Below are 72,089 nucleotides of genomic sequence, written 5' to 3' on the forward strand. Positions count from 1 at the left end.
ACCACTGGTTTTTAAGATCGTTGTATTGAACTGCAGTATGTACTACTCCATTTTACGTATATGAATTGACAGAGAACATTGTCAGTAAAAACATTGAATAGATAGAGAACAACATTTTTAGTCGATTTTGCTCCGAATTACTGAATTTCCATCTAGTACAGTATACTGGTATTGCTTCTTCGTTTGTTGCTTGTAGTGGATATACGGGATTGTGATGACGGTAGCCTTGAGGAGACTGGATCGCTCATGGCAGGATCGGCTGCTTCCCAACCATGCCTTCTTTGGACTCTTAGTATTTGCACTCTCCATAGGTTCCTGCGTGACGGGTGCCAATGAGATGGCGATATATTTCGTGTAAGTTCCGATTCGAGCGTGTAGCAGTACCACAATATTTTATGTAACACGGCAATATTCAAACATTACTCCATGTTCCCTTGTACCATAAGGTTTTGGTTTTTTTTTTTTTTCGTAGCCACCCTAGTCAATACAAAGCCAAGGCCCGTGATTCAAGGAGCTCTTATTCCCAACTTTTTTGGCAGTTAAAGGGGAAATCGAGTCCAATATATAAGTTAGTCTGATAAAAAAAAGTAAAGTCTTACGAGTTCAACGGTAAAAATTTGACTGAAATCGGATGAAAAATAAGGAAGTTATACATTTTGAAGTTTGGCTTATTTCTGCAAAACAGTTCTTGTACAGTGGATATGAATATGGAAATGAGTGAGCTAACCATGTCATAACCTCACAATTTTCCATTGATCATGTACAAAACAAACAAACAAACAAACAAACGAAAATTCAGTGTTTCTGTCATTGAAGTCTGAAACATGATGTTATCTAGTTGAAATACTTAGAGCAGGGAGGTGCTAGAGAAGGAGAGGCAACTACTGCTCTCCTTTGAAGTCATGCGCGGCACCGCCAAGAAGTTATGCGTTCAACTACAGGTGTTACCCATGTGCTTTGACAAAAGATAGCATCAATAATCGGGACTAGCGCTCTCACATCTGGAAATACTTGCTCCTACTGCAATTCGCTCTCTCTTTCAATGTGATGGCAACATTGAATTTGTGTACCTTGAATTGGAGGAACGAATCAAAATGCAGTGTAAAACTCACAATTTTAACAGCAAATAGTTTAAAAACACGGTGGAACCACGCTTTAGAGGAGTACTTTATTTGAAAGATCAAAATATCCCTTATTAAAAGATAGAAAATTAACATGCGGAAATGTGTGCATTATAGAAAAATATTAGGTTTTTAAGAGGGCCTAATTTTCATTTCATTTCGATTTGCGAATTACGAAGAAACTAGAAATACATGTTTATAAAATTGAATTCCTTCCAAAACTATTCTAAATCAATTCAAGTATTTCATTTAAGATTTTGCAGTGAAATAAAGCTTGTAATTCAACGAAAGGTGAAATGCGTTCTTCGTCTCCGAACTTCGTCTTACAACTTGAGCGGTGCCGAGCATGACTTCAAAGCGTAGTGGAATGCTAAACATCCATTGTAACTTCTTGAACCCAAACATGTGTTTGCATGAATTACGAAGAGTTGCCACTCCATCTCTGTAACACCTCCCTGCTTACAGAATAGTGATCAGTTAGACGTACCAGGATTTAAGCCTTCAGTCGGGCATAATTGCGTTTGAATGAAAAACTTGAAATGTCAAAATTTTGTTTACAAAAACTATATGGCAGGTTGTGAGGGTTGTTGTGAGGGGATGACATGCTTACTTTGCCGTTTGCAAATTCGTATTGACCGTTCAAGAACTGTTTTGTTTTGTTTTTTTGTTGAAAAATTAGTGACACTTCAAAACGTCATAACTTCCTTATTTTCATCCGATTTCGATCAAAATATTACCGTTGAACTCGTAATATTTTACTCTTTCTTCTCATCCTAACTTGCATTTAGACTGGATTTCCCCTTTAATGACGTTGCAAGGTTATCAGTCCAGATCAAAGAGATTTTTCTCCTCTGTCCAGATATGAAGAACATGGTACAGAACATGCAAATACGCACACACAAACTATAGTCATTTTCATGGTCGAAAGACTGTGGAAAATGGCCATCTGTCTTGAGCGGCCAGCGGCCACCAATTTTGTACCCCGCACTAGCTTTTCAACTGCCCGTATAGGCGTAGATAGCGGCAATAGATCTATTTGGAGCCGCAGTCTAGCCGCCTTTTTTCTGCTTTGCAGCCGTGCTTGTCATATTGCAAAGAGTTCAATGATCGTCACCGTTGCATTGCGTTGTTCATGTGCGTGCTTGACTAGTCTTATCCTTGTTCCGTCCTGCAGTGAGAGCTACAACCAGATCGTGCCAGCGGGCCACCTCGCCAACGCCTACGGCATCTGCCTGGTCGTCTTTGCCGCTATCGTGTCCTTCGTGGCTTACAGGCCCGACTTCCAGATACCGGAGAGCAGGAGGCACCCTGAGGGGGCCACTGCGGTGCCGACATCCGAACACGCAGCAGTGGCAGCATATTCCATCTCAGGGTCGAGCAAGGTCACAGCGGAAAAATTTGATCATCACGACCTCCATCAACATGATCGTCTCAGCCACGATGTGGGCGCGGAATTGCCGCACACGACGTACGGGGCTACGGAGCAGACGTCATTTAAAGAACTGCGCGAAAAAGACGCAAACGATGAAGTGTGAAGTATGTGAAAGCGGGAAAAAGTGCGTTAATTATATCGATGAGAGTCGCTAACCAGACTTGTATAGATTATAGATGAAAAAGGATTTGTAAGTGTGAAAAGTTTCTCGGAGAGAAAACTTATAGATACGGAACGCGATGAAGATGATCACACTACATCTTCTTCCTATGACAAGATGGATCTCATCATCCGCAGCTGGAGCGAGCTTTGAGTGCATGGTGGCTGGATTGGATGAGGAAAGGAAGCTACAGATAGATAACAGGAAAAATCAAGTCTGGTTCGAGGCAGCTGATACGATGTATGTACCACTGAACCAGAGATGTGACGATGTTCAGAGCAGATTTTTTTTTTTTCAGTCAATATTATGTGTCATGTTATAAACAACAGGAAAACTTACTGCGAGGTGACACGAGCTTTTGCGAAATTCTTTTGTCTAGTGGCAGTGGAAGCTATACATTCCCCCACCCTTCGTATAGTGGTCCTCCCCATTATCCCTCCCCCCCCCCCCCACTTTTTTCGTCCGTACTCGTGGCCTTTTTAAACGTTCATTCGTCAACGGGTATACATGAAATAGTCCCTCCATCGCACAGACAGACAAATGAAGAAAAACAAAAAAACACCCCGAAACGAACACCGCGACAGAGTGAACCACATATTTCTTTGTACAATGTAATAGAGTTTTGATTCGCGTGGAATGAAATGTATGCGCCCCGCAGGATTGGAAGGTATTCAGTGACCTGCTCAGTGCATGCCCTTCGTGAACTGACCATAACACACGTTGTGCCGTTCAACTACAGTGTATGCCGCATCATTGTAGTCTTTAAAAGGCATCATTAAGACAGCCTTGCAAAGTATTCTTTTACAAATACACAATAAAACAAAACATATTCAAAACTTTAAAAATTGGCGGCTGATACTTGGATGTCATGGTGAATGGACTTTTGGTTCGTAATTCTGTACCAGTTGATAGTCTGAAAGGAAAGAGTAAAAGTCTCGATGTACAATTGTAAAAATTTGATCAAATTGGGATAAAATTTAAGGATGTTATGAAATTTCGAAGTTTCGACTATTTTCCCCAAACAGTTCTTGAACAGTCAATAGGAATAATATAATGAGTGATTTGATGATGACATTGCCTCAAAAAATTGCCATATGATTTGTACACAAATTCTTGAAATTTCCAGCTTTTTTTATTGTTCAAAAGCAATTATGCTCCGTAGTCTCAAATGCTATTACATGCATATCTCACAGATCATGATTTTGAAGTGAACAAGATTATGTTTAACACTTTTACAGCAGAAAAATTGAATTTCTGTCAGTTTGTATACACGATCAATGGAAAAATTGTGAGCTGATGACATCGCAAGCTCACTCATTTGCATATCCTTATTGAACTGTTCGACAGCTGTTTTACAAAACTTAGCGAAACTTCACAGTTTCATAATTATACAAATTTGGTATCCAATTTTGTTAAAATTTTCTCTATTGTGCTTATAGAATTTCACACTTTCCTTTCAGACTAACTTTTGACTGGATTGGAATTCCACTTTAACTGTGGAATAGAGCTCCATGGCATTGTTTGATTTAAACGTATTCTGACAAGACATGGAGGTGAAAAAAAAAAGGTATTCTATACCAGCAGCGTGTTTTTGACAAAACGTCGTTTTTGTCTGACGACAATCTTATTACAATCATTGTGCGACTGTGACCATTTCTTTGTTAATTTTCATTTTACGGACAATTATGAAAGGAAAATACACAATATACATAAACCCTAGACATTCATTTTTTCCAGACTCTTCCTTATGAATTCTGATGCGTCAATGTAACTAGATAAGTAGACGAAGCGAGAGATAATAGAGAGAGAGAGAGAGAGAGAGAGAGAGAGAGGGAGAGAGAAAGAAGGTGAACGAAAGAAAGGACTGAAAGAGAGAAAGAAAGAGGAAAAGGGTGGAAGAATTCTAAAGACATACTGCATACATAATATTGTGTAAACCTTTATTCTTTTTTTTTTTACGAGCGATTTGTACTTCACATTTCGGTATTCACTTACAGAAATTACTGTAATTTAAAACATGGTAGTAATTTCAATAAAATGAAAATAAGCAATGAAAACGGGATTCCATCGGGATTCAAATCCCGGACCTCCGGATTGCTAGACCGGTGCTCTTACCGACTGAGCTATGGAAAGCTGGAATACGATGTTATTCCCTGAAACCTTTCAACTTATATTGCTCGTGTGGTCAGAAGCCATTAGAAACCTAAATTCGAAGGATATAGAATGAACCTAGGGGTGAATGCAAGGGATCATCGAAGTGATATATTTTTTGTGTGTTTAAATTAGATCTGTTCTTCTGCATGAGCAGTAACTACTCAGTTCTGTTTTCTGCAATTAAATTTGCCGAGAGCCTGCTTCCCACAAGGCCTCCGATTATTCATGACGGGGGAAAAAAAAAAGGAAAAGGTCAACCCAGGACTTGGCTCTCGATAAAATAGAGGAATAAGCCAGTTTATGACGCTTGCTCGTCGCCATATGAATTGAAGAAAAACATTCAAAAATTGATTTGAATGTGTCATTATAAATCTGGGATACAGGCCCTGCTATCTCCAGGGGATTAAAAACCCAACCATTGATAGCCTTTTGCAAAGGCAGCTCGCAAGAACTTGTGGACGTGCAGTTACAGTGAGTGGAGCGAGGTGCGAGCTCGCTCCGATCGATCGCTGTGTGCGAGGCCATTGCGAGCTGCTTTTATAAAAGGCTAAACCATTTAACGACTTCCATAATGTATGCACATGTATGGTTACTTGTACTTCAGCCTGCCCAATCTAGTCGGCAACTACTTGTTTACCTGTCGGTAGAGTTCTATTGCGGGCTTGGGGAATCCCCCTTGAACTTCGGGGTTACCGTGGATCCCAAATAATGTATAAATATGTATTGATCCAATGAAACATTATTAGTAGTACACAACAGCAAAGCTTGGGAAAAATTGGAAAATCTGTTCAGACGTTATGAATTGTTAAAGTTTCGGTGTAGCCATCGCTGGATGAGAAGACTACAACATTTTGTGACGTCACGTACGGAAAACGACATGAAGACAATACAAAGAACAATCAGTATTTTCACTTTTCTAGCTCAATGAAAGATCCGTCGACTTTATACTTCTTTCACAAAGCAAGGGGAATAATATTACCTGCAACATAAGTCAGTAACAAGTTGAGGGAAAGTGTACTTTTCAAACATGCACACACACACACACACACACACACACACACACACAAATACATCTAGTGGAATTCTCTGAATATTTTTTTGTATTGTTTCCATACATGACGTCAGCAACTGTAAGTCTTCTCATCCAGCAATTTCTACACTGAACTTTAAAAATTCATAACTTTTGAACATAAATTCTCCAATCTTTCTCAAACTTTGTTGACGTGTTCTACGTACAATGCTGCATTCACTCCATCCACAAGTATTTATTTGGGTTTCATTCCCCTTTAATCTTCACAAAATCTGCACAATCTGCATACTGCATACGATGCAAGTGGTGTCCATGGAAATGAGGGTTGTAACCACAAAATGCTTCACAGCACCACTTATTGTACACAAAAAAAAAGGAGTGAACCGAGTCGACAAAATCAAACAGAACAGCCGATTTGTATGATTTCTGTATTTCATGCAGACTCGTATGTATTACATATATTACATACATACATACATGTCAGGAGGTTTATCAACCATTGTACACGCCGTGATGGGGAAGTACCTGTACAATCGCTTTGTCCATGCACATTAAATACGTCAATATTTCAAAGCTGCTCATACCTTTGGAGTTCATCACACTGAGTTCAATGTGCGGACTACAACAAAACAAAAACAAATACAGCTTTCCTTCAATACTCGAAATTTTAAATGACACTTTAAACATTTCTCCATCAGATAAAGTAATTTCATATTTTCCCTTTTACATACGCTAACAGCAATTTAAATATCAGACAAGCAATTGTCAATGCAAATGACATGAGAGCTGAGAGTTCAAGGGGTCAAAACATGAAATTCTCTAATTACGTGAAACATTTGCCAATAAATATTCATTAAAAAAAGAAAATCCTGATGAGGGCATACCAATTCACTATGGACCAGAAGCATGCAGAATTTCCTTGACATTAATTATGTCATATGATGCATGAGCTACAGTCAATGTACTTGAACACTGCTTTGAATGTGCTTTCTTCTACATACACACACAAATCACTCACATGCCCAAGATCAGTACAAGTTGGAGCTGTCGCATGAAAGCCAAACCAATTTCACCATCCATGTTTTGTCAGATTACTGTACTTCACATCTTTACAGAGGCACTCTACAGATATGCAATAGGTACAAAAATGTTCAGTTTTGGGAGCCAACACGCGTCAAGTGATAGACCAGATCCTCTACACGGACTCACAGACTCATATTTTCTTGTGTTCTGTATTCTTGTTCCAACTAATTTCCTTCTTTGTACCTACAAATACACACCTCTATTCTTCAGCACACCAGATGGCTGCGGACAGACAAACCCATTATTTGAAAAGAAACATGAAAATGCAGAGGGAATTACTGACAGTGGAAATCATACTTATGAAAAAATAGGCAAGACGATTTTCGATGACATAGATTATGTCATACAAATATGACAAAGAATCACCTGACTGTGTATATACTTTTTGACACATCCAATGCTACTACCATAATTTTGGAATGGGGGTGGGGGTGGGTTTGGAGGGAGCATTACATGTACACATATCAATTTCATATGCAGTCATAAGTTCTACTTTTGTGATAGTTTGTTATTACTGTATACAATTCATCTATGTAATTCATTCACATCTTGTTCTAATTACTGGAGTGTTCATGTAATTTGCCCATCAGAAATGAAAATGTGAGTAGGAGAGGGTGAGGTGGCTGCCAAGGGAACAACAAAAAAAGAGGTAGCTACAGTCACTGCAACACTTTGCCTATTTTACTGTGCTGTATCAAATTTATGTGTTCTCCAGTAGCAGTGACTGCATTTCTAATTACCTGTCCATGCATGGGTCAACCAAACCCCGCCCCAACAACAAAAAAGACCCTGTGTGCCAGTTCATGGCTACTATAGGCACACAAGAATAGTTATGAGCAGCCCCTGCTTGCATCAATGCCAATGTACAGGGAATTACATAATTTATAAAACTTCATCACGTTTCTTAAATTATATGAAAAAGATTGAAAAAAATGCGAGACACATAATTTCTGATGATTCGACAATGACCACTTACAGCCATCAAATATATGAAGATACTAACTGAGCACATTACATCCATACTTCACACACCAAGTTTCAACTAATTGAATGAAATGCTCTTTGTAACTATTGAATATTTGGACTTTGACTTCAAAACCCCCCCCCCCATATACTGTATACGCTATATATTTCGTGGGGGTTTTATTTTCACGAATTTCGCGAGTTGGGAGCTATTCGCGAAATTAACAACACGCGAAAATATTACCTTCCAAAATGAATCCCTTGCCTTGATGATACGAACATTTCAGTACTAGTATACCATGTCACAGCTTTCTGAACAGACCATACTGGCTAAGCTTGTTTACGTACATATAGCACGTCCACGTCTACTTACGAATACTGTAGAGAGCCAATCCATTATCGCAAGGGGACCACTCGTCACAAATCTAGCGCGATGGACTTAACCACTTCAAAAATGTTGAATTCTAACTTACTAGTTCGGAGAGTTTGGTAAGTTTTTTTTTTTTCATGCAGTGTATAACTAGTATCATTCTTATTTGCTAGTAAGTTGAAAATTCACACTTTCTTTGCCACTTCATATTTTCTCTGGTCCCCCAATCGCGAATTTAACCACTCACGAAAATGTGTGACAGCGGCAATTCGCGAAAATTTATGTACGCGAAAATTATAGTGTATACAGTAGGCTACTCTTATCGCTCATGCTTGGTAACACATGGTACACCTCGTTCTCGTCACTGCTGTAATGACACATCCCACTTCACAGACAACTGATGGTCAACCAATAGGCAACCAACAGGCAACAAAATACCAAACTGCCTCTGCTATCACTATGCAGCAAGAGACATAAAAATCCTTTTTGTGTCTGTATCAGCACAAAACCAATCAAACTTCTGGCATGGTCTTGCAAGCAAAAACACTTTGAGGTAAAACGTAACCGGAGAACATTCTGCTAATCTTGTCAACATTGGCAGTCAAACTGCTGACACTTGACAGAATGTAGTCAGCTTATGAATGATGTGGTGCATTTCTAAAATAGCCATGGGCCAACAAATAATGTTCCTACAATACAAATATTCAAACACATTCCAAGTTTCTCTTTACCAGACTTCGAACTTCAATCACTACTCTTGGTCATAGTCTCATACATGCACGAACTATCAGTACACAAAATTTGTGTCACTGGACTACTTGTATATCATGACTATCTACTTTCAGTTTAATGTTAGCAGTGTGTCAGCATTGAAAAGCAGCACTCTGTGTGCTCTTGATAAATTCAATTAGATCTGCACATCAGAGGAATAAAAGAAATGAAAGATCTAGTGAGCACTGCAAGTATCAAGTATTCATCACAAGATATTTCTGTTCATGTTGTGGTGAACTGGGGGTCAGATATACATTTCATTTTTCATGAAATTAATTTCCTGTTACTTCAGTATGCTCTACTCATTCAAAGTAGCAAATTCCTTTCCTTTCTATTTCACCATTAAACACTCAATACACTACACTTTCTTTCTCCAAACTTCACATTCTTTTTCATTTTTTCCCCCAGCACGCAAAAGCTATCGCATACATACAAACACTTTCCTGTCATTTACCAACGCCAAAAGGGAGTGAGTAATACACACCACAAGGTGGCATTTCCGCCAATCTAAACAGCCATCTTCCACAAAATGTATGCTACCATGACCACTTCAGTGTATAACAGTACTTATACGTCTGCACCTCCTTAGGTTGTTGTCAGATTATCTTGTGCATTCTTTTCAATACCGAATATTCTATGCAGTAAACCACAGAACAGTGTTTCTTATTCATGATGGAAGGAAGTTGGCCCCATGCACCTCAATGTACATGAACCTATCATTCATTTTTACGTCCCACAGTATTTGTATTAGGACTGGAGTGTTACTCGACATGCACATCATGAAGTAAGATTTCATACCATCTGCATAATATATTATGCAGTAAATAAATGAATACAAAAATACCTTGTGGCTTTCTAACAATCATCACATCATTATACTGAAGCTTGCTTCATCTCTTTCATCAGTACATCACAAAAGCTAAAGAATGAAAGTTCTTTTCAGCAATCTGACAGAACGAAACAGAGATGGGTTGAATTCATATGCATAATCTCATATATTTGTTGCCTGAAGTTCATCACCAAAGAAATAAGGAGAAAAAGACAGGAAAGTAATTAATGTCTCAGAGCATTACATGTACAGCAAGCATTACCTCTTTCCTACGTCAACAGATGTGTGTCTGTGAAAGATTCAACAACTGACGAGTACATACCATGCTGAGTAAATTATGCCACTTATGAAACATTTCTTCTTCTTTTTTTCAAGACAAGTTAGCATGTCCAGACAGAGCAAATTACTTTGGAATTATACACCAATCCCCAAGATGAGAGGAATATTGTGAGGAAATTATTGTGAAGATCCAACACTAATACAAGGCGTATTGAATTTCAAAATTGGTGACAAAATCTAAGCCTTTCTTTTTTGCTTTGGTTACTGGAAGACATATTAATTAAGCATTCTGAGAACAGAGAACAATGAATGAAAGAAGAGTGAATAGGAGAAAGTAGATACACAGGGTCATCTGTTTCCCTGTTACTGGAGTCTGGTGATTTGATAATGCTCTGATTAATAGGGCACACTGTCATCCAAACATTAGATTTGCATATAATACTGGGAAGAATTAAGATGTGGTCCATCAGCATACAAGTAGGTATCTACAAGATTATTATAATTAGAACAAATTTGGGGGATTATTTCTTTTGCGTTATTGTTGCACTCAAAGATGTATCAATAGATACAACTGCTTATTGAGTATGGCAATAACTAGTTAGAAATTTTTCTTGTTTAATTGAAAAGGCTTTAGTCCCTTCCCCATCTGTTGTATAGGTTTGATCAGTTGTTTCAAGTTATATGACTGGACTCATAAGTAAGGTTTGAATAGCCTTTGTAAGAGTAGACACAGATCAAGGATGACAAGTGATAATGCATGCACTGTTTTTTTATTTAGCTGTCCTGTAAAGTCAAACACAAAAATGGATACATGGGACAAAGTGGCTTACAATCCAGGCAAGTAGAACTTAAAAAAAAAAAAAAAAAAAAAAAAAAAAATCACATTCATTTGAGCCCACTGTTGTTCATATAGTTTGTCTGGTCTGGTTGCAGAAGTTTTAAAAGCCTCTATAATTACTGCTACATTTACATCTGATTCCCCAGTTGGCAATACATTTTAAAAGACTCGAACATTTTTGTCTCTCTTTCAAATTGACAACTTTGTGTAACTTTCTCAGATTTGATACATGCAACCACTTCCATCCTATCCTTCTGCAACATGAGGTACACAGAAAAATTCAGGGTTACCAGTTTAATAAGAAAAAGACAATAACATCTGCAGAAATCTCCCCCCCAAGTACTTGCTGGGTCCACTGGTAGGGGGGTCGAGATGATACCCCTTCACGGAGTCTAATGCACCGCAATGACAAATATAATAGTAACAGAGACTCCAACCCCAAGCACCTTCTGATCTGGAGATTCTCCCGCCCGAAACCCCTAGCAAACGGGAGTCTCCAAGTTGATGTGTGTGAAGCGCGAAGTTCCTAGGGTTCTAGATGTTCTTTGGTGCTATCTAAGGCTTATTTTTTCAACATACGATAGCAATAAGTAAGAAATCCTTTCCACCGGGAGACACAGAGCCAGGGCGGGAGAAATCAAATCTCAAGCGGGGGAACGGGAGATTTTGCAAAGATTGGTTTTCGGCGGGAGATCTCCCGTCGAAAACGGGAGAGTTGGAGTCTCTGTAGTAAAGGTCCATTGTACAAATTTAGGGACTCTGAAAATGGCACTACAGTAAGCACACATGAAACAAGATGGAATTGCATTCCATGTCAAACATAATCCTAACATCCTCCTCCTTGGTTTTCTACTTTCCTTTCTTGTACATTCTTACTTTTTACTTAATCTTGTTTACAATGTTTGTCCTCGTTCTTTTTCCTTCATTCTTTTTTTCTTTTACTTCTGTCAACATATTCCTTATATTACTTACAGACGTACATATCAAAATCAATTATTCTTTCTCTCACTGAAAGCTTTGCTTTCTACGACCTCACGGCCATATTGCTGTCTCCTGAGGTCTCATAGTGACCTTGCATAGTCCATACACCTCATACAGCCCACTTTCTACACGAATACACTCTCATCCATGCACACTACAAAAATATGCTGTTCTTTGAAACAAAGATGAAATGTTACGAGAGACATAGGATAAAGGAAGCCATGAAAAGGTGCAGCCTGTGAAGATAATTATTTGTAGTGACACCAGCTGCCATGACTCCCGTCTCGTTTCTCAAACACACGCCATATCGCAGGTCAATCGCACCCTGAACAAGTAGTGTGACCAGCCTCTCTGAATACCCAAGCGCACATTTTGAAAATAAATAGCATTCACCTGCTGGCATTCTACAGCAAAGCTTCATGTTAGGCAGACTATGTACTGTGCTTGTCACTCTTCTAACTCCCGCCTCTTCTCCAGGGTTAAAGACGTGGTAGCATAGGGATTCATGGGCGGGACCCTGATTCATTCACTGCAAAAGGTACTTTCAAAAACCATGAATAGCACCAGTCAGCGAATACAAGCAATGAAGCATATGCTCATTAGTAATGGTTGACTAAAGTCAAGATTCTCTGACTGTGTGTATACATGTACCCCAATTCCATAGAGATTCTTCTCATTGGTCACTCGTTGGAAGCAAAGTTTGTTGCTTCTGGCCACCCACTGAAGAGTATCCAATTGCAGTCTGATGAATCTGACTTGTGTTGGTCGACTATCAGGTCAGTGTCAGACATGTCGCGGGTGATCCTCATTGGACAAACGATCTAGCCCCATCAGATCATCATAACATGTCTGACCCTGACCTGATAGTCGACCAACACAAGTCCGATTCGTCAGACTGCTATCCGATACACTTCAGTTGGTGACTGGAAGCAAATAACTTTGCTTCCGATGAGTGACAGATGAGGAAAAAATTTCTGTGGAATGGAGGTGTTCGATAGAGATCACCAATAAAGCTGTACACAATTTGTTTCGGGGATTCTCCAATATAACCGAGCCGGGCCAGCCTTTCCACTTCATGGTATTCCCACACTACAGCGTCTTTAAGACCTGCTTAGTGATTTGCTGTTTACAAACAGCATACAACATTATTCTTTTTTCTCATCTCTCTCAATTTGGCAAATCGCTGATGATCCATTTTAAATATTATGTCTTTAGTATACCACATTCCTGTACAATTGCATATGGCAGACTTGAAACATTACGGGTGGGCCATTCACGTCTTCATTACACAGTGGCGTAAATGCTTTCACATCAGCTCACAGATAACGCTGTGGGTACACATGAACCGAAGTGTAGTGAAGCCATGTACATGCAAAGGTTTGCAAATTTCAGCTATTCCCATTAGAAAAGGAAAATGCTGACACCTTTCTTGTAATCCTATTCAGACGTGCAAGTCGGCTTTTTAACAACAAAAACAAAACAAAACAAAGACAAACAAATAGAGGAATAAAAATCCTGCTTATTTTGTCTGAAACTTTTTTGGGTGTTGCTGTTTCTTATCTTCTTGTGACATGTGTGGCGTTGCAGCTTTCTAAGAAATGCAAAAAAGCTGAACAATTTATTGTTCTTTCAACTGTTTGCCCTAATTCTTTTTCTAACTTTATCCATATCGAAAAAGAAATTACCATTAATATTACATATAAATAACAACTTTGTGAGCTTGCATTTAATGCATGTGACATATATGGCCTGCAAGACTTACAGGAATAAACAATTACTAAAGTTTAGCCTTCTCATTACTACTCCTCTTAAAAATATGAAAAAAAAAAAGAAGCACTGAACATTTTAGTCAGGTCGTCATTAATACTGGCCATACACAACGTAATCACTAAGACATACAAACACACATTTAGGATGTGAACCATTCACAAATCTGTAGACTGCAAAACATGCTCTACACTCTAGCTAGACCATTGCGGTATATCAGATGATTTGTAAGCTTTCCCATTCAGATGATTTATTTCTACCATGCTTGGATGCCGCTTTGTGGTGGTGGGGGGGGGGGGGAGTGGGGTCAGGGTGAGATGGAGCAGCAATTCTGCAAGGGCAAGCAGGAAGCAACTACTCAGTTATGGGGTCATGAATGAAGCAACTATTTCTTTTTCCATGACAAAACATGGCCCTCATTCCACTGCATAAAGTTAGACCAGAAGCTGGGTTAATGGCCTGCATTTCATAAAGCGAAGTTGAGTATGGAATGCCATTTGTGAGTATAGTGGAGCATGTTTGGAGAGTGACAAGATTTTTTTTTTTTTTTTGGCGGAATCATCATACAGCATTTTGGACTTAAGATACAGTCAAGTTTCCAGAGAAAGAATTCCCATTATGCTGATTTCTTTATACAATGAGCTGCAAAAATACACAGTGGATTTTTGTGACATCACAGATCACATGGCGCTTCACATTTTAAAGACACCCCAAACCCAGCATCGCATCTACTTTCACAGGCATAAAAAAAAAAGGGGGCCTTATGTGCTCCTCTCGCAGTGGTTATGTGGAGTTCTCCGAGATTCCCATTGACTGGTTGGATGGGCTGCTTGTGCTTGTGGCGAGGGCGGCAGCAGCTGCCGAATTCTTCTTGCTGGAGGGCATGAGGTACACGTCTTTAGCCAGCGCCAAGACGTCAGCACGGTCCTCCTTACGGTACATCAAACAGCGGCGGATGAAATCCTGCATTCGGGAAGAGGATGAAACCACAGGAAAAGAATTCATTTGTTTTTGTTCAACAGGCACTTTTTTTTTTAGGGGGGGGGGGGTACTACTTCAATGGGCACTTAAAAAACAGTGACATTCTTATCAAATCTGAGCAAAAAAAAAAAACGGCTGTTTGAGTGTGAGTATGCAACAACTATTTAGAGGTAATGGCAGAATGGTAATTCACTGGCATTCTAATGGTGTCTTCTTTAAAAAATGCCTGATTATCCCATTCTTTGAAACTTATTCATTGCTACCACATCACTTCCTCCGTTTGTTCAAATCACATTTTCCCCCTCAAAAAGACCAAGTTAATACTTTTTGTTTTTCATTTTGGTGGGTGGTAAGGATTTCTCTCACCGTGAGGTATCTAGCATCATTTTTGACCGACTACTGGGATTATTCTCTGTGTATCACTTTAGGTTCAAAATAATCTGACAACATTCTCAAGTACATGGCAATACTGACCTTGGCTTCTTGGCTGACCGTAGGTTTGGGACTAAACTGGACTTGAGTGGCCCTCAAGATTGTGTTCTGCTCTAAGATGGACGCTTGTGACAGGTTGTGACCAAACGGCTGCAAATTTGACAGACAAACATGTTAGTAATGAACACTGGTTATGAAATTGTTGCAATGTACTAAATCATCTAAAACTACTTATTTATTCCAAAAACTACACAAATTTTGAATTCTTCATTAAAATTATGTACATATGTAAAAACACTGCTTTGTATGACTCCTTTTCATGTCAATCGATGCTAAAGAAATTTTTCCTTCAGTGTGAAGAAATAAATAATCTAAAATGATCTTTAACTACATTTCAAAATTTGTATTCAGTTCTACACACTTCATACAAAAGAAAGAGAAGAGAGCTTACTTTGGTAGGGGCTACACAGGGCTGGGAATTTATGAATTGTAAAAATTGACTTACAAATAAAATTATATTATCAATGTGAGGTGTTTGCACTAAATAATGCAAGAAAATAATAATCATTTGCAAAGTGTATATGGCACAAATTGCTGAAATTAGCTCTACATGATCAGTGAATGTCACCGGGGTTTTTTTCCCCCCCGAGTATGTGTAGGCAAATTAAATAATGTTCCCATTGAGGTAATATGTATGGCATTCCATTCGGATAACATTGTGAAATTTTCTCTTCACCCTTTCTGTTCCGGGGACTTCGGACAGCATGTATAATTTGATAGGGTTTCCTGTTCCAATAAGCACTCAAAGCACACAAAAGGGTAAATGGAAGAGAACAGTACTGTTACCTTCTTGCCATATAAACACTGGTAGAAGATGATTCCTACTGACCACACATCCACCTTGGAAGAGATTTTGGGTGGTTCCTTCCCCACCACAAAACATTCTGGTGGTAGGTACCTATGAGGCATGGAGGGAAAAGACTGGTTGTGTCAGAGCAGGGATAAAAGTCCATGGCTTTATTAGCTAGTGGTCCTTCTACCTAGCCACTGGTTCACATGCTTTAACCCATTGGGGGGGGGGGGGGGGAGGGGGGATAGGCCGGTTTTTGCCATGACATGCATTTCCCATAGACACCTGCCTGAGTATACTTGGGACTAGTCTTCAACAGATTAACCCGTTGAGGACGAGTCCCGAGTATACTCGGGCAGGTGTCTATGGGAAATGCGTGTTGTAGCAAAATCAGTCCGTCCTCAACGGGTTAAAAAACACAAGGTACAGCAATTCCTTTCATTATTCTCACAAATTGCTCAAAATCAAGTGCAAATTGGTGTACAAATTCATGTGGAACTTCACACACAACTGATGCACCCTTTCCATCTGATATTCAAGTGACCAGAAATGAGGATCATTTTTACAAGCACAGATGATCATAACCTAGTCATACATAGTTTCTTCTCTCAAAAGCTGATAGTGATACATGACAAGTGACACTATAGAGAAAGATATGCAATAAATTGCAGCTCACAACATACTATTAAAAGAATGAGAACCAACAGAACACATTGTACATCACAAAACGTCAAATTTATGTAGACATGTTACCAGTTCCAAACATCAGGATTGAAGAAAGAGTGAAAGAGAGAGAGGAAAAAACAAAACAAAAATAAAACAAGAGAGCAAGGAAGAAAGATAGAGAGAGAGAGAGAGAGAGAGAAAACAAAACAAAACAAAACAATAAAGAAGATGAGTAATGCCAGGTGATAATGGCAGTGAAGTTATTAGTAAGGTTCTTGTAAACATATACATTTTACTTCAAAGAATTTTACAATAGCTCATTATCATTTCAAAGTCAATACAAACAGCTACCACACTGTCCCATCCTGATTTGTTAAGTTATACTGTAAACGTTGATATTTTCGCGCAATCAATTTTTCACACCGAGCGGCTCAAAGACATATTCACGGGTTCTTGAATTCATGCTGCGTAATTGTCAACCCGTTCAAAATGTGCAGAGACAATTGTGAAAATATTTTCGCTAGATTTAGAATTCGCTCTAGCCATAAGTAGCACGAAATACATGAAAATTAATTTATTGCAAAAATTTCTGTTTACAGTAATATGGTCTGTGAGCTGCTTGAACTCACCAGTATGTTCCAGCTCCCTGGGAAGTCAGGTCCATACCGCCCTCTTGTGAGTTGAAATGCTCCTCATCCATGACCTTTGACAGTCCAAAGTCAGTGATCTTCATGGCACCACAGGTCGAGCCGTGACATAGAAGAATGTTACCTAATAGAGGACAAAAACATTTCTATTAACTTATCTATGCAGGTCTATTTATTTCTGTTGTCTGTACAGGGTACCCATTTCACCAGAATAAAGCTTGTCTTTCATGAGGCCTTGTCAAAACTTATAACTCAAACATACCAGGCTTAAGGTCGTAGTGGATGATGGGTGGCTTTCGCTCGTTGAGGTATTTGAGGGCACTGACCACCTGCATGATGATACAGCGTGCCTCTCGCTCTGGCATCAATTTGTGTTGCTTCAGATGGAAGTCCAAGTCATTGCCAGGACAGAACTCCAACACAGTGCAGAACCTTTGTGACAAAGAAGCATCAACAATCATCTCATTACAATAGGCAGGCTCGACAGGCAGGCTTTTTTTCTTTGGTGACCCGCTTGGGCCACTAAAATCTTTATATCTGCAAATGTTTGGTGGCCCGAAGTAGAAATGTAGTGGCCCGAAATAAAAGGAAACGTAAAAATCCACTTTGAATCTTACTTCCTAATCAGGCCATAAAAAGATGAACTTTTTGGAAATTTGGTGGCCCAACATTAATTTTAACCCGTTGAGGAGGAGTCCCAAGTATACTCGGGCAAGTGTCTATGGGAAATGCATGTTGTAGCAAAATCAGCCTGTCCTCAACGGGTTAAGTGGCCCCAGGCCACTGCTACCGTTGAGGCCTCACAGGGTTATATGCCTTGTAAACATTCTCCGCCTGGTGAGTTGTGGCTGGCATGGGGATTCTGATCAGATTTCCAAAATATGTCATCTACATATGGCAAAACCCAAAGTACAAAAAATGATTTGATTTCAAACTGAAGCCTCCTCCCTTAAAAAAGAAAGAAGGAAAGCTTTGTATCTTATAGGCCACATAGAATTAAATTAATCTTCAGAACACTACGGCAAAACTGGGGGCTTTTCATAATCACAAAAACAAAAACCAAATTACAAGACAGGTGTGCAGTTCAATTTAGACAAGAGTGGAAGTGTCAAAATATTTCCACATCCTCTGAGAAGATTGGCATGATCTTATCTACATGATAGAAGAGGTACAGAGGTTACAGGGGCTTGCACTTCTTCTGCATTAGTATCTGCTCTTCATTTCCTCTATCCTTGGATTTCCACAATAACACAACCAGTGCAACTTCCTGTGCTAAAATTCCACTCATTTTCTCACGGGGTGATTTGATTCTGCCTGACATTTGAATCTTTGCATCTCTCACTATAGTTTGGGAGACTTTCTATTCTAAAACCGAATTTCCGTCAAGTGCATAATACACAGTATTTCCCCATACTGGCCAGTTTGCTATCCTACGTATTCAAATACATAGATATTCTTTCCCTTAGGTTCAATTTGTCATTCTATATAATATTTACCCTCACAAAATCTCACATTCATTCAATACATGAAATCCAGTTTGTCTGCATGAGTTGTTGTCATGTCCTGCAGAGCCATGGGCAAGTTCTTTGTATTCCTTTGTTATAAGGCATGTACAAAATTTGCACATAATCAGTCAATTTCACTCCACAGCCCAAGAAACAGTCTGGACACGAGAACAAGAATTCACAGCTATTAATGTTTATGCCATTTGTTAATGCTGATCACAACTCTAGTGTACTAGAATCATCACAACCAGAGAAGCAAAAATGTTCTATCTCCACAGACTTTGAACTGTGTACGTGCCTTTCTTGCTCTACAGTGACAACACATATACAACATATCTTCAAGAGAGTTCAAGAGAAAGACTTTTGTTGAGGACTACTTACGAATTGGAATCAATCTCGAACACATCGTATAGTTTGACTATCCGCACGTGGTCCAGACTTTTGTGGATCTCATATTCCCTCAAGGCATGCCTGATGGCAGAAAAAATTGTGAAGGTTAGACAATAGAAGAATTGATGCAAAAACAATATCATAGTGTCATACATCTTTCTCTCTCTACCCATAGAATGGGTAGCGAGAATCCTGCGATCTCATTGGTCGAGAGCTTTGTGTTGATTTGTACTGGCCGCACGCTTAGTCACAGTGGTAAACATGTTATCGCGCACTTGTAGCAAGAGTATGTAACAAAGGTTCGCGCACTAAGCAAGCATTCACGCACTCAGTACGAGATGCCTATTGGTTAAAACAATCATGCATCAGTCTTTACTGGATGCATGGTTCTGAAGAAATACCATGCGTCCAGTAAAAACTGATGCATGGTTGTCGGGCTCTCGTCTATGGCAAGCCAAAAGGAAATGCACCCAGTAAATTTGTCATCGGGTAACATGATAGAAAAATGGGTTTTTGGCAAGAAAATTACCCATTCTATAAAACAGATGACACACATTTTTTCGTGCATCAGTTAGAATATAGTGTGCATGCGGTAACTATGGAATTTAGCCTAAACCCACTCGGCTTCGCCTCGTGGGTTAAGCATTCCACAGTTACCTTATGCACACAATTCCAACTGACGCACTCAGACCTGTGCGTCATTTGTATACTGGACTATTCATTTTCCAGCACAACGAGAAAACCATAGTATAAACAGTCACATTGTCATTAGTAATGACAGAATTGTTCTCCACATTCTCCTAAATGAACATGTTTTTGGATCAATAAGTATCTAGGAGAGAGCCCCACAACTGCCAATGATACTGCGACTGATATCAATTCAACAAAATATACCACATTATATAGATGATGACTGGCGGAGGAGGGAACATACTGAATGTTCCACCTGAAGGGTTTGAAATGCTATTGAGGGAGGTTATAAGTCCCTCGACTTCGTCTCGGGACTTATAGCCTCCCAAAAAAGCATTTCAAACCCTGAGGGTGGAATGTTTGGTACATGTTCCCGACAACAAAAGTCATCATCTGTTATATTACATGGGTTAGTCAAATACGTCAACGTCAACCACCAGCAAAACGCACTCGATTACTCGGTCCTACATGTAGGCCTTCTGTCATTTGTTACGTGAAAATGTTTTCCCATGGGAGAACATTACAAAAATGTTCGCCCATGGGGGAACATAACGAATGTTCCTCCATCACGTGACTGTGTTTAGCCAATCACTAACTGGTATTTGACTAACCCATTTAATATAAAATACTATGGCCTTCTAGCAATGACAAATAGAGCATATCATTGATGAAACATCAAATTTCATTACTACCTAATCACATCCAAAAATTAAGAGGCATACACAGGTATATGATTTACATATGTCTAGATGCTCCATCCACATAATTTTCAGGGACAAAAGTTTAATGGTGCCAGTTTCATTCGATCCTAAACCAGATCTAGCATGGCAGGGTGTTTCAATTCAACATGGAACCTGTAACAGTGCAGAAAACAGAGAATATTTCCCATGAAGTAGAGATAGTGTAGACAGTATGAAGACATGAAACCAAATTTACTCGCCATCCCAACTCTCCTGGTGCAACCAAGTCAAAATGTCAGAGGAACTGCAGTCAATTATAGTTTACAGGCAATGAATAACAATAGGGAGCTTTTGCAAAACAACACAGTGAGCAGTGCGGTGCAGGAAGCAACCAAACTTGAAGCTACTGCATCTTTCAGTGTGTTGTGCCTTAAAACCGCTTTGGCAAATGCATGATGCAGCAGCTTAGCCGAGTTGCAACTTTCCCAGTTGCAAATGTGCATATTATGTCTTCAATAGTATCGCTCCTTCAGCTAGGTAGGCGATTCTAGAATGACGCCATTATGGCCGACTACCGTTCAAAGATTTGAAAGGACGCAGGACTTCAAGCTTGTAACTGTGCTAATGGCAGAAAGTTGCACATGACATGCACAATCTAACATCCACTTCATATTTGTAAAAGCTCCCCCTTTTGACAAATGATGGACGCAACACTAACAGAATGGTGAAGAAAATGTTGATGAAAGCGACATCTTAATAAATCCATGCCTACATTACAAAGAGTGCCATTTCATACACAGATCACTTTGCACACTCACTTAATGTAGTTTGCCTTCTTGTCCTCTTTCCACTCTTTGCTCAGCTGGTGAATCTTGCAAGCCACATCCCGATGCTCTCGTAGGTCATAACCCTGGAAGGGAGAGAGGGGGCAGTGAAGGGGTCACAAAAGCGAACGGCCATGTACCTCCCCCAGTTCAAAAATCAGCTAAACCCAATTCGTCAGAAACAGAGTGACATGTAATGCATGTCACAAGGTACAATGGTCATTTTGCATATATCATTATTACACCATAAAATACCGAAATCAGCAATTCACAGATGACATAATAGTAATATCTAGTTTTAATGATGTACCCAACTTTGATAAAAATTTCAATACCTACTCATGTTCTTTCCTTCAAATAACCATGTTCACTGGTGTATCAGCTGCATTTCCTGCTGACAGAAGGTCTCCCAAAATAGGAGGTGCTCTCAGTACATGGTAAACACACAATTTGAGCTAATAATGAAAGTCTGTCTCAGGATATCTCCACTGGAATGTTTTGGTAGCCTGAGTGCAAAAGTTAGTCATCTTTGCTGGTATATCAATTAAGAAGTATATCAGTACCACATGGATTATAAAATACTTCTAAACTTCAGAGGCTTGGATTGTCATTTCACGGTACAATTCTCATTGTGCTTCCAAGCACAAAGCGGCAGTAGAGCTGATAACTTTCGGTAATTGCTAATACAAACTACAAGTACATCTATTTGAATAAAGAAAAACAAGACCTCAACATTATCTATAGGTACCATGAGTATCAACCTATTTCTTTAATTCATTTATTCATTTTTTTTTTTTTTTCAAAGTCAATTGGCTAAAACTCTTGGGTGCAGTCAATACATCAGCATAATTTATACTCTGGCAAATATGACATATGTATCTAATGAGTAACTCCCAGCACATGGAGGAATTGACATGTACCTCTAATTTGTTCTGTTTAGATATAAACTTTTTACAGATGAAAAACTGAATTAGCACAATCCGCTTTTCTGCGATGCAAAGAGCCAGGCAGGTCTCACCTTGTAGACCTCGCTGAAGCCCCCCTTGCCCAGGAGCCGCAGTAAGAGGTAGCGGTCGTTGAGCACGCGGTGGTCCCGAAACGCCGACTGGTCCTCGTTGTGGATGCGCTTGAGCTCCCGTATGTGAAGGTTGCGCTCCCTCTCTAGCTTTTCTAGCTCCGCTTGGAGGTCTGCCTCCTCCTGAAGACATTACACAACATGATGAACATTAAAGGCATAATTTACCATTTGCAGATGAAACACAAACCCAGAATTAGTGCTTTAAAATAGTTTTAAAGGGTGTGTACAGTTCTGGTCAAGATGAGGATTTAGCTTTTAACGTTTTGCGAGATATTCAGAAACCACTCTATGAGATGTCAAAGAGCATGCAATTCTAAGGGGTATCAAAAGTTTATTTGATGAAAATCGGTTTTGAAATGGCTGAGATATCCCAAAACAAGGTGAAACAAAGAGATCCTAATAAAAGGCATGGCCTGTCGCCTTTTATTATTATCATCACTTTTTTGGATATCTCAGCCATTTGAAAACCAATTTTCATCAAATAAACGTTGAATCCTTCTTAAAATTACATGCTCTTTCATATTTCATAAGAGGTTTCTCATTATCTCACTTAGGAATGTTCAAATCATGAATCCCCACCTCAACCAGTACTGTACCTTCCCTTTAAAATATGATCTAGTGATAGAAACAACTACTGTAAAAATTTGAATTAGTTAAATCAGGGATCTCGCCAGCGTATATCACCCTTGTCGGTGCCGACAAGCGTGCGGTTTGAAGAAACAATTGCCGACAAGGGTAAAACTTGCCGACAAGGGTAACACCACGCGTGAACTTGCCGACAAGGGTGACTTGCTTGACGAGCTAAGTTCGGACAAATTTCTCGCCTTTTTCAGTCTTTATTATCTGGCTAGAAAAGAAGCTAGATGTTGAAAGGAGCAGCAGTTTACAAATACAAGCGCAAAAAGTTACCCACGCAATCACCGCACCGATCACAACAACGCGGCTCAACAGAGCGACGTGCAGTGTGCTAGCTGATACACACCACATCACACACTTGCTCACTTACATGCGCTCTGATTTGGGATCCACACACACATGCACAAAGGAGGTTCACCTTCCTAGTTGCACCCAGCCGGCCAGACAGCCGCCTGCATGTACAACAGTACAGTATATTGTGAGAGGGAGAGAGAGGACGGAAAGAGAGGGTCGGAGGCCGAAGGAGGCTGAGGAAGGCTGACACGTGCTCTCTTGTTGTCACGCTTGTTGTCAGGTTACGCAAAGACAAACGATATGAAATGCATGCCCCCCTCCGCCAAAGGTTTATTTTTCTCTCTCTTTTTTTTTTTTTTTTTGGCTGCTTTGGTTTGTTTGTTAGTTTGTCTGCCTGTCTGTCTCTCTATTCGCAAAATAAGTCAAAATTTGGGAACAGATTAGGATGAAATTTTCAGGAACAGTTGGTTGGTAAAATGGCGCAAGGAACAGATGATTAAATTTTGATAGTGAGCAGGATTTATAATACCACCGGAATTCACCGCCAGGATCCAGGATTTTTAGACTTTGTTTCGTATATTTGAAAGGATTCGTATCAGTTCTTTAGGAAGCTGGCCATCGGCAATGACGCAAAATTAGATGCGTTCAAAGCATTGCCGCAGAGAGAAAATTAACTCGATCTTTCGTTAAAAAAAAGAAAAAAGAAAAAAGAACGTATGATGGAGTAAGCAAATGCAAATTGTTATTTTGGTTTTAGTAGTTTCAGTGGTTTTTCGGTTTTTTTTTTTTTTTTTAACTAAAAAGCCATGCGTTCCATTTTATTCTTTTCAATTTCCATGGATTTGTAAACGTCATTCGTGAATATTCCATTTTCCTTTTCCGGGCCGAAATTTATAGTAATTCTGTCATGATGGTCTTTCAAGTTCAACGTACGTAATGCTCCACGTGCTTCTGGCTTGGTTTGTTAAAAGGTGGGTTAGGGGGCCTTCATGGGCAGAAAATAAATGATGATCATTCATCAATGTTCCCAGTTGGTTTACATGCTATGTTCACGCTGTTTACGACCACTGAAGCAAGGTGGCAGTACGCGCGGCATTCCTCTATCTGACACCTGGCTTTCGTGGAAATTTCGTGGAAATTTCCACAAGCCATGATATCAAGTTTCCCCACTGCTTGTGGTCGTGTTTTTTTTTTGTTTTTTTTTTTCATTCTTCATTACGAACAACAATTTGTTAAACTTGACAAGTGTAGATAATTTGCGTCGAGGATGTGTTTCTTTTCTTTTTTTTTTTCATTGCAATAACATTTTGTTTTGTTCATCGTCCGTGCATGGCAGGGGTTCATGGGAGAACGATAGGAATGACTGGGGAGAAAATAAACTGAAAGAAGGAAGCATCTTTTGAGCGAGCTGTCTTTGTTTTTCTCTACACCAGCATCAATTATCACCACCAAGGTTCATTTTTTTTTTCGTTACTCCGACAGATCAATGATAAAATGATGCTAGATTCTTTATTCTGAAGGTTCGTTAATCCAAAAATGATTAAGAAAAATGTCCGTTCATTTCACAACGAAATCAGTTTTGTTATTTCGATCGTTCTGCCAGTGAAATTTCGGAATAAAACGACGGCACAAACAGCGTGTTTTCGTTCTCTAAGGGTCTGTTATTCCGACAGAAATAGTAATGATAAAATAATAAATTGTAGATTCTTTATTCTGAAGGTTCGTTAACCGAAATCAAATAAAGAAATATGTCCGTAAATTTCAAAACGAAATCAGTGCGTCATTTCGAACGTTTTGCCAGTGAAATTTTGGAATAAAACGACTGCCCAAAAACAGTTGCAGTTTTCTTACTCTGAGGGTTCGTTGCTCCGACAGATTAATGATAAAATAATGCTAGATTCCTTATTCTGAAGGTTCGTTAATCAAAAAATGATTAAGAAAAAATGTCCGTTCATTTCACAACGAAATCAGTTTTGTTATTTCGAACGTTTCTGTCAGTGAAATTTCGGAATAATTAAAACGACGGCACAAAAAAGCGTGTTTTCGTACTCTAAGGGTCTGTTATTCCGACAAAAATAGTAATGATAAAATAATAAATTGTAGATTCTTTATTCTGAAGGTTCGTTAACCGAAAATAAAATAAAGAAAGATGTCCGTAAATTTCAAAACGAAATCAGTGCGTCATTTCGAACGTTTTGCCAGTGAAATTTGGAATAAAACAATTACTGCCCAAAAACAGTTGCAGTTTTCTTACTCTGAGGGTTCGTTACTCCGACAGATTAATGATAAAATAATGCTAGATTCCTTATTCTGAAGGTTCGTTAATCCAAAAATGATTAGAAAAAAAATGTCCGTTCATTTCACAACGAAATCAGTTTTGTTATTTCGAACGTTTATGTCAGTGAAATTCCAGAACAAAACGACGGCCCCAAAACGGTTACAGTTTTCTTTTACTCTGAAGGTTCGTATACTGCGAAAGAATAACGATAAAAATTAATACTTAAGATTCTTTATTCTGAACGATCCTTAATCGGAAAACGATAAAGAAGAAATGAAAACAGTTACAGTTTTCTTACCCTGAGGGTTCGTTACTCCGAAAGAATAATGCCAAAATAATACTCTACATTTTGAATGATCGTTAATAGAAAAATGATAAAGGAGAAAATATTCGTTTATATCCAAACGAAATCAATTTTGTTATTTCGAATGTTCTGCCAGTATTATTTCGGAATACAACGGCCCCAAAACGGTGTTTTCTTATTCTGAAGGTTTGTTATTCCGAAACAGTAACAATAATAGATGATAGATTCCTTTCTGAAGGTTCGTTGATCGGAAAATAATAAAGAAAAAATGCTTGTTAATCTTCGAACGAAATCAGTTTTATTATGAACATTCATCTGTAGTACCGACCTTTGGTGTTGTTGTTGTTTTCGATTACAAACCTTTGAAGTACTCAGTAATGAATCGTTTCATTTTATGATTCAACAAACCTTCGGAATAATGACCATCATTACATTTTTGTATGATATCTCTTTGATGTCACGGCCAAACTACCGCAGTATACCCAGAAAGGAAAGTGCAACGATGTCCCGAAAGTTCTCGATCGCTTCTCGCGCATCTGCATGCAATAGGCCTACCACGTGGTCGAGCAGACGGCGAGAAAGCAACACGGCGCGCGTTGTTGCGATGGAGAGACGGCTAATTATTGCAACAGTGAAACAGGAAAGGCCTAAAGAAATCAGAACCTTCACCATCGGCACCTACTTCTCTTTCATTTATTATTCAGGAACTGCCGCCAACAAAAGGTATGGAATTTCTGCATTGTTTCTGTGAGAATATGCCCCTCACAACGTTCATTACATCTCCGTGAAAATGTCGCATTTGGTGGCATTTTAGCGGCGATTTATCTGTGTTGTATTGAGCATTAGCGAAGGCTTTCGCGCTTCGCGCGGGAGGGGGAACCCCCCTCCCGTATCCACCCTCAGAACAGCGCGCATAAATGCCGACAAGCGTGAAGAAATTCCTGGCGAGAACCCTGGTTAAATTGATGTTAAGTATTGTTAAATATACAAAATGTGAACAACAATTGTAATAAAAATGCTTCCAGACTAAACCGTCTACAGTTACAGTTTATTGAGAAAAAGACTGATATCTCCTTTATATTTAGGCTTTATTGCGAAAATTTTATATGGTTAGGATGTTTTGTAGTACAACGAACCTATGCATATGCATCCAATGTGATATCTTGAACACTTTTAAAATCACTGCTCCCAAAGGTAAACTGTACCCTTAAAGTGAAAACACAGTTCTCATGTGCCTGCAGAACTGTCAATTTTTGCTCTGATGTGTACACTAATGCATAAGAAATGTGTGACAGAATGCCACAGTAATACAATTTCGGTTGGGTAACAATGAAAATGGGAAATATCAACCAAAAAAGTCTGCTGGAAGTACTACAGTCTCTGATTATACACCATCGTGGTTGCTATGTAAATTTTTATGATCAATTATCGATTATTAATTATGATTTATAAATCGGGCCTCAGCAGCGTCCACCAATCTTCCACGGCAGAGCAAATCGTATGCACATGTTGGAAAACAATGATTGCTAGGGTACGATCGATCTTCACATAACATTCCACCTACCCACAATGCTGAATGGGGAGGGCTCTTCTGCAATAAAAGACCTCTGTAGGCCTATGCAATTTATCATTTTTCTAAATCTCAAAATACTCCCAACTCGTAATCCTAGCAAATCATGTCAGCCAGAACTGAGAACTATGTTTTGGATTTAATACCAAGGCAAGCTGTGATGAAGCTGAGTCATAGCAGTAGACTACCATTGAGATTTGGTTGCATGCAATTTTTGAAATCCTAGGTGAGTTCATCAATGTTGTCAATGTTACACAATTTTGTAACTGTCTGAAAGACTGGCTCTGATTCGTTGATTGCAAAGTAATGTAAAAGTCAAACCATGTGCACCACATTACTACCAACATCAACATCAAGTATACTGAACAATGTATTACAAACATGCATATGTTCATATCCACAAAAACTTTGATATAAACCATCCAAAGATGACCCCCCCCCAAAAAAAAAAATAAATAAATAAGTGCAGAGGATGAATATCAATATCTGCATCAGCATATACTTTCTTTGTTTGTTTTTTTCATATAAAATATGGTACAATATTTTCTAATAGTGGCAAGATGATGTGTTCATTATGTTACTCACGCCTACTGTTTGCAGTCATGTTTTTGGCTCCTGATTGACTCAAAGGTTCTCCTTTTTTTACTACATCATCCAGTATAATTTTGTATTATCTGTTTAAACTTCCTGCGGGTTCACCAAGTATTGACAAATGCAGGTCGTATGTGTGGTCTAACCTTCTTCAACGCCGCCTGCCTCAGTTTCAGGATCTCATCCCGCTCGTAGAACTCCACATGGTTCATGAACTCCGGCAGGGGCTTGGCAAAGGCCTCGTCGGGGCCGTTCTGCTTCGGGCGTGACTTGCCGCCGGGGTGGGGGCTGTTTGGTGGTTTGCGCTTCATCAGAGACTTCTTCTGTTGGTCTAGCTCTTCCCGCTCCTTGGCGATACCCTCTTGCCTCCTGGCGGTTGGACAGCCACAGACAACAAACAAGAAGGTACCTTCAGTTTATTTGGGCACATCTCTTTGAGGTATCTTGAAGCAGCACAGGCTTAGTTGTCAGTACAGCTAAACCTACCTTAGCGACCACCGGTCTATAGCAGCCACATGCTGTATATGGCCACTAAAAAAAAAAATCCAACCCCCTCCCACAGAGGAAAACCATGTTAAGGTAGCTTGAAGAGTACATACAAGTGGCCCTTCCAAATTTTACTAATTTTGCTTTTAAAAAGTCAGAACACTGAATGGTTTGCCATAAAAAATGATAGATTCTTACAATATCCAATGATGCACCATCATGGTATCAAATTTGAATGAAATACTGCAAATGTGGCATGGCAGTGGCAACAAATTTAAAGTATCCTCCAAACAATTTGTCTTCCAGCGATTCAATTAAATGATGAGTATACTTACGTCTCAAATGCAAATACACACAAATAAAAAAAAAACAACAACAACAACAAACTTGTGAGTAAGCATAGAAAAGAATAATGTATGTGTCTGTTGGGGGGGGGGGGGGTGGAGGGGGAAAGAGGGTGTTGAAAGGGGAAAGAGGGTGTTGAAAGGGGTAATGTGACTCACTTAATGAGGTCTGCGAATGCATAGCCATCATTCCATGCCTCCACAAACTTGGCACCCTGCCGCTGGGTGGTGAACTGACCAAGTCTTAGCCGGTCCTCCATGCTCCTTGTTCGGGCATCCTTGTTTTCAACTTTGGCCTGGTTACAAGATTCAGTCGAAACACATACATGAATATGACAATCACGTAGCAAAGTTTTATAGAATTACATTTGCATTTTCAAATTTGAGGAGTATGCATGAACCGTAACATTGTAAACTTTTATTTTACTATTACAAAACGGGAATTCAATTTTTTGATTGAAAGAATGGAATAAATGCTATTTCAGCAGCTGACAGGACGTACTTTGACAAAAACATGGTCATATATCGACAATAGTGTATATACTGAATGCTTTATTGGGCAAATTCCCATACTTCGCTTCACTGATATGACCGACAATGTCAATCAAAACATCCACGTAGGAGCAAATGATCTTCAAACCTAAATTTTGCTGACTGCAACAAAGTGGTAATTACTTTGCGTTGAAGCCTCATTTAATGCCGAGAACACAAGGTCTTACTCCCAGGTCATCCTCATTAAGCGGTCATTACTACTGCAACTTTTATTTGTGACAACCAGTCCCAAGAAGGCTCATTCGTACAGAGACAGTCTGAAGTTCTAAAGTAAAACTGAGATGAAAATTTGAATACTAGATCAACATGAGAAATGAACAGCACAATAAGAAAGTCACCTTTGATCCCACAGCAATACACTTGCCTACATGAAGTTTAGCAGCCACAAGCATCTACACCTAGACTCTGCTTGTAACATCTGACTGAAACTACGGTCTCTCATAAGAAAGAAACCATGTAAACAAATCATTATATTTTTTTTTTCCTGCTGTGGATTTCTCTCATCACTGGGATAATGAAGGAGATTTGGGGCAAGATGTAGATTTTGTTTCATAGTGATCAAAGTACTTCTATTTGCACAAGTGTGTTGATCTTACCTTTTCAATCAGCAATGACTTAATTTTCTCTGTGCTCCTCTTTGATTGTTCCTTCACTTTCTCTAGAAGCTTCTGGGCTGTTTCAAGCCTCCTTGTTAATTCTTGAGTTGTCTGTATGAACAGCACAAAGAAACAAATTACATGCTTAAAACATATGTATCATCCCTTCCACTCTAACCTTTAAATGATTTCTCAGGCATTTTCTAGCATGCATAGCTGTGGAATATTACATCAGAATGGAATATTACACCGGAATCTACATGTACAAGCTCCTGTGATTTTTATGTGTTAAATAACCTTTAAACTAAAGTGCGCATGCATTTAGTAATTTCTTGTAATTGTGTGCCATGTACGACACAGCGGACAAAAATATGTATGAATAAGGTAAAATCATAAAATGGTACTTAACACAAGAAGACATGCTTTTGACATGAGAACGCATATCATTTCTTGTCACAAATAGAACATTTACAGTAAAATACATGAAAGCACTTACAATGGAGAGCGAACATGTTTCTTCAATACACACAATGTGTTAATTTCCTTTGATTACATTCCTACACACATAACAAAAGGTAATGAATGTAAGCTTACACTATTTAGGGTTTCTATGGTTTCCTCCTTCAATCTTAGCTCTGTTTGATGCTGCCGTTCTTTCTGCTCCAGGTCATGAAAACTCATGTCAGTCTGTGAAAAAAAATAAGGCATAAAGATACAGAGAATGAATCAGACCACACAAAAACAAAATTCCATTTTTTGGTGAATATGTGACCACACCTCTTGAAGATTTATCAGCCTTTTCGCCCTTGATTAGCCTCAACTGACTGCAAGACTACATTAATTGGTTCTAGTTACTGTATATGCCATATATTTCGCGAGTCTAAATTTTCGCAAATCGGGAATTCCCAATGATTTCGTGACTGGTTAAATGTGCGATTGTGGAGTCCTGTACTAAACGGAGAAATGTACAAACGTACGTCACATCCACATCGGGATCAGAGTCAATATTTTTGCGTGCCTTTAATTTCGCGAACAGCACCTGACTCGAGAAATTCGCAAAAATAACAACCTCGCAAAATATTTGGCGTATACAGTATTTACATTATTGTGTACTGTACTGTCAGGATTGTACATAATGCTGCCAATACAGTTACAATGCTATCATATTGAAAGAATTCACTTTGATGAATTTCCATATGAACACGCTAAAGTTTTGGGCTAAGACATTTTCTTCACTGCACGAATCAATCATCCTTCAACCTAGCAAGTTCTGGTCATCAGACTTTGGCTGGATCATTATCTTTATTAACATGCATCAACCAGGATGGTTCACAACTTAAAATTTGAGTATGTTGCAAGCTCAGAATGTGAGAATGTTGCAGAAATTGTATGCATGCGGAGCGCACATCACAAGCGCCTAGTACATAATATTTTGCAGCTTATCTCTCTTTGTGCCACTTATGTTTAATGTTCTCTCGCATGTTTTGCACACAAATATTAAGTACTAGGTAGTTTGATGTTTTGCAAGTTTTGCACATGTTTTTTCACATATTTAAATACACTGATTTTGAGCTTGTTGCAAATTCTTGAGGATGTTGCATAGCATGTTGCTGGCTTTTGAGGATATTGCACAAGAAATTGAGCATGTTGCAGCGACATGGTGAAACCCCTCGTGGACCACCCTGCATCAACATTCTAAGCGATTACAACATTTCTGCTACTCTCACTAAAACCATTTGATATTTGCAAGTTCTAATTCTGAAATCATGATCTTTTCCCTTTAACAGATGAAAAACTAAATGGTATGAGGACTACCAAAAGATTGTGTTTACTTGAGTTGCTGATGAGCTAAGATCCACAGGTCTCGCTCTTTGCGTCTTTGGAGAATGTGTTGACAGATTTGTAAAGTCGTTACTATTGCTACACGGTGATGATGACAGCTGCTGCGAAGTGAAGAAATATGGAGAGAGACAGAAAGAAACAAAGAAAGATATAATTAACATTGCTGTGAATTGTGATTACATGTCTTCTCAGTAATAGTCTGATGTGGCATTTTCATTTAAAGGTCCTGTTTACCCTTGGGAACAGTGATTTAAACAATTTTCAAGACATGACAGTTATTGCATATGTGTAGGTCTGTTGTACCACAAAACGTCCTGTAATATAAAATTTTTGCGATAAAGCCTAAAATATATGGAGATACTGTATCTGTATCTTTCTCAACAAACCGTAACTGTAGATGGTTTAGTCTGGAAACATTTTTATTATAACTATTGTTCACATTTTGTACACTTAACAACACTTAACATCACTTTTACAGATTCAAATTATTACAGTGGTTGTTTCTATCCCTAACTCATATTTTAGAACTATTTTAAAGCACTAATGCTGGGTTTTTGTTTCATCTGCAAATAGTAAATTATGCCTTTGAAGGTGTCACTGTTCAACCAAGTACTGTAAGCGCTGTTTATTTCATATGCACACATAATGGGATTCACGCGATCATGCCTGCATTCAATTGTGATGTTCCATGCAAAAATGTGACACAAAACAGTATTGTATAGCTGCTACCATTTGTCACTACCATTGTCCATTATTCCCATCAGATGTACCACATCAATGGACAAAATGGCCACTAACATACGGAACATTGAACTACAGTTTCTTCCCTTAGGTTTCACTTTCACCGAAAGAAAGATAATTCCTAACGTAAGGAGCTACTGTAATACACATTACACACATTCATGATGAATTCATGGCCGCAACACACGCACAAAGGCAATAGATACTTGGCATCAAGAAATCAGACAGAAAGTAGCAGGAAATAATGGAGTGTGCCTCTTTTGATCAAGCAAAGAACCTATACGATTAATGTCAGAAGGGTGAAAGATCTTCAAAGAGAGCATTGAAAGAAACACAGGGATTCATTCATGTAGTCCTGAAAGTAGTGCATGTAATAACCAGATTCAGTGCATTCCATCGAGTCTTGAGTTACGATGGTGGAAAGAGATTTTTCTGCTCGCTGAAGCAATACTTACAGAAGGAAACACACTTGCAGGAGGTGATTTGGGCACAATCCCAAGGCCAGAATTGGCCCTACCTGGGCTGTTGGATGTAGTGGACTAAAAAACAACACATGCACACAAAGACAAATAACATCAGTTGGGGAAGAGCTACAGGAGGTGCTACAAAGCTGACAAATATGATCATATGTTGTACAATACAAACAGCAAAATGTATCAATCTCACTAGAAGGTAACAAAGGAAGACAAGTGCATGGCTCCAATCGATTCATATAATTTTCTTCTCCAGTTTCTCACAAATATTGCACAGGCTGAATTAAAATTCTATCCTAGAGCACTGACTTTTTTTTTTTCTTTTTAGAGCAAGCAGTAACATTACAGGAGCAACAACAACAGCAAAATTATGCAAATCAGATAAATAACACGATCGTATGACTACCTAGTAAAGTGTCTTTGCAATGTTTTCATGAAGTCTCCTTCCCTAGCATTCAGAAACAGAATCGGATAAAACCGACTAAAAACTACACTGATATCATATGTATGAACATGTCCGTCTGCATAGAAATATCTCATGGCCTAGCTACATCTTGAGCTTAATTGCTGAGATAGTGTTTCTTTGTAAAGGAAAAGTGAAACCAGCGAAAGTCATGCACAGAGACGATAATAGCTATGTGAGTAACACAAGTCATGTCCATGGCATGGTGGCTATCTGAAAGTGTCAAGACATCATGTCGGCTGCTCTGAGGATTGGTCATATGCACATCTAGTAGATCTCGAATAAACAAGTTTCTGCTTTTGTTTCAATTCTATAATTGAAGGCAAAATCCCCTCATACACAGTTTCTGTTTCAAGAAACATAGCAACACCTCACCCTTCTTATAACTCATCCTTCCTACCTTACTTACCCGAAAGTATTCGCTGATCTTTTTTGCACCTGAGAGAAATAAATAACAAGAAACAAAAAATAAGATTAATGTCCTAGTATACATTTGTCATCAAATTCCCTAAACAACCTCAGTCACCAGCTGCCTTAGTATGACCATCATCAAACATCAACAGCAAACTGAACTGATGTTTACCACAGTGGACAGGGAAATCACACACCACATCCCCCCCCCCCCCACAAGAAAAAAAAAATCCTTTAAGGAAAGCAATAGCAACTGTGCACAAATACTCTCCAAAGTGATAAAGACTGTGGTCATTGTGTCAAAGCAATATGAAACCATAGGTTCACATCATTTCTTAAACAAAGCAAAATCATATACATGTCATATCTGGGCATCACCCTCTGTTGTGCTTCTCTAGGATACCTCAGCACATGACATGTCATTCATTACATTTGAATACATGCTATGAATCTCATACTGTATGTAAGAGTGGACATTTTCATGTGAGTAATTTTTCACGCTCGGCCGGGTAATAAGATGAGTTTTGTGTATTTTTGATTTCGCAGAATCAAGACATGAACTACTGGAACATATAGCAAGGAAAAATATTTGCATGCTTTTCTTTGCATGATTTTTATTCCCCATATAAGCATGTTGGGTTGCAAATGCAGCAGTAGTGAATAATTTTTCATTTCCCTCATTGCACTAAGCCACTTAAGTGTAGAAAGTAACACATAATTCAGCCCTCAGCTGAGATGTTTGTTTTGTTTGGCCTACTACACCATTAAAATTACAATTACTCCATCAAGAATATAAAGTCTGTAACAAGCTTTGACATGGTTTGCATTTTTTAAAATATGATATGCCCTGAAGTTGAAGTTCATTCTCTCACTGGCATACAAATTGAAAATTCCTACCTCCTTGATCGCCATCTGGTGCCCCTTTCCTTTTCCGCCTCTTCTTCTCCTTCTCTGGCGTTTCGGAAAGCACAACCTGCAAATGAAATGGATGATCATACACACATACATGAGACAATGCAATTTGACAGTGCTAAAATTCAGAACTCAATCAAAAACCCCAAGCACATGTTTTATTTTGCATGGCACAAGTTGCTGATTTGCCTAACTAACATACTCCTGGTGATTTTATCTCTTCATACTGCCTTTTCAAAACACACACATCTTTGCACATTGCACAACATACTCTTTACATGATAACTATACACATTGCAGATAAAGATGAAGGTTTCTTTAGAAGCAACTCAAGATGTCTATCCATTCCTTTGAAGTGAAATGCCACTCCATTTTGTGGTTGACTTTAATTAAAACAAAGCTGGCAAAAGCGTCATGATAATAGGATACACAATATGATTATAATATGTAGATTAAAACAAGGTTATGGTTTCACAGATTCATGTGTTTTAAAAATATTGGCCATGATCATGTAGATATGCATATCAAAGTGATGATGTCATAGCCCTGGTTATCTCCCCTCCGACCTGTCAACAATGATTTACTTAATTTCCTTCTTTGAAGTGAAATCACAAGGAATAAAGTGTATCCTCTTATTATTAACTGAATGTAGAGCTGCAATATCTGAAACACTGATTACTATTACACGAAAGGAATTTGACATATTTGTTGCTGTCAAATATAAACTTGTCTTATTTATCAATGTTTTTTCTCTTGTCTTTTCAATGGTAGCATTTTATTGTGAGGCTATGATAAACATTACCATATCCCTTCCTCGGCATGGTGTGTGGCTGCGACCAATTTTTATGTACGAGTGTACAAGCATGGTCCATGGTACAAGTGAAGCTCTGACATTCCATTATGCTGTAATTCAACTGCTGACTTTATGAAATTCCTACCATTCTGCTTATTTGATTTTACTGTATACAAGTCAAATTTGAATGTGAAGCAACACTTCGCTCTAATATCTTAGTTCTTTCACTTACCTCTCCCTCATCGTTAGGAGAACCTCTGCTGCTCGTGCTGTGATTGGAGTCGTCCGTGATCAGGATCGGCTGCTGTGATGAGCGGTTGCCCTTGATACGGGCTTCAAGCAGTTCTAGCTTCTGCGGGTCAAAGTGCCGGAACTCCTGCATGGCTGTGCTGTTCGGAGCTACGGCACTGGTGGTGGGGGTGTGATGTGAATGTTAAGGCCAAAGCAGACCTCTGTTATCCCTCCGTCTAAGTCAGGTCAGGACCTGCCGCAAATCATAAAGTCATATTTGCTCTGTTACATAGAATAAATGTTGTTTGTTAGAAATCTTACAGTAATAATAATATTCATTACAACGAATCAATTTTGCACATGAATTCACCCCCCCCCCCACACAAAAAAAAGAGGAAAGGATAAAAATACGCACTGGAGAAATATTCATATTGCATATTTATGCAACACATCAAACTATTTTAACATCTTTATGAGGGCACATGTACTTTTGTCAATGGCAGGCAGCACAACTCTTCTCTCGCAAATATTCACAAAAATTATGGAGTACAAACTTGTAGCTTCATTTTTAAAATCCTCAGAAGTTTGCAGTTGACTAAGAGCAGCTAGCAGGATACTCACAATATCTCAGATCACACGATTTATAACCAATGACACTGAGCAAAAAATTGTCAGCGATCTTGTAAATGTTGTGAGCTCCATAACTGTTACCGTACTACTTCTGACAGTGTAACGTTAGGAATGAAGGAGGAGAGATGAGAGGGGTGTGGAATTGGCAGTGAAAAGAATTCCACTCATATTCTCAGATCAAAGTTGAGTTTTGTTTTTTTCTCAATTCCAAAATTCTAAGAGGACAACACTTTTGGTGTGGGCTGAGTAAACCTTTTCAGGTAGTAATGTTGGTAGGAACAAGTACTGTCTATCTAACTGTTATACAGTTACAGCACAAGTAAACTTGGTTAACATGCATGGTCAGTATCTCTCTCGTTTCAGTAAAATTTAATCCAGGCAGTGCAGTATGCTGTGTGAGACCAAGTAAGGTACCAGTAACAGAAAACCTAGCTGCTAAGAAAGCCTGTTAAATTCCATGTATGAAGCAACATTAACATGGTAAGAGGATTTTGACAAGTATCGTTAAACCAAAAACGAGCCAAGAAAATTTGCTTCAACAGCAGTCTTTATTTGTTACAACCATGTTCGATATCTGGTCGCGGCTGCAACATGGCACCGCTTACCGTACCGTGCTCGCTTGTCAGTTGAGCTGCGCCGTCGTGGTAGTACGGTGCGGTGCGAGTGCAGCTTGCGATGACCCAATTTTACCTGCACTGTGCAGAATGCATGTCAAACATACCGACAACATCCTCTCACATAGGGAAAAATCAGCGCACAAGTTCACCATGTACAAAGCACAGAAAATTACATCACGCTGCATTCACGATACGGACAGTCCAGACTTTCTAGCGAGTCCAAAAACTTCGATTTTTATAGCCAGTATAATGTTGAATTTTATCCTAGATTATGCTCACCTCCGTGCTCTTCAGTGAAAACAGTTAGTCATGACGTCACACGAATTATAGACCTGATAATCGATAATCGGTAAGTTCGCGGGGTTTCCTTGCGGACTTCTCGCTGAATACATTCTTGAGGAGGAAGTAATCACCCATCTTCTTGGAGTACAACGAAACTCCTCGGTAACATTGACATATGTTTCCAATAAACTTGCAAAAGTGTATTGCAAATGGTATCCCTAGATAAAATGTAACTGGAAACTATTATGAGAGGCACTGATAAACGGTCAAAGTTGATTTGCGTGAATGCATCGTTGCCGACCTTGACCTCAATACCTCAAAACACCCCTAAAGGCAAAGTGGACAGGTCCAAAGTCGACAGCGCGTACGCATTCCCGATAAACTCTGACTGACCTTTGACCCAATATATCGATAAACAAATCGATGCGAGGCGTGGAAACGTGAACCGTAATTTGCATACTGGTATGACCCCACTGACCTTTAAAGGTAGTGAGGAAAAGATTGGCAGCTGGGAGTTGGCACTGTTGAAAGCCGGGCCAGGAAGCAAGTGGATTTTTCGCGCGAAAGCGCGGGGGAGATGCTTCTTTGTTGCTGGGACTGCGTTTCGATCAACGTTAGCTGTATCTGAGGCAAGTTGAGGAGGGTGCGGCTTTTGCTCTTGCGGGGATACTAGGCTAGGGCCAAGTTTTGAGAGTATGGGGCCGGGAGGGGGTAGAATGTTTGCGAGGAGTTTCAGATCATGCTCGCTGCTTTTTCATCACACTTTGCAGGGTGAGAGAGTGTTGCAAGTATTTCGGAAGTACTTTAAAACATAGCAAGTAAACTGGAGGCAATTAATCGTAAATTTGTGAACATTACCATGAAAACAATTACTGTTTCCCTATTTTATAATAATAATAATAATAATAATAATAATAATAATAATAATAATAATAATAATAATAATAATAAAAATAATGATAATAACAATAATAATAATAATAATATCAACTTACAAAGCGCAAAACTATAGACATATATTCTTCTGCGCTGCAAAAGCTTCTGATGTGCTTGATGATGTGTTTTGAGTCGTGATTTAAAGACTGCTACGGTTGGGGATTTCCGGACTTCTATTGGTAGATCATTCCAGAGTTTGGGAGCTGCACAGGCAAATGCTCTGCCTCCCAATGTTACTTTTGTTTTGCAATGCAACATCCCTCTTTCTCTGTCTGTCTATAGTCTCTCTTAATATATCTCATCTATTCGGATAGAAGCTTTCCATGCTTCTGCTTTAAACAAAAAAACTCAATAGCATGATTGATTTTACCACGAGTGGGTGCGTGGGTTCTTAATGGTTTCCCGACAAATAATTTCCAAGGACCTTCAGTGGGTCTATGAATTGATTTTGTTATGATATAACGTCTTGAATTGTGTATAAGTATGATGTAAGATATTAATTTGACAGAGCTAATAACCGATAAGGGCAGATCGGAAAACAATGGCAAGGTTTATTTAAAAAACAACAACAAATCCTCTGTATGCAAGACATCCGTGTAGGGCCTATATGTATTGTAAAGTGTTGGCTCTGGCGTATTTTCCTTTTTTTTTTTCTTTTTACATGATATATTTCTTTTTATAAATATTTTTTGAATAAATAGGCCTACAGCTACATAGGGTCATTCCATTAGTATCAATATTATTGGACGGAAGTAACACACAAAATCAGCTATGATTATTATATATATCGAGATTTTTTTTTTTTAATGTGGAAAACCCTTGAAATTGTGAAGCCATTCAAATTATAAAAATCTTGTGCATTTTATATTTACAGTGTTCCATTAGGTTTACGTTGGATATGCCTGCATGTATGTGTGTACTTCTTCTCTGTCTTACTTTACTTTTCCTTGTTTTGTCACTTAATTAATTCATTAGATATTTTTATGAGGGGACTGCAAAATTACAAGCTCTGCTTTTTAGCAGTTTCCTCCATTTCCAACACCTTTCTTTGGGTATTTGCCATGAAATTTACACAATTGTATCATAGTTTATGGTTGGGTTTTTATTACATTGTTGTGTTATTGCGTGTATTCAAAATGTTGTAATCATTGTGTTGGATATGAAATAAAACGAAATGAAATGTTTGTCATATCATCCATTTACATATTTATATACATCGCACTGGTCTATTGTAGAATGGGACATATAGGGCCTATTCGTTTCTTTTGGTGAAAACTTAAAGTTTGTATGCTATTTTTACCTTTTTGTGGTGTGTGTTTTATATAATGTCTTGTAGTGAATAGGTTGCAATGATGGATGATTAGAGAAAAAAATAAAAGTTCTCGACCACCGATTGTACAAAGAAATTTTTTAATTTGCGCAAGTGTTAAGTTTTTTTTTTTTTAAATTATAAAGTACGTAATTTAAGATGTGAATTGAAGTTTTAAAATGATAACATATAAAATAGAACGTCAAAAATACTACAGTATTTTTTTTTTCATTCCATTTCATTCATTTGTTCAAGCACGGCACATACTTCATGCAGTCCGGAGACTGTTCTTCCGCAGGTTCGTGCGGATAAACTATACAACATAGATATACATGTATCAGAAATGAAAAACAAAACTCATTCATAAAACACAACGAAACATAGAAAACAGACATGAAAGTATGGTTACAGCTCGTTATTCCGAAGGTTCGTTATTCCGAAGGCTCTTCAGTCCGAAGATTCATTATTCCGAAGGTTCGTTTTTCCGAATTTCATTTTCGGACGAACAAATCTTCGGAATAACGAACCTTCGGAATAACGTCACAAATGTTCGGATTAACGAACCCTTTATCATTTTCGGATTAACGAACCTCTAGGTATAGGGAATTTGTGTGTTTCGGATTAACGATTAACGAACCTTCGGAATAACGAACCTTCGGAATATCGAACCTTCGGAATAACGAACAGCACCCGAAAGGGTATAGGAGACTGAGAATTTTGTTTGATAATTTGCAATCACTTGGTTTTGTTTAATTGCGTAACCTCGTAATGACTGTATCTTGGTAACTTCTTTCTCAGAGGGGATTCTTTGTTTAAAGTATAAGTGGTAATAAATTAAAACATTAGTAACAAAAGTGGGCGAAGTTGTATAAAAGATAATTGTTATTTTAGCATTGGCCGTCTAAGTTTTAGTTATATGAACTTACATTAGCGTTGCAAGGGGCAAACATAAACTCGCTTATAAATCAAACGTAACTTTGAAGACTTGGTATTCAGTGAATAATTCCACTACATAATGTGCAAAGAAGAGTTTAATTGTTCTCCTGAAGAATTTACCTTGAATAAGTCGGACCATGAAGCTAGGGTAGTAGGTCCATGGTCGGACGATGCTTAACAACACGTCTTCACCAAATTACTATTATAGCACAACCCAAGGATATACTCTATTTTTCACTCATATTGGAACCATAAGGAAAATAATCCACTTTTATCGTTGTCAGGGTATTTGTGAACATTATACGAATCATTTATATTGAAACTTCATACTTTTATAAGAACTACAGAGTCTGACATCTTTTCCATATGATCTCTAACTCTTATATATTTATTTATATTATATATATATTTATTCGTGTGTGTTTTGTCGTTTTTTAATGAAAAAAAATGCATGTACTTCTACTAAAATGGTAAAGTTGCTTTCTACAGCCCCTTCTGTTCTTTTCCGTATCGGATTTACTGGTTTTAGGGGGGTGTTGTTTTTGTTGTTTAGGAGCGTAAATTGGTAGTATTTCATAAAATGTACACTGCGCTTATTTTTGCTTTTTTAAATGTGGTTATATAGCGTGCAAAGAGCGTCGACATACTAGTAGTAATTTTTCTTTTAAGTCTTCCCTGCATCTCGTAACGCAGTCAGTTGATTTGATTTCACGAGCAGTGTGTGACATTGATAAGAGTGTACTATACCAAAATATAGAAAATTTGGCATTTCCTGACAATTTGAAGAAAATTTGCCGATTCCTACTTGATCATTAGGAGTTTTTCAATATAATAATAGAACTGGCACGGGAGTGACATTTATGACGCTGCATTTCCCTTTATAGTGAAGATATATCTTAAACTCTATAATGATACCCATACTCATAAAGAGCGAAAAAAAAAATGACATCAACCCTATAATAAGCACATTATACATTATTTTGTACCTGGACTACTGATGTCCAACAGGACGGGATTTTTTAGTGTTCGCATACTGAAGAGAAGTAAATGATATTTCCGTGTAATTGGGCCTTGCGATAGAAAGATGTGTTACCATTACGATTCAGATTCAGCAAACTGTCTAATATTACATTTCTGCCCCTTTGTAGTTGTCATTTACTCGTATAATGTTTGGGGGATATTTCATCATTCTATTTACTTGTCGTTTGTCACATCTGAACATGGAAGCACACATCACAAATGTGTGTAGATCATCATACCATTATGATATACAATCTTAGACGTATCAGGAAATATGAGAACAGTATGAAAATGATCGTCCAAGCATGTATTGTCAGTAAATTGGATTATTGCAATGGGTTATGGGACTCCCTGATTCTCGCCTGCAGCGAGTCCCACCTGCGCACGGCTTATTTGTAACAAACCTAGGTTCTCAAGGATTACTCCTCTTCTGAAAGACTTATACACTGGCTTCCGATTCGTAAACGAATATTGTTTAAGATTTTGTTGATTGTATATAAGTCACTCATCGGTCAAGCCCCCAGGAATATATCCGAATTATTAGTATTTAAACCTCGTAGACACACTCACAATTTGCACAGTTCTAAGGACACTCTTCTCTTACAAATTCCAACATGTAAAACAAAAGTAACACTGGGAGGCAGAGCGTTTGCCTGTGCAGCTCCCAAACTCTGGAATGATCTACGAAGTCCGGAAATCCCCAATCGTAGCAGTCTTTCACGGCTCAAAACACATCTCTTCGTTACTGTTCATTATTATCAAGCACATCAGAAGCTTTTGCAGCGCAGAAGAATATATGTCTATAGGTTTTGCACTTTATAAATTGATATATTATTATTTATGATGTTTTGGGATACTTTGTTATTCCATTTTTTAATCATAATTTTCTGATGTGCACGGCTGTGGACTAAAAGTTTTGAAAATACGGTAAGGAATGAATTCTTTGGCAGTCAGTCCAATGTTCTATAAAAATGAAACTTTTTCGGTCATTTAAAATACAATCACTCACAGTGATATGTTTTCGTGTCACAACATAGTGTTTTTTATGTCTTTTTGCCCATTTTAGAGACACGTCAGTGTTATCAATGTGTAACAATGGATGGGTTGTGTTCACTCGATCTCAGCTTCGATATTTGCAGTAAAATTTTCTTCCGTGAAATCGTACGGCGCGTTTTGAATGCTATCCTGCTATCCCACATAACTGTTTACACAACTGAGACATAATTCATGCGTCTTTTTAATGAAATGCCCTTCCTTGTTTTCAATGGCATGAGATGGCACAAAAAAAAGCAAGTTATACATGGTAATGGGATACGGTGTTAGTAAGAGAAATGAGGAAGTTCGTTTGTCCCTTGTCTGTGGAAGCTTAGCTTTGACCGATTGAGGAAAAGAGGGAAAGAGAGAAATGGGGGGGGGGGGGGAGAAAGGGGGTAATAAACGTGCTATTGAAGAATGAATGTGCAATGGATCACCTCTAATTTGGATCATATCGACAAATGTAAAGACCTATAGACTCACAAAAACGTATTGTGCTGAAACAAGAGTAATAAACAAATCAGTAGGCTTATTTGGGCAAATCCATTCACTAAGTTGCACTTTTCTTAAACTTTAGTGTTCCATCACTCCCATTGGACTTCTCAAATGTTTTGTGCACGAATTAAATTAATTTTCCTGTTTTCCACAATACACTTTTTCAACATCGTTGCTAAATGGAATATCACCTAAATCTCATTTTTCCACAAGTGATCTCTGAATATAGGGTTAAGCAATCATTCACAAATCATATATATATATTATATACAGACCTGTATATATATATATATATATATATATATATATATATATATATATATATATATATATATATATATATATTATATATCATATATAGTGAAAACTTAGAGAAAAGAAAATGGGGTAAAAAAAAAACCAATTCAGTTTCCATTTCTTTGTTTCAATATATATCTATATATATATATATATATATATTCTGCTGGGTGTGGTCTCTGTAAGTTTGATTACCACACAAAATAAATTAACATGGACAACAAAGATTTTTCTGTGTTGTTAGTTTATTGTCACGCCACTTTGACAGTAATTTGGCGGTACAATTTCTTTTATATACATGTACATATCAAAAGATTTTGCATACAAAATTACTGAACACTAATCTTTCCTTAACTGTATGGAGAAATTACCGGTGACCCCTTTTTTTTTCTCCTTTTTGCATGTGTCCAGTGAGACATGAGGAAAAACATGAAAGTTCTTGAAATGTCTTGATGGGATCTATCCAGAAAATGCCTGACACAGTGTAGTGTCAGTTAATGTACATCAAGAAATGATGACATTTCTAAAAGGGGAATTCTCGAGCAGATAGAAGTTAGTCTGATAGAAAGAGTAAAATGTCACAAGCACAACAGTGACATTTGATCAAAATCAGATGAAAATTAAGGATGTTTTGGAATTGTGAAGTTTTGCTGATACATGTATTCACAAAACATTTCTTGTAGTCAATATGAATATGCAAAGAAGTGAATTGATGATGTCATCACCTCACAACTTGCTTATAATTTGTACACAAAATATTGACATTTCCTGGTTAGTTCATTTTTGTTTGTTTGTCATTTCAAACGCAATTACACCAACGTGTGAAACCATAATATATCAGAAAGATCATTATATTGAGTTTATTCGGCCAGGAAAAACCTTATATTTTACACTTTTAGCAGAAAAACTGAATTTTCATCAGTTTTTTGTACTTAGTTAATAGGAAATTGTGAGGTGATGACTTCATCAGCTCACTCATTTGCATATTTGTAGCAACTGTTTGAGAACTGTCTTGCACAGATTTGTAAAACCACAACATTTCATAACTTCCCTAAGTTTCATCCAATTTTGATCAAATCTTAACTGTTGTGTTTAAAATTGTACTCTTTTTTTTCAGACTATTTAACTGGTCCGGAAATTCATCTTTACGAGCAAAACAGAACTGTGTTCTATATCACAAAAATATGATTTGTCCACAACACACTCAAACGCAATATACACATACACACATAGAATACATGTATTCTAATACTCTGTATGAAAAGTAACCAATGATTTATGATGCAAGAGATATTTGTCCAAGACAATCCACATAAATTTTGCAATAAACCCTGATGCAATGTCAAGGCTTTTATTCAGAGTTAATCTTTATCATAAATGCAAATTAGACAATCAATCGAACTAAGCATACTGTAGGCCTTCTAATTCCATTCCACCCATAGAATCTCAAGTTTTAATTTGACTGGACTTTGCGGCTGAGCTATGGAGATGTCAAGAAAAAATAATACCCTTGTATTGTTGACAGTAGTTACATTGATATCATACTATCGTTCTATGTCTACATGATCATGTGCATGAGAAAATAGTGCTGAGTTGTCAAGAACAAGGTCTACTGGAGTTCATAGGTCACATGTGGTAACATCTGCAGAGGTAACCTGACAGCCCATGAGTTGAAGAATGTGCAAAGAGGAGATGACTTGCCAAGTCTGGGAGCAGTTATTCCAAGAAGAGTTTCTGACTGGGACTGGAGAGATATCGACCTGCAAAGGACTACCTTTGACAACTTAGATCCCAGTTTAGTGGAAGGACTGCTGCGACTAAAGAAAGAAAATGGGCTGGAATACAGCTTCTGGAGATTCAGAAGCGACCTCCCAAAGAACGACGACATCAGAGCTGGTTGTCATTGATCACTACTAGAAGGTTGGATGTATACTATGTCATATGAGATTTGGTCCTAAGAAATCTGAACCACTATAGGTGGGGCAACCATCTGACATGACATTAAAATGACAATAAAGTAAAATAAAATGTCTATTTTAAGCAGACTTACACTACAAGAGGTGAGCACCAGATGTATTGTACCCGCAGAAAGGGTAATGCCAGGTAGGTCAGCATTCATCTAGACTGATGACTGATGATTACAGAAGACAGAAGGGCGGTGAGTTGGCTCAGTTGGTAGCACGTCTGCCTCACGATCCTAAGGGCCCGGGTTCGAACCCGAGTCTGGACTGAGCAATGTTGTGTGTAATCATACCGTCCCCTCCAGCAAGAGGTAAAAACACTCTGTCCCTCGGATAGGACATAAAATGGAGGTCCTGTGTATGGGAGAGTTACAACCTCATGCATGTAAAAGATCCCTCTTCATTCATTCATCGCAAAGAGCAGGGTGTTTAACCCGGTGAAGTCATCCCATCTCACATCCAACTGTACCCCATGGAAAACCAGCTTAGTGTAGCTGAATGTGGGCTATCCAGCCATCTTCTCAGATGGAAATGAACAAACAAAAAACAAACAACCATACATGTGAATAGCTCATAAAAGGGCAAGGGTGCGTCCTCACCTGGTTTGATGCTGACTGTATAACAGTGCAAATAAATGACCAGTATCAGATGAACATACTAGTATCACTTGAAGCACACAAACTACAGTCCGACCTCGATTATCCAACCACCTGATATCTGGACTTCTCTATCATCCGGACGTGTTCACACAGTAGAGACAAAAAAAAAAAAAAAAAAAAAAATTAATCAAACAAAATGCAAAACTCAATTACAAGTCTTACAACCTCACATGATTTACCTATGATATTCCCAACAGAAATATATTATGAATTTTACACTAAAATTGCTTCAATTTCCGTAAAAAAGCATATTATAATATCAAGTAGGCTAGCAGTATAATTACACCACTGCTGAGGTGTATGCTATCTACCTCACTATCACTGGGTCGGCAGGTATATGCACGTATGCACATCATGAACATTAATCCTCCCATATCCGCTCAAATCACTTATTTCGATGGGCACCGGTCCTGACATGGTCGGATAACAGAGGTCAGACTGTATCAAGTTCACAAGCACATGACAAATTCATAACAGAGAGCTATAATATATATAAATGCTCCAATATGGGCACACAGAGAAGAAAAGGGGAAACATGGTGTTACATTATGCAATTTAATAACTGATAATAACAATTTTATTCATGTCTGAAGTAACAATTGGGTATGAAATATTACTGGTACTCACTGTGAATGGAATCATGTATTATAAAATGGGCTTTAGAATCTCTGCAATCCAATTGGTCAATTGTCATGCATTGATTTTTACTGATCCACAATGAGCCATGTATCTGGTAAAATCCGAGCACATGGCTCAAGTCTTGCATAGCGTTGTAGGTGTACCGGACGCATGATGGGGAAATGGTTGTATTTCAAGAATTTACAGGCCCATTTTATAACACAAATGATGCACAGGCAAATCTCATGGATCAGTGAGAATCGGATGCTCTTGTTTAACTTTGGAACAGTCTAAAACCCACTCGCTGCGCTCGTGGGTTTAAACAGTTCCAAAGTTAAACTCACGCATCCAATTCTCACCAATCCACTCTGTCCTGTGCATCATTTGTATACTGACACACTGTCTTGTAACAAGTGGATATGGCAGAAAAGGAGTTTAGGGCATAATGCATGCTTCAGGACTCTGAGTAAGTCATAAAAATCAGACCAAACTGCTAGGAATCCTACTTTATTATCTTTCATATCTCTGTAATCCCTCCATAAGTATACATTATGAATGAGCAAGCCTCTACTGAGTAGCCTACGTGACAGAAAGTTTGCTTCACGATGATGAAATCTTCCTGCAAACATAGAAATATAACAGACATTAACATATTGTTGCTAGGGTGACAAGACGAGGTATCTCAAATTTTGGTGAAAATTACTTCTCTGAATTAATGGTAAGACAATCATTTATTCAAAGTAATGTCCATTCCAAATCCTAGCTGTCTTATCCAAAAAATGTAACGACCATGACATGTCAAAGGAAAGGCTTTCCCATTAGATATAGTGCTTTGGCTGCCATGTTTTTTTTTGCTCTCCAGAACATGACAATTTTCGTAGATACGAGGTCTTGTCACCCCAGCGATGATATGGGATATTTGTCTCCAAATCTGACCACCAGTCAAAACTCACAAGAGCTGACAGAGTAAGAGTACATCATACTGGTCAGTTGCTCAAGGTGTCCAGATTTTGTGCAATTAACGTCCTATCATATGAAACATTGAAATAATAAAAAAAAAAATAATGTGCATGTTTATTTCCTATTCCCAAAGTATTGCTCATCATGATTTTCTGTATTTGCACTGAATCCAAACTCGGTACATGGTTAGCTGTCGTCCTCTGTTGACTTGAAGACGTTTATCTATTAGGTTTTGCTCTTCCACCAAGCCTGCCTCAGTGAACAACGTCCTCAACTCTTCCTGGGTAAAAAAGTACACTCGTGTGCCATCTCCTCGCACATAGAAATTCTCGGCCAGGCAGCGACCCTTCTTGAAGCGGAGCTGTGCCATGTCATAGCGTCCATAGTCACGGAAGAGCAGCATGCCGCCTGGGCGCAGAAGTCCGCTGAGAGTGTTGATGGTGGACTGGAATTTGTCGGGGTTGATTGCAGACAAGACAAAGATCATGACTATAACATCTAAGCTCTCCTTGGGAAAGGGAAATGTGGCTGCTGTGTCACTAACATTGCAAACAAAGGCATGGCAGCGTTTTGGGTCATACTCGGCATGCTGCTTGACAATGTCGACTGCCACACTCGAGAAGTCACAGCCATAGACCATGAGTCCAGGATCTGCGTTCGTCTGGAGGATGGGGAATATGGTGTTGCCCACACCGCATCCCACTTCTAGAATTCGCCTTGTTGCAGATGCACCTGGAAAGCTGCTTAGTTCTGATGTGACAGAGGAGGCCTGTCTCCCCTGAACGTCTGCATCATTGCTTGGCATTCCATTCTCACCTGTCACATCCTCCTTTGGTGAACCAGGATGGCTGCCTAATAATTGACAATCTGTACCGCTCACACCAGAGAGCATCGCTGCCTCACTCTTCGCTTCAGTCCCACATGCTGCAGCCTGTGTGGCCTCTTCATGATGCTCCCCTGATGATAACTCTGGGAATTCTGTGAAAAGCCAGTGCCTGTCCTTGAAGAACTTGTTTTGGTGTTGTGAGTAGAACTCATCCCAGTATCTGTCTGCCTCTGTCTCATACTCTTCTACAAAATCGACACAAAGAGAGACAACATGAGACAAAGACCCACACAGAGAAACATTTATTAGAAGACAGAAATATTGACAGAAAAATCATGCATGGATGGGGGGAGGAGGCAAAAAAAAAAAAAAAGAAGAAAATTTGAGAATGATGCATGCTATAGTATACCTATACCACAAAGTAAGAACTTCTCTTTTTGGTCTGTCTTTTCAAAGTACATGTAAAAGGTTCTACTGTGCATAATGAACAAGAGGATTACACTCAGCATTAATCTTTCAAACCGTTATGCACTGAATCTTTTTCCTGGTATTGCCATTATTTCCAGACTGCATGTGGATATTATATTTAGTATCTGGGCAAAGTAGTATGCTTTGTTTGTCTCTTCTTTTGGGTGCTCAAGGCTAAGTAATTGAAATCATGCTGGCAATGCATCATCAGTCTCTCTGCAGAATGATCACAAATTTAGCTAGTAAATTAGTCCATACATTTTCTAACACTGTGGGTGTTTTGCAAAATCAAACAAAACAGACTAGAAGCTCTAAACATTCTGGACTCTACAATCCGATAAGAAAAAGAAGAACAAAAAAATGTTTTCAATTGAATATGGAACAAGTGTCAGGGAATCTGCAAACAATTTACCTCTCTTCTCGGAATCGACTACTTTTTCAGAATTCTCTTCCACCTTCTTCTTGGCAGCTTCAAGCTGTTCTGCATCCCAGGTGACATTATCCCTGGAAAAAAAAAGAAGAAAACAAACAGGTAAGCACATTAAACGAAATGATGATTTTTTTAAATCTAGTTCAGAAAAAGATAAAACCAAGGGAGTTATTAATTTAGTTCAGAAAAAGATAAAACCAAGGGAGTTAGGAAGGACAAGGATATGACACAAGGGAATTATAAGAAATGATCATCTACACCTTTAGGCTCGGTTTTAACATAAACACAACATCCAACTCTCCTAATTACTAATACAGTACACTCTCATAATAACAAAGTTCTCAGGACTGGCAGTTTTCTTATATTACACTAAAATCTTGTTATAGCTGAACAGTAAAGTTTGTAAAGATGTATAGATAATAATGTTGGGGACCTGAATATTTACCTTGGTACAACATGAATTTTGCTATAACCATTTTCATTAACACTGGAGCGCAATGTATAATCAACCTGATATACATCAATCGTCTTCAAGTTGAATATGACCTGCTTTATGATTCTATTAAAGCCCACTCTGTGCTCTGAATCAACAGCCTGACTTACATATTGAGCTAAGTAGAGGACAATTCTTTCCTTCTTCTATCTTCGAGGACTTAACCCTACCTAGGCCGGGGGGGGGGGGGCCCTCAACGTTTCGCACGATGCATCGCTATTGCGAAAAGCCATCGCCACGAGGAAGGGAGGAGAATGAACATGGTAGGGTGACCCACAGAAGCAATACTTTAATCCAAACAATATCAATGACTCTATACAAAAACATCTGCCACCAAACATCAATCGTAATGCCTCAACGTTTCGCACGATGCATCGCTATTGCGAAAAGCCATCGCCACGACGTTTCATGACTTTTTTCTTTCAAGTCTCCCGCATCTTTTGACACAAAATTTGCGATGCCCGGGTGCCCGAAATACATAAAAAATTAAAAAAATAATAAAATACTCAAGAAATTTTTTCTGATTGCACAATTTTTTTCTCTTACATTTGCTAAGGACACTAAAAAGAATATTTACACAAAAAATGTGTCTGCTTTGAACTTTATTTAGTGATTTATACCAAATTGTCTGATTTCATGCATTATTATGCATAAATTAGCATAATTTAGCATAAATGACCATTAAAAAAAAATTAACTTCATGGTACTTTTGATTACATCATAGGCAATGTGTGTGCCAATTTTTGTCGCGCTCGCGCGGTCGACGGCCAAGATCTGGAGGGGGGGGGGGGGGGCCTGGGAGGCCCCCCCGGCCATATCATCTACCTAAATAGCCCGGCCTAGTTAGGGTTAATGTACCCACACACAAAATTAACTTTCTTCTGCATATTGACTGAATGATGTGTATGCCACCTCAGTCTTATTTTAAATCTTCTTTCCTCTCTCTCTCCCTCTTTTCTTTTTTTTTTAAGGGGGGGGGGTGAAGGAGAAGGTGGGAGGTTGGGAGGAGAATGAACATGGTAGGGTGACCCACAGAAGCAATACTTTAATCCAAACAATATCAATGACTCTATACAAAAACATCTGCCACCAAACATCAATCGTAATGTCTTCCTTGGATGTTTGATGCAGATTTGCCCATGTCATCCACTGCAAGCATTTGGTGGGATATACATACAGTATGTGTACACAGTCATACATTCCACTAGCCTATAAATCAGTCAGACATAGCAGTCCTGATGTCTGGAATGCGCTACCTCAGCATGTTCGTAATTTACAAAAAATAGTTACTTTCATAAGGTCGATCAAAAAACATATTCTATTATCAGCTTCACGCTGAACTCCTGGATTCTATTAACTATTAAACTTGCTGTGATCATATATTTCCCCTGAAATCGACATTTGAATGGGATTTATGAGAAATTTAATCAATTTAATCAGTATAATTTGCTTATAATGACTTGACACTTTAAACTTTTTCTTGCTCTCTCTTGTCAATGTCCGACAGGACAAATAGGCACCACACATGCATTTCTTCTTTCCCCCTCATGTTCCCATGCTCTCTTTGTAAATACCCCCCCCCCCCCAACTCCTATCAAGTATCATTTAAACTATTTGCAAGCATATAGATTGTGTGCACAGGGGTTGCAACGATTTTCAAGCTTTAAGCTTATGTTGCAATTCCTTTGCGTGTTCGTTACCTTGAATAATGTACTCAAGTAGCTCTCTTAGTGGAGTTGTATACTATCCTGTAACTGCTTCTTATCAATGTATACTTATTGTATATATTCTGTCTTGGCTATATGAGATGTACTTGCATACATTTGTATGCATTCCTATTTTGTGAACACGCATGAAATCTTGAATAAAATAAATGAAATAAAATAAATATATTACACAAAAGTATGTAATATGATGCAAGTACAATACATTTCCCACCAATTACACACTCACCATGCATTATGCTGAAATACGTTTTCAGGATTTTCCAAGAAGCGGTTGCCGAACTGAGGGCGCTTTACTTGGGACTCTGCCATCAGACTTGTCTCCTCCTCTGCAGCCATTACTCCTCCCCCTGATGTAAGGCCAGGATGGAATGGAACAAAAGTCAGAAACAGTTTTTTATTATGTAACTGCGCACTTGTTGAACCACAGAGCTACCATGGTTGAACAATAAAAATGAAGAAACAACACACATAATCACTGCATGCTGCAATTTGTGCATTTTACCTTGTGGGTCTGTCATCTGATTTCTAGCTTTGGTCAAGAGCTGCTCCCAGTGAACACTGTTGTCACATCTAGTGAAAAAGTAGACAGAAAATAAGATATGAGTCCATATTATGTCTAATGTAAAAGTTATAATTTTTGCATGGGTTTAATTTTCACAAATTCTGCGTATCATTATTGTGCCATGAATCTAACAACACACAAAAAAATTGCAAATGGACAGGCACTAGTGCACTTACAATAGCCTCGATGTCAAATTGCAATATTCATGAAAATGTCTGTGAGCTCCTCATTTTTGAAAATAACAGCTTTTGAAGTATACCCTGCAAAGTTCCTCAAATTCAGAACCATGCCAGTCTTCCCTCTCCACTTTATCCCCACACTACAGTGGACTCCCATGCACTGTACCAGGTCTTTAAAATGAAGTTTAATCATATTGTGCAAAAGGACCTTATCCCTTCTTCCAACACATTACCTGGTAGATAAGCTGAATCAAATTTGCTACACATTAGGTGTGGTCAGACTGGCAAAAGATTGAGAAGATTAAGTTCGCAATCTTTAAGATCTCGAAGTTTAGCCAGTGTGACTGCAAACTTCCCGGGAAACATCTCACAAAACTTTTTGCAAAACTTCCCACTCCCAACTTGGGATATTTCCCTCATCCCCGCCAAACTTCTTGATCTGTTTGCGGGTGGTGTCTCCGAAGTGTAAGGCCATTGTCATGTACTGATGTGCATTGTTACATCACAATTACTAGCCATCAGACGGCATGCTCCTTCTTCTTTCTTGCGCGCGCTTACCAATGACCCAAACTCTTTGATCCAAGTCTGGCTGCCAGTGTGGCCGCACGACAAAAGATCGCGAAGACTTCGCGATCTTAAACTTCTTGACCTTTTGCCAGTTTGACAGCGCCTACTGAGATCACAGTCCGATCTTGACGACAGACTGTTTTCTGAATTAGCTGTCACAGACGACTCACCTGAAATGGTCTTTTCCCAGATGAGATGACCAATGCAAAAGTCTATAATGGTTCAGACAGCTAACCGGGAACAAGAACAATCCTTTGGTGAAGATAAGTTGTGCTGCCAATCTACGGCAGAATGTGTTCATCTCAGCTTTTCAGGATTTCATGCTGGACCAACCCTAGGTCATTCCCTTTGCTGGCCCTGCAGTTTCAACACACACACACACAACAGTTGATACTGTGAAACAATCTCTACAAGCCAATGTAACCAAACTGTATCTACTGTGTACTTATCAATACATCTTCTTTGCAAACATTGCTTATGTTTGGTGAAGATTAAATTCTAATGGAAGAACACAATGTGCAAAATATAGCCTAATCAAGCCAGCAGTCATAAGATGTAAAGAGTTTTAGATTCAATTCATTTTATTGATCTAATGATCAGCTTGTCTCTCCTTTATTTTGATTTCACTTGTTATGCACAGTTGAGTATATTCCTCTACATACTGTACAATATAAATTTACAATTACATTGTATTATCATTATTATCATTAAAAGAAAACGACCAGGAGAAGGACACCAAAGAGATTATGTGTATAAGCCTGGCTATCTGTAGAAAGAAGATTTTCACTCAGACATTATGACTGGTTTTAAAAAATGAGAGAGTTAAGAATGGAAGAGACTTTCTCTATGTCATTTTGTTTTTCAGATTGGAACCAGACGTTTTTTTATGAGATTTTGAGGAAATGGGGCCTAAATGTGAACACAGTTAAACAATATTATTTAATTGCTTACTTCATTCATTTATCAACAAACAGACAAAATCACTATGATTGTATTATGTATTATATGTACCATTGAAATTTGTGTGACTTGACATTCTTTATTCATGTAAGCGTTATGTATATTACCTTGTATTACTTTACATGGAAATAAAATTATTTGAATTGAATTGAATTGAAATGAATTGAATTGAATTGAACTGAATTGAATTGAATTGAATTGCACTGCATTGAATTGAATTGAATTGAAGAGGACAATGGCATGAAGAAGAGACTAAGAAGCTTGTTCAGGCTTTTGTTATGTCATTTAGACTATTGTAACAGTTTGCTGTGTAATATCTCTGACTCACAGTTACATAAACTCCAGGCAATTCATAATGCAGCTGCAAGATTGATCACCCGCACGAAGAAGAATTCTCACATAACCCCCATTTTGAAGCAGCTACATTGGCTTCCTGTTCAGTCACGTATAGTTTTTAAGATACTGTTACTGACTTATCAGTGCAGGCATTCAATGGCACCAGAATATCTCAGCAAGGAGGTTTTATACATTGGAGTTCCAACTGGCTGTGATTATTCAAACAGTTGTCAGATTTTATTGATGCACAAAGGAATTCCACAAGTGCACTTGTGCCTTTGATGATCGATGTTCCTTGCCGCCATCTTGCTCAGCATTCTGAAGATTAATTTTGAACGTTATCATAATTTTGGCCATATTTTGCTTATCTATTTATGAAATGAAATGAAATTTCAATTAATGATAAAGCATGTAAAACAAAAGACATTTCCGTCCAGAAATTTGCGCAAAAGTGTAAATCTGAGCTGTATCATGTGAAAATGTTTAAAACTGTTCCATCCTGGAAAGCTGGTATTATCACTTTTCTTCTTAGTTTCCACAAATGAAACTAATATGGAATAATCTTCAAGTATAATTCTTCCTTGATAGATATATCAGATTAGTGCCCGCATATGCCCAGTCGAGTAATTTTCATCTTCATTTCAGCTTTTTTTGCTCAATTTCTATTCGCGCATCCTCTGATGTCTGTACCACCTACCTTTTATAAGAAGGGATAGCGCAAAGTAATTACCATCACAAAGAAATATCTTCCTTTGAAAGTGGCTAGTGATTATGCAATGAGACACAAGTCAATTGTCTTCCTATCTGCGCGGCAGATCCTGTTTTGCACATGCTTCAAATATTTTTGAGCGGCAGCTTCGAACATCAAAGGAAATAAGACGGTTGTGACTCCATTCTCTAGAACCTCCTTGATCTCAGTAAGTTTTTGGTAAGATACGCTCCCTCTCGTAATTTAAGATCAACTCAGAAAAATCTTCTCCAGTGTCCTGCTATCACAACAAAGTTTTATGGTGAGCGATCTTTTGCTCATGCTGCCCCCATATTGTGGAACGCTGTTCCATGTTATATAAAAGAAGCTCCCACAGTGTTAAAGTTTAAAACTGCTCTCAAGACATTTCTGTTCAAAAAGTATTATGAATGAGTTTGGTTTTGCATTTATGGTTCATACATTGTACACGACATTTCCTCTTTCTACTTTCATCCCTCTCCCTTAAAGGGGATGGCTAGTAACTGATCAGTGGGAATCAGTGGGAATGCTGAGGGATGATTGTTCCAATCCTTGTGGGATTCATTTAAGAGTACACTATATATCTATTCTTGTGTGAAAATTATTTGCTTCAGAATGGTCTCATATTCAAGTAATGTGCAGTTTAATGCTTCCAGGTAAGCGTCCCTGGTCAGTGACGGGGCATTAATCTGCACATTACTTGAATACGAGACCGTTCTGAAGCAAATAATTTTCACACAACAGTAGATATATAATGTACTCTTAAATGAATCCCACAAGGATTGGAACAATCATTCCTCAGCATTCCCACTGATTCCCACTGATCGGTTACTAGCCATCCCCTTTAAAGGGGAAGGCTAGTAACTGATCAGTGGGAATCAGTGGAAATGCTGGGAGATGATTGTTCCAATCCTTATGGGATTCATTCAAGAGTTCATTGTACAGTTGTATATCTATTGTTGTGTGAAAATGATTTGCTTCAGAATGGTCTCATATTCAAGTAATGTGCAGTTTAATGCTTCCAGATTAGCGTCCCTGGTCAGTGACGGAGCATTAATCTGCACATTACTTGAATATGAGACCGTTCTGAAGCAAATCATTTTCACACAACAATAGATATACAATGAACTCTTGAATGAATCCCATAAGGATTGGAACAATCATCTCCCAGCATTTCCACTGATTCCCACTGATCAGTTACTAGCCTTCCCCTTTAAAGCGCATAGAGACACCACGGTAGTGATATGCGCTATATAAGCACTGTGTTATATATATGGCACAAGAATACCAAAGAGGATGGCATGTACACCTCATGCATGTGGAGCTCTATGTGGTACACTTGTAGCCATCAGGTGTCCTACTACAAATAAGTCATTAAGGTTCTCATAAGGTTCTCATGGCTCTGGGTGATGCCCAATGCAACATCTTGATTGAAAATGGTGGTGGCACTGGGTCCATGTCAAATGCACAATGAATGTCTAAACAATGGCAGTAATGGTTTTCCTGAGCCACATTCCCTACCCAATGATGATTATCCAACACCATATTTTATCATCAGAGATGGTGCATTTGCACTGAGAACCTTCCCCCATGAAGGCTACAGAGAGGGTTGGACGAACAGAAGCGCATCTACAATTACAGGATCTCTAGGGGACGCTGTGTAGTTGAAAATGCATGATTTGGGATCATGGCTAAATGATAGCAGGTGCTACTTTCCACCATGCAGCAGGTGCAAAGTGTTTTTCAGGACATCATTGAGTGTTCTGTGTGTGTCTCCACAATCTCATGAGAGAATGTTGCCCTGCTCTCTAGAGTAGCCACGTAGGTCAGGAAGACGATGAACACACCATGCTCACCACAGAATAGGTATGTATGTTGTTTTATTTAAATATGTATACTTTTTAATGATAATGGGGCTGAAATTGATTTTATTCTAACTGAAAATCACTTTGTTCTGAATGTAAAACTTACTTTTGTACATAACTTAAAACCTTCACAAAAATTCCCTGAATAAGATGTATAAACTTTATATTAATTATTCCCTGCCATTTGGCAAGGGATTCCCAATCTTAATCATTCTCGTATACTACAACGTACAGTGAAGTCGGAGAGGCGCCCTCTAGCTCTCCGACTACCTACGTTGTACGTTGTAGTATACGAGAGTGAATGCCATTCAAATAACACGCAGATGAGGAGTGAAGCAATAAGGATGTTTACAGACCTGATTTCAGCCACAGATTTCGGTGAGTTTTTGACGTAATTAAACAAAAAATCACATACCGATTATTGAATGATTATCATAGATTACGATAATTCCTTGTATTTTAGTTTTCCACGATTAATAAAGATATTCATGAAGGAGTCGCACAACCACACTGAAAAATGACAACGTCTGCGAAGGAATAGAGGTGCAGCCACTGTCTTTCGCGACAGCGGCTGCGTGTAGTTACTTCAACTTCAACATTCAAGTGCCCCACGCAACTGACAGAGCCGAGCTCAGTTCGGGAAACCCACTCACAAGGGGGGCCCCTCCTTATAAGTAACCCGTCCCCCTTATAAGTAACCCCGTCCCCCTTATAAGTAACCCCCGCGGCACCCCTTATAAGGAGTCTCCACGCTGTTTTGCAATGCAACGCGAAAATGTAAGGACTGCGGCAATTCGCTTGATTATGTCCATAAAGCTTCACAAGTTTCCTAGTTACTCACGAAATTTGAGCAAAATCGGTTTGAGGCATCATATCTAAAATCATGGATTTAAATGCGATGTCAAACGACCCATGCGAATGCTGAAATGCGAGCAATTACTGGCGTGAGTGTCGCCAGGCGCGGCGGCGCGGCAATGCTTGAGTGCAGACGTGGCGACTGAGTACGGAGGTCAGTCGCCACGTCTGCACTCAAACATTGCCGCGCCGCCGCGCCTGGCGACACTCACGCCAGTAATAGCTCGCATTTCAGCATTCGCATGGGTCGTTTGACATCGCATTTAAATCCATGATTTTAGATATGATGCCTCAAACCGATTTTGCTCAAATTTCGTAACTAGGAAACTTGTGAAGCTTTATGGACATAATCAAGCGAATTGCCGCAGTCCTTTCATTTTCGTGTTGCATTGCAAAAAAGCGTGGAGACTCCTTATAAGGGGTGCCCCGGGGGTTACTTATAAGGGGGACGGGGTTACTTATAAGGGGGACAGGTTACTTATAAGGAGGGGCCCCCCTTGTGAGTGGGTTTCCCGAACTGAGCTTATCAATTTGCCAAACCATCCATAAAACTGTTGCTGGAAGTTTCTACACTTCAACTAACTATTCACAGCCAGCCCGGTCGCTGTACAGTCTACAGAAGTCGCCCGTACACTATTGGCTTGCCTTGATTTATTATACCAAGCCAAGTATCAAAGTCGCAACGACGGCCAAGTTTACAAACCCCATTTTGAACGTATGGTACAACACTAAACCAGTGTAAACGGAATGAAGATCTGGAGCAGCATGAACAAACGTAAAATGCTGGTTTTGAGACATTCTTGTGACAGAAAATGGGTCTAAAATTGTAGCGATATGTGCCTACATATGAACTTTCGAATCTTGGATAGAAACGCAAGCGACTGGTACAACTATAGCATCATAACTGACTCTTCAATACTTACTTACATGGATTCTACGTCCCACGGCCACAGCAAGATGCACCACACGTATTATTGCACAATCAATGCACAAAACATGTGGTGTGGCTAGGCTGTGGTGGCATGATGGTAGACGGCTGAAATGATATGAATATTTATAAGCCATTCCCCTAGGGAGAAAGTATGAATATTCATCAATGACCAAACCGCTACCCTCGCCGTTGATGCAGGGAGGTGTATGAATTTGATTCATTTCGAATAGCAGACATAACACATAACCCCGTTGCGGGGCGCGATTTTTTTTTCCGTAACCCTAACGCGTCGAAATTGCCAATTGTGTCACTTGAGCAAAGACTATCAGTGTACGAGTTGGTTTTTGTACGCATGTGCGTGGACTTCACAGTTAGGCGTTGAGTTCGTACTGTTACACAGTATACACAGAGTACCATTGGCATGGTCGTCTGCTAACCACAGAATCAGATTACAACGTGAGAATGGGACGCCGTCCTTCAAGCAGAAACATAACAACGGGTTTGTGTGTAAGGGTATGTGTATGCGCGTGTGTGAGTGTTTGTGTGTGTGTGTGTGTGTGTGTGTGAGTGTGTGTGTGTGTGTGTGTGTGTGTGTGTTTCCACTTCACATGTCATCGCCATCGCGTTCGGCTTTGCCTTAGGTGGTATTTCTGTAGTTTTGTTCGCCGTCTGCTGTCACTTTTCCTGTGTCTCGCGAGACTTGCGTTTGCAAACTCGACGTCGTCATCAATGTCTTGCAAAAAGTAAATTGGAGATCTAATTGAAGCTTGGAATAAATCATAATCAAAGTATTATATACACGTAGCGACACGTAGCGGTAGGTTAGTGAAGCAACCTTCTTTGTCAAATTTGTAATCTGCTATTTACATGTAGATTAACGTCTGTCTATCTTTTCATTTTACTCATGTTTGTATTCCCATATATACTATAATCTTGTATATCTTTTGTGTCATGTGTAATCTTTGAGTGTAGTATTCACTGGTTTGTTATATTGTTATTTATACTCTTTGTTTGTACTCTCATACCCCGAGAGGGGGTCGAAAGAGTCAATAAAATTCACAAAATTCACAAATATTTAGGTCTACAGCTGCAGCGATTGCTATTGTTAACATTGATCATGTTTATTAAGCCCCACAAAATCAGATTCCAAGAGGACATTTGTTCTTGGGTAACATGGATGAACTCCTAGGTTAATTTGGGTTTATCCTCCATCTTCATGATGATTCAGAAAGGCGTATAGGCTCCTTTTTAGTTCAGGTTCATGTATATCAAGGTATATGATTACATTCTCATGCAATAACATCCATGATGAAGATGGGGGAGGGATGAGAAACTGCGGGATGGGGGGGGGGGGGAGAGAGAGAGCTAGTAATCGTCGATTTTGATCGATAAAATTTCTCTATAAATATTTTAATTTAATCAGCTTTAAAAAGACATTTTGGATCGGCATTAAAACTCAAAAGATGTGCTATTTCCATCAAAATCAATTCATTTTCCCAGTCCATACATGTACAAAATTGCTCTAGTATCACGGCTTGAATTGCTCTATCAATAATTTTTTGATGTTCACTTTATCATTGCCAACCCTATAGTCCTTCTCATCACTTACCATCATCACCTCTACCACCACGACCATCACTGAAGGAAACCAAAAATCCAACAAGAAATGTGGATTGAGTGAAAGCAGCAACATTAGTAGAACACATCAGTGAAAGTTTAAGGAAAATCGGGCAATCGATGCAAAAGTTATGAATTTTTAACGTTTGGATGTTGGAACCACTGGATGCATGACATCATGACCTGTGTGGGCAACAACATAAAGAAAATATAAAGAAAACAAACATGTTTTCACTTTTCTTGAGTAATGGAAGAGCATTTGATTAACCACTTTCAGAAAGTAGGGGGAATGATACCCTTAACATAAGTCAGTATCAGTTAAGTTGATGGAATGTATAATTTTATTGATTTTTTTTGTGTGGAATTCTCTTCATATTTTCTTTACATTTATGCCAATCATGGTCTCTAGTAGTCTCTTTATTCAGTGATTACAACACAAAAATTATAAGAACGAAAAACTTTGCATCGATTGTCCGATTTTTCCTCAAACTTTTACTGATGTATAATGCTAATGTTGCTGCGTTCACTCAATCCATATTGGTCTTTGGGTTTTGGTTTCCTTTAATATCAACCAATCATCACTACATACCATCATTGCTTTTATTAGATTACCATGCACGACCATAAACATCATTACTATCATTTCACAACTGGATATCATCTTATCATCATCACCACGATTATCACTCGTATTACCATCGTATACATATCACCACAAGCAATATATCTTCCACCACTACAGTATATCAATACTTTTTTCCATGTCATCAATCCATCAACAACAACTTCACGAAATCTCTTTCAAAGTTTTCAGCATCATCATCGTTATCATAAGTCTAAATAAGCATTGCGACTGGCAATATATTCATACTCGATCCCTCCCTCCAATGCCCACATGGCCTACCACCCGTAATTGAAATGATGAAGAGAAACGATTGAATATTAAAACACTGATTTGTTTGTTTGTTTGTTTGTTTGTTTGTAAGAACACTAGCCGCATTCACACGTACAAAATAGCTGGTTACCGAGCGCGCTCCAAAACTCGAGAGTTCTTGTTATACTCGCAACTTTTTATAAACTTCATGATCGATATATTACAGAAACAAACACCAGGCTTTAACTGGTATCAGATTCCCAGGTGGGTTCATGACTTTAAATGTGTATAAACCATAGCGTTGTCGACTGACACCCAAAAAGGGAAGCCATGCGTGATTTGTTGTCTCGAAGTCGTGCAGTATCGTACACATAAAAAGTGATGAGATATTAGAGCTGTGATAGAAGTTTACCAGTATATGAAGTTTATCAATATCAGCATAGCCATTATATGTTTACTATGTGAGAGAGAGAGAGAAAAAAAATCAAACCCACAGCTCCGATTCTCAAGTAAAACACATTTGTAGAAGAGATATGAAACGATCGTTTTATAATGTGTTATTTGGCACAAAATAATTTCACTTATTTTTAATAATATTAATCGATAACCAAATGAAAATCAATTTGCCCGATATTAGCCAAATTTAAGATCTTTTCATTAAGTTGGAGCAACGAGCTTTAGTTCAGAGTCACAGAGGCTACTTTCGAGTTTTTATGAAATACATTCATAGGAAACTGGTAACTATAAGTTTGAACGATGATAGCGCCCAAAATATCATGGTTTCAGTTCGTTATTGAGAAGGTTCGTTATTCACAAGGTTCTTTATTCCGAAGGTTCGTTATTCCGAAGGTTCGTTATGGACCCTATTTCATTGTCGGATCAATGAACCTTCAGAATAACGAACCCTATTTTATTTTCGGATTGGCGAACCTTCGGAAAAACGAACCCTATTTCATTTTCGAATAAACGAGCCTTCAGAAAGCGAAACCTATTTTTTCGGATAAACGAAACTTCGGAATAACTAACCTGCGATAATAACGCCACAAATGTTCGGATTAACATACCCTTTTTGATTTTTGGATTAACGAACCTTCGGAATAACGAATATCCGAAACACACAAATTCCCTATACTTAAAGGTTTGTTAACCCTAGATTCAAGAAAGGTTCGTTAATCCGAACATTTGTGACGTTATTCCGAAGGTTCGTTAGTCCGAAAAATAAAATAGGGTTTCTATTCCAAAGGTTCGTTTATTCGAAAATGAAATATGGTTCGTTATTCCGAAGGTTCGTTAATCCAAAAATCAAACAGGGTTCTGGAATGGGTCATAAGACTTTCTTTGTTCAAAAGTTATCTGGATGTCTATAACGTCCAAACGCTTTTCTGTCGGTCCTTAAAAAATTAGAAAGGTTTCTTGTTATTTTTAACGAAAAAAAAAACGTTTTTATAACGTCCAATTAAAACGTTTTGAATACGTCGAAAACATTCCAAAAAATGATGTTCTGAAAACGTTTTGACAAAACGTCCAAATAACGAACTTGGAACGTTTCAAGAACGTTTAGAAACTTCCAAATGTCAGCTAGGACCCAGATTTGTATCATGGATGTACTTTGAGGTACTCACATGCGCTTTATTAGACCTTAACCGCCCACGATCTAAAAATGACGTCAAAATCACGTCCATTTTCCTTGTTTACATAGTTTTCGTGAAAAAGGCGTCTTTCAGACGTCTTCCTTTTTTTCCTGATTTACACGTCATTTAGACGAATCTAATGACCACCAATGACATCTTTGGGACAACTTCCATTTGAGCAAAAATACGACATATTGACGTCAGTTTGAAACGTTTATATGATGTCAAGTATCTGTGTTTATTTTCGTCTATAAGACTTTAAATTAGTAATTTACACGTCTTTACAAAGTCTTCGTATAACCAACCAGGCGTCAGAAAGACGTCACAAATATGACGTCTTTTAGATATCTTCAAACAACAATATGACTTATTGGCGTCAGTTTGAGACGTCTAAATAGCGTCTGTTTTCTTTGCTTATTTACCGCAAACAAACGACAGTTATTACGCCTTTCTAAAGTCTAGATAATGACGTCCCTCTATGTCTTCCATTTGAGCAAAAAAAAAAAAAAAAAATCTTATTTTTGACAGCTGACTGACGTGAAATTGTCGTCGTTCTGACGACAGTATATATGTCGCAAACTGATATAACTCTATAAAATTATAATTCGTAGGCCTTATTATATGAAGTCACAAAGACGTCGCAAAACTGACGTAAATTTAACGTCACGTCATTAATATGACGTGGTAAATAGGTTGCAAGGCAAAGTAAATTTTATTTCACTAATACGTCGTAAATATGAAGTGAATAATACGTCTAAAAAATGACTTGAATTTTACGTCTTTACCCAGCTAACACAAAGACGTTTTCTAAACGTCCTTGAAACATTCCAAGTTCGTTATTTGAACGTTTTGTCAAAACTTTTTCAGAACGTCTTCTTGTAGAAGGTTTTCGACGTATTTAAACGTTTCAATTGGACGTTATAAAAACGTTTTTTTTTTTTAAACGGTAAGATAACACTAAAAAAAAACTTTCTAAAGTTTTAAGGACCGACAGAAAAACGTTTGGACGTTATAGACATCCAGATAACTTTTGAAAACCCTCTAGAACGTTTAAAAACGTTTTAAGAACGTTCAAAAAAAATCTTATGACCCGTTCCAGAACCTTATTTGATTTTGGGATTTACGAATCTCGGAATAACGAACCCTATTTCATTTTCGAATAAACGACCTATTGGAATAGCGAACTCTATTTTATTTTCGGACTAACGAACCTTCGGAATAACGTCACAAATGTTCGGATTAACGAACCTTTCTTGAATTTAGGGTTAACAAACCTCTAAGTATATAGGGAATTTGTGTGTTTCGGATATTCGTTATTCCGAAGGTTCGTTAATCCGAAAATCAAAAAGGGCTATGTTATTCCGAACATTTGTGGCGACATTCCGCAGGTTAGTTATTCCGAAGGTTCTTTTATCCGAAAAAAAAAAAATAGGGTTCGCTTTCTGAAGGCTCGTTTATTCGAAAATGAAATAGGGTTCGTTATTCCGAAGGTTCGCTAATCCGAAAATAAAATAGGGTTCGTTATTCCGAAGGTTCATTGATCCGACAATGAAATAGGGTCCGTAATGAACCTTCGGAATAACGAGCTTTGTTTCAGTTTCGGATTAACGAACCTTTGGAAAACGAAACTTCGGAATAACGAACCCTCGGAATAAAGAACCTTCGGAATAACGAATCTTTGGAATGACGAACCTTCGGAATAAAGAACCTTGTGAATAACGAACCTTCTCAATAACGAACTGTAACCATGATATTTTGGGTGCTATCATCGTTCAAACTTATAGTTATCAGTTTCCTGTGAATGTATTTCATAAAAACTCGAAAGTAGCCTCTGTGACTCTGAACTAATGCTCGTTGCTCCAACTTAATGAAAAGATCTTAAATTTGGCTAATATCGGGCAAATTGATTTTCATTTGGTTATCGATTAATATTATTAAAAATAAGTGAAATTATTTTGTGCCAAATAACACATTATAAAACGATCGTTTCATATCTCTTCTACAAATGTGTTTTACTTGAGAATCGGAGCTGTGGGTTTGATTTTTTTTTTTCTCTCTCTCTCTCACATAGTAAACATATGGCTATACTGATATTGATAAACTTCATATACTGGTAAACTTCTATCATAGCTCTAATATCTCATCACTTTTTATGTGTACGATACTGCACGACTTCGAGACAACAAATCACGCATGGCTTCCCTTTTTGGGTGTCAGTCGACAACGCTATGGTTTATACACATTTAAAGTCATGAACCCACCTGGGAATCTGATACCAGTTAAAGCCTGGTGTTTGTTTCTGTAATATATCGATCATGAAGTTTATAAAAAGTTGCGAGTATAACAAGAACTCTCGAGTTTTGGAGCGCGCTCGGTAACCAGCTATTTTGTACGTGTGAATGCGGCTAGTGTTCTTACAAACAAACAAACAAACAAACAAACAAATCAGTTTGACAAATTGCCCTACATCGACGTAAATAAGCACTGAATTGATCAGTGTTTTAGTAGTAGCCATGATAAAAAATCATGGGCGTACATACTCGAGCAGGATTCGAACCTACGACCTCCTGGTCACCGTACAGGCGTCATCTCCACTAGACCACCGAGCTTTCGCCCGACAGCAAGTGTTGGTTCTAATCAAAGATAGTAGAGATAATAAGATACGAAGGCGCGCGATAACAATGGACACAAAATGGCTACCCTACATGACGATACAAAAGAGAGCTAAGTACAAACTCAGTACACCTAGGAACATCATTCATTTCCAAAGGTAGTGGTATCTTTATTATCTTAAAAAGATTTAAAAATTATAGTCGTAGCTTTTTTTCGATTAAGGGGATTATTTTGAAGAACGAGATTTTAGAGTAATAATGATTATTTCGTGGAGGTAAAAATTTGGCAACAACATGATCGCACAATAAAAGACGCTTGATAAACAACAACATCTTCAAAGACAGCGCGTCTCAGGCAAAGACACACATCACCTGAGACGCGCTGTCCCTGGAGCCGCTGCTGATGTTTATCAAGTGTCAAGACAGCGCGTCTCAGGTGATGTGCGTATACGCTTGAAGACCGCGCGCTGTCCATTTGTTTTGTACATGATTAGCGCGCACTTTCGTGTCTTATTAGTTAAGCGTCTTTGGTTCTAATCCTTATAACATGCAGCGGGTACTGCTTTGTTATTCAAATTCATGAAATTCTTCCGTCGAGATGTTTTCATTGCAACTGATTGACAAATTGCCCTACATCGACGTAAATAAGCACTGAATTGATCAGGAGGTCGTAGGTTCGAATCCTGCTCGAGTATGTACGCCCATGATTTTTTATCATGGCTACTACTAAAACACTGATCAATTCAGTGCTTATTTACGTCGATGTAGGGCAATTTGTCAATCAGTTGCAATGAAAACATCTCGACGGAAGAATTTCATGAATTTGAAAAACAAATCAGTGTTTTAATATTCAATCGTTTCTCTTCATCATTTCAATTACGGGTGGTAGGCCATGTGGGCATTGGAGGGAGGGATCGAGTATGAATATATTGCCAGTCGCAATGCTTATTTAGACTTATGATAATGATGATGATGCTGAAAACTTTGAAAGAGATTTCGTGAAGTTGTTGTTGATGGATTGATGACATGGAAAAAAGTATTGATATACTGTAGTGGTGGAAGATATATTGCTTGTGGTGATATGTATACGATGGTAATACGAGTGATAATCGTGGTGATGATGATAAGATGATATCCAGTTGTGAAATGATAGTAATGATGTTTATGGTCGTGCATGGTAATCTAATAAAAGCAATGATGGTATGTAGTGATGATTGGTTGATATTAAAGGAAACCAAAACCCAAAGACCAATATGGATTGAGTGAACGCAGCAACATTAGCATTATACATCAGTAAAAGTTTGAGGAAAAATCGGACAATCGATGCAAAGTTTTTCGTTCTTATAATTTTTGTGTTGTAATCACTGAATAAAGAGACTATACTAGAGACCATGATTGGCATAAATGTAAAGAAAATATGAAGAGAATTCCACACAAAAAAAAATCAATAAAATTATACATTCCATCAACTTAACTGATACTGACTTATGTTAAGGGTATCATTCCCCCTACTTTCTGAAAGTGGTTAATCAAATGCTCTTCCATTACTCAAGAAAAGTGAAAACATGTTTGTTTTCTTTATATTTTCTTTATGTTGTTGCCCACACAGGTCATGATGTCATGCATCCAGTGGTTCCAACATCCAAACGTTAAAAATTCATAACTTTTGCATCGATTGCCCGATTTTCCTTAAACTTTCACTGATGTGTTCTACTAATGTTGCTGCTTTCACTCAATCCACATTTCTTGTTGGGTTTTTGGTTTCCTTCAGTGATGGTCGTGGTGGTAGAGGTGATGATGGTAAGTGATGAGAAGGACTATAGGGTTGGCAATGATAAAGTGAACATCAAAAAATTATTGATAGAGCAATTCAAGCCGTGATACTAGAGCAATTTTGTACATGTATGGACTGGGAAAATGAATTGATTTTGATGGAAATAGCACATCTTTTGAGTTTTAATGCCGATCCAAAATGTCTTTTTAAAGCTGATTAAATTAAAATATTTATAGAGAAATTTTATCGATCAAAATCGACGATTACTAGCTCTCTCTCCCCCCCCCCCCCCATCCCGCAGTTTCTCATCCCTCCCCCATCTTCATCATGGATGTTATTGCATGAGAATGTAATCATATACCCTGATATACATGAACCTGAACTAAAAAGGAGCCTATACGCCTTTCTGAATCATCATGAAGATGGAGGATAAACCCAAATTAACCTAGGAGTTCATCCATGTTACCCAAGAACAAATGTCCTCTTCGAATCTGATTTTGTGGGGCTTAATAAACATGATCAATGTTAACAATAGCAATCGCTGCAGCTGTAGACCTAAATATTTGTGAATTTTGTGAATTTTATTGACTCTTTCGACCCCCTCTCGGGGTATGAGAGTACAAACAAAGAGTATAAATAACAATATAACAAACCAGTGAATACAACACTCAAAGATTACACATGACACAAAAGATATACAAGATTATAGTATATATGGGAATACAAACATGAGTAAAATGAAAAGATAGACAGACGTTAATCTACATGTAAATAGCAGATTACAAATTTGACAAAGAAGGTTGCTTCACTAACCTACCGCTACGTGTCGCTACGTGTATATAATACTTTGATTATGATTTATTCCAAGCTTCAATTAGATCTCCAATTTACTTTTTGCAAGACATTGATGACGACGTCGAGTTTGCAAACGCAAGTCTCGCGAGACACAGGAAAAGTGACAGCAGACGGCGAACAAAACTACAGAAATACCACCTAAGGCAAAGCCGAACGCGATGGCGATGACATGTGAAGTGGAAACACACACACACACACACACACACACACACACACACACACACACACAAACACTCACACACGCGCATACACATACCCTTACACACAAACCCGTTGTTATGTTTCTGCTTGAAGGACGGCGTCCCATTCTCACGTTGTAATCTGATTCTGTGGTTAGCAGACGACCATGCCAATGGTACTCTGTGTATACTGTGTAACAGTACGAACTCAACGCCTAACTGTGAAGTCCACGCACATGCGTACAAAAACCAACTCGTACACTGATAGTCTTTGCTCAAGTGACACAATTGGCAATTTCGACGCGTTAGGGTTACGGAAAAAAAAAATCGCTTGCGGGGCGCTGTAACATGTTGATTTGTCCGTATGGGGTCGCTGCTGCGGTTCCGCAAAGATTGAGCCCAAGATTGATCTTGTGCTCGATTCTGATAATATCGGGAGTAAGATCAATAAAAGTTTTATGTTCCCTGGTATAGTTTAAAAAAAAAAAAAAAAAAGCTGTTGAAAACTGCTTATCCAATAGCGGCGAATCATTGGAGTAAAATGGAGTCAAAAGGGGCCTGAGCTTTCGATCCTAGCAGAATCCTGATCGTCAGAGGCAAAATGACAAAATGAAACTACGGTTATTTTGCCACTGACGAAGATTCTGCTAGGATCGAAAGCTCAGGCCCTTTCTGAGTCCGTGTTCCCTGGTAGTTATAGCTGTGTATTTTAACCAATGTCTTCTAGTGTATAGTATTAAAAAAAAAAAAAAAAAAAACGGCTACTAGTACTCAGATAATAGACCTATTCTTTGTTTTAATCATAATTTTAATAGAATATACTGTACATGTAAGCACCTTGTAGGACCTACGTAATCATATTTTGTAACCTTGTATTCATACTCAGGACTCAATAAGCCCTTGTACATAATTGTGTTTTTATTGACACCTTATTTTTTCCCTCGAAATTGAAATATTTCATTTATCTGTCCGATCCCTAGGGGTCTACATTTCACAAGCAATGCCCTCAACAGTTCCCTCCAGAGTTGTAAGTTTATGCAAAAAATGACATAATATGTTGTGTAATGTCCACAATGTAGATTTGATTTCATGACATTTCAGTCGCAACTCTTTATGGTGCCCCAGCTAAGATAGTTACATCCGTGTTGAGGTGACACTCGATTCAGTGGAGAATCCATTTTATGAAACAGATATTCTTACGCACACCTCTCAAAACATTTTAAGTTGAAGTATCTAGGCTTCTTACTCTCTCTGGTTAATGATATCGTCACTAAGAATAATATCTTGGAAAGTTTGTTTGTTCGCATGAGTATGTAATCAATGTATAAATCAAATTAGGCTTTTCAGCCATAAAACACACATACACAAACACACACACACACACAAACACAGACATTCTTTCTTCCTGATGTGGAATGATCGTTCTCTAATATCTCTCTCACTCCGTCCATGACAATGACAAAACAATAACATATACGCATTGCTGATCAAAATGTTATGCAAGGCACAATTCATCTTTAATACAAAACATAGCTAAACATCTTTGAATCAATATTCTATAATGGGTATGTATAACTTCGTGACGCAGTACATTGGCATGAGTTGGCGGGTTTTCGAGTCGAGACTTAATTTTTATAATTTGTAGAGATAGCATAAAATATCCTTGGCGGTACAGTGGGATGAACAAGTGCTCTACTCGACAGAGAATAATACTGATGCATAATACCGATTACCGGTATTGATTTTCTGGTGGTGTAACACTGGGACGACTTGGCACTCGATCCACCCGGGCGATCCACACAGTTACATTTAATTATACTAGAGAGATGTACCACTATACGTACATGTATTACGTAAAACAGGTTCATATGAAAATATCTACCATAAAAATATTAATTGATTCTGAACTGAATCGAGTGCCATCGCAATACAGCAGGTGCAACTATATACGCGGTATAATCATACATGTACCTACCCACCCTGCATCATAAAATCCTCGGTTGCACTTGATGAATATTCAAACAGCACCAGAAGGGGTGCTAATGAATATTCAGAATCATCTCAGCCTTGCACCTACCCACACAGGGCCAGTGGCTATGGTATCTTCAAAAAATCCTTAAAAAACGAAGAAAAAAAAAAAAAAGCTCCCCCCCCCCCCTTTTCGGGAGGGGGGGGGGGCTCCCAATGATTCCTGAGACGTTGAAAATGTTCTAATGTTCTTGCTTTATTGATAGAAAAATGTCCAAGTATTTTATCCAAGTATGCACCAGAATGTTGAATTTAAACAAAGAATGTAAAATTTCACTCCCACCTACACCCTCCACATTCCCCAGTTCGGTCTTTTCCCATTCTTTGACTATAGTATACACTTTTAGATTGACAGATTTCCGAATACTTCATCAAAATTGTCCAGCAACGCGGCTGTCACTTCAATTTAAAAAAAATCCAAAAGTTCCGTCGGGTTGGAGGAGGTATCTCGATCTTTCAATTAACCCTTTCCCCGCGGTTACAGTTCGTTATTCCGAATGATCTTTATTCTGAAGGTTCGTTATTTCGAAAGTTAGTGATTCCGAAGATTCGTTATTCCAAAGGTTCGTTAATCCGAAAATGAAATATGGTTTGTCGTTCCGAACGTTAATGAAATAAGGTTCGATATTCCAAAGGTTCGTTAATCCTAAAATGAAATAAGGCTCGTTATTCCGAAGGTTCGACACGGACCCTATTTCATTTTCGATATCAACGAATCTTCGGAATAATAAACCCTATTTCATCTTCGGATTAACAAACCTTCGGAATAACGAACCCTATTTCATTTTTGGATAAACGAGCCTTCAGGAAAGCGAACTCTATTTAATTTTCGGATTAACGAACCTTCGGAATAACGAAACTTAGGAATAACGCCACAATGTTCGGATTAAGGTAAAGGGAATTTGTTTGTTTCGGATAAACGAACCTTCGGAATGACGAACAGCACCCTTCCCCCGCTTGGTTTCCCTCCACAGATTTGACACAATTTGGGTATTGACAGTTTCTGAAATCTGAAAATGCAAAATCTCCCTCGCATGGGAGCGGAGGCGATCCTGGGGGCAAGGAGGGGGGGGGGGGGGGGCAACCATGTCATTTTACCCCAAAATATTTACCGATATGAGGAACATTTTCGCGCATTTTTTTTTTTTTTTTTTGTGGGAAATTCCCCCACATTGTGCACCAGATCGTTGATATTTCAACTCTAAAAATGCAAAATCTCCCTGGCAGTGCCCTGCATGTTTTCATCCTCATGTTTGACATGACATGTGATCCAAATTCGTCGTGTTTGTAGGTTTGAGTATCAAAGAGCAAAGGGAACATAACCGAAGGGTTTGCTTCATCATTGCTTGCAAACTGACATCATTGGAAGAGTCTGGAAAATTTCATATCAATGACATGAATTCTAGACATTTATATTGAAACCATCTAGATCTTTATTATCACTTAAATGATGCCGCATTGATATGTCAAAGATAAACTATCATAAGTAAACAGTCCCACTTGGATATTTACTATTTTATTATGGCATGTGTAAGATTAAATGTCAGAAGGAATAGCCATCAGAAATTGTACATACATGAGTGTATCATTATCAATCCAGATATTCTCAAAATATTTATGAATACATCTGGCAAATTCACCACTGACATTTATGTGGTATTATTTCATTCACGAACCAAACATATAAGAATGTCTGTTTCATCTATTTACACTATCATTAAAAAAATGACCCTGAGTTGTAAATAAAGTGTACATGTATAATCATCCTGAACATTTTTGTGCGTAATTGACTGGGAATTA

At 38.4% G+C, this 72,089-nt stretch overlaps 3 protein-coding genes across 3 annotated transcripts in view; 1 reads left to right on the plus strand and 2 right to left on the minus strand.

The window, feature by feature from the left end:
• Window positions 1-4,423, plus strand: part of LOC140243755 (transmembrane ascorbate-dependent reductase CYB561-like) — a 5,813-nt gene extending 1,390 nt beyond the window's left edge. Inside the window, exons 3-4 of the mRNA XM_072323422.1 lie at window positions 197-354; window positions 2,296-4,423. Of these exons, the coding sequence (XP_072179523.1) occupies window positions 197-354; window positions 2,296-2,656 (519 nt within the window). The 3' untranslated portion in view covers window positions 2,657-4,423. The remainder of the gene's footprint in view (window positions 1-196; window positions 355-2,295) is intronic.
• Window positions 4,424-14,085: 9,662 nt separating this feature from the next.
• Window positions 14,086-36,286, minus strand: LOC140244016 (serine/threonine-protein kinase tousled-like 2). The gene is made up of 17 exons (XM_072323669.1): window positions 36,040-36,286; window positions 35,000-35,075; window positions 34,101-34,129; window positions 33,211-33,294; window positions 32,005-32,115; window positions 30,767-30,859; window positions 30,173-30,283; window positions 29,184-29,320; window positions 28,341-28,563; window positions 22,462-22,641; window positions 21,438-21,529; window positions 19,241-19,330; window positions 17,617-17,786; window positions 17,337-17,478; window positions 16,038-16,149; window positions 15,234-15,341; window positions 14,086-14,741 (listed from the first exon to the last, which is right to left on the minus strand). Exons 1-17 carry the CDS (start codon window positions 36,187-36,189, stop codon window positions 14,562-14,564), a joined length of 2,088 nt encoding a protein of 695 aa, XP_072179770.1. The 5' UTR covers window positions 36,190-36,286; the 3' UTR covers window positions 14,086-14,561.
• Window positions 36,287-46,714: 10,428 nt separating this feature from the next.
• LOC140243332 (tRNA N(3)-cytidine methyltransferase METTL2-like) lies at window positions 46,715-52,303 on the minus strand. The gene is made up of 4 exons (XM_072323007.1): window positions 52,240-52,303; window positions 51,964-52,084; window positions 49,500-49,591; window positions 46,715-48,864 (listed from the first exon to the last, which is right to left on the minus strand). The coding sequence occupies exons 1-4, from the start codon at window positions 52,253-52,255 to the stop codon at window positions 47,936-47,938; spliced, it is 1,158 nt and encodes a 385-aa protein (XP_072179108.1). The 5' UTR covers window positions 52,256-52,303; the 3' UTR covers window positions 46,715-47,935.
• Window positions 52,304-72,089: the final 19,786 nt, after the last annotated feature.

This window comes from Diadema setosum, chromosome 20, assembly GCF_964275005.1.
Source record: "Diadema setosum chromosome 20, eeDiaSeto1, whole genome shotgun sequence".
NCBI lineage: Eukaryota > Metazoa > Echinodermata > Echinoidea > Diadematoida > Diadematidae > Diadema > Diadema setosum.

Excerpts from the sequence above, each read along its gene's own strand:
- LOC140244016 (XM_072323669.1), bottom strand. The coding sequence starts at position 36,189 with ATGCAGGAGTTCCGGCACTTTGACCCGCAGAAGCTAGAACTGCTTGAA. Across the intron at positions 30,284-30,766 it reads CCATAGAAACCCTAAATAGT|ACAACTCAAGAATTAACAAG; the intron begins GTAAGCTTACAT and ends CTGTTCATACAG. Across the intron at positions 22,642-28,340 it reads GGCAGGCGGCGTTGAAGAAG|GAGGAGGCAGACCTCCAAGC; the intron begins GTTAGACCACAC and ends TAATGTCTTCAG.
- LOC140243332 (XM_072323007.1), bottom strand. Across the intron at positions 49,592-51,963 it reads GTATTTCAGCATAATGCATG|GGATAATGTCACCTGGGATG; the intron begins GTGAGTGTGTAA and ends TTTTTTTTCCAG. Across the intron at positions 48,865-49,499 it reads AGTCGATTCCGAGAAGAGAG|AAGAGTATGAGACAGAGGCA; the intron begins GTAAATTGTTTG and ends TCGATTTTGTAG.